This window comes from Apodemus sylvaticus, chromosome 3, assembly GCF_947179515.1.
Source record: "Apodemus sylvaticus chromosome 3, mApoSyl1.1, whole genome shotgun sequence".
NCBI lineage: Eukaryota > Metazoa > Chordata > Mammalia > Rodentia > Muridae > Apodemus > Apodemus sylvaticus.
Genome location: NC_067474.1, coordinates 3746871 through 3818959, shown reverse-complemented (window position 1 = coordinate 3818959; position 72089 = coordinate 3746871). Strand labels below are relative to the sequence as shown.

The window sequence follows — 72089 nt, the reverse complement described above, 5'->3', positions numbered from 1 at the left end:
GAGAGCAGTAGTTTTCAATATATCTTTCTCTTTGATATTGAGCTTCTTCTACTAAGTCTTTTCACAATTTTATTCTGCAATTTCACATACACTAGTTTCCCAGTTCCATCTGGTTCCTTTGTAGGGTTGAACATGGATAACATACACATTTAAGTACAATAGTAGGAGCAAAGGGCAGGCATTCAGAGCATGCCCATATTTTAAATGATACTTGGCAATAGCCACAGGCTTTAATATGAGGTTGTGATTTGAACATGAAATGTCCTTCATATGCTTAAACACTTGGCTCCTATTGACTATTTGTCAAGGTTGTAGAACCATTAAGAGATGGAGCCTTAATGAAGGAGGTAAATCACTAGGGATGACAATGCTTTACACTCTAGCCCACTTCCTGTTCCTGTTGATTCTGCTGCCTGAGTACAGATACAATGTGACAAACTGGTTGTCCCTGACCCCTACCCAGTCCTTTCCAGAAGAGACATTTCCTTCATTAAATTTTTTTCAGACAAGTGTTTTGTCACAATTGTGGCACAAGCAACCAAGATAAAAATAATGCTTATTATCCACTGAGAATCATTTACTTTACATTATGTTATATAGAAAATGATATATTAACTTATCATAGAAGGGAATGGGTTTGTATAGGACAGAAGACAGAAAAGAAAAGTTAAAAGTATTACTCAGTTAAGAAAACTAAAACCCATGAGCACTTAAAAATTTCTTATATTATTTTAACCATTCCTGGAAGAATTTTCCTCCAACAACAGCATTTTCTTACTAAAATAACAAAAGCAATGGTGCTGGTATCTTGCTTAATTATGCCTAATACATTGAGCAAGTGTATTCTTCCAAGAAAAAGGAAGAATAAAAAAGGATAGAAAGATTACTGCCACCATCAGAGTATGTTAAGTTATGCTAAGGGAAAAATGTTAGTTCATAAAAATGCTTTAATTTGTGTGTTCATTGGCTATCATCCCTTAGAATAACCAACTAAAATGTACGTGATTTCTAGGTACTAATTCTGAGCTCATACTCTGAATTTCATATGGTGATATTAGAGAAAAAATCAGTTTTATTGAAAGCAATTATAATTTTGGATCTCCAACAAATAGATGAAACATGAGGCGTCAGGTAAATAAGGAAGTCTAGGGTACAAGGCACATATGGGCGAAATTCTTGATAAATATTTTGCTTTGCTAATGGGCTAGTCCTTATCAAATTGCTCCACAAGTCTAGAAGACAATTATACCAATGAGTTCTCAAATGTGAAAAGCTGAACAATGCTGTAGGTTATTCTGACAGAAAATATTTAATTTTATATTGCCTGGTATTTGCAATAGATTCCTTAGTTGAAAAGGTTGCAATCAAGTTTCTTTAAGGATAATGCTTAATTGTCATTTCCATTGCTACTGAAGGCAATGGTGAGTTGTCTGGGACTCATACTTAGGTGATGTCATAAGGCAGTTATTGCTAAAATCAATGTTATAATGTTGACATCTAAATTATGATTCTATGTTGTAGGAAAACTGAAAAACTGCAAGAAATAGCTTTTCATACTCATGAATAAAAAACTGTGTCTTTTTTGACAGCAAATAGCATAGACATTCAGTATAACTGAGTCTAAGAGACTGTATTATTCCAACATAGGTGATTGGTCCAGTGTGAGGGGGAAGCTAATTTTATAATGCAATTGAATTACTGACTATAAAAATTAAAAGCATATCCAAGTAGCACAGGAAAGTAGCTCACCACCCATTGGTGCAGAGGAGACAGGCAGCACAGGTCAGAGGATCACTTCCAGAACCCTCTGGTGGAAGCCTTCTGGTTTCTGTCTCTGGCTTGGGACCATCCTCTGCCACAGGGTATCATAATTAAGGGGCATGCAGAGGTAAATAACCAACCAGGAGTAGGAAGAGGCCTGACAACACATATCAAAGCACCCCCACAGCTTAGAAAATCATATCCAGAAACCTCTAGCTGAAGCCCTCTGGTTTTTGTCTCTGGATTGGGACCATCCTCTGTCACAGCCTGTCATACCCAAGTGGCTTATGGACTTATTTAACCACTCAGGAGTGCAGAGAGGACAGTCAGCACAGGTGGGACCACACCTACGGTTCAGAGGTGGCAGCTAGAAACCCCAAGGACACAAGAGGCTAAGAGCAGCCTGGAACAGGAATCTTCTGATTTCTGACCCCACCCAGAACTGATGGTTCTAAAAACAACCATAAAAGAGCAGATCTCAAAGGAGTACCTACATACCAGTGTACACAGAGAGAACAGGTCTCCCAGGAGCACAGATACAGAGGCTTGCATGACAGACAAACTACTTTCAGAGACAGAAACACCAGCTAACACCAGAGATAACCAGATGGCTAAAGGCAAGCACAAGAACATTACCAACAGAAACCAAGGCAACATGGCACCATCTGAACCAAGCTCTCCAACAACAGCAAATCCTGGATACCTCAACATACCAAAAAAAGCAAGATCTGGATTTAAAACAACATCTCATGGTTATGATAGAGAATTTCAAGAAGTAAATAAATAATTCCCTTAAAGAAATACTGGAGAACATGAGTCAACAGGTAGAAGCCCTTAATGAGGAAACACAAATATCTCTTAAAGAAATACTGGAGAACATGAGTCAACAGGTAGAAGCCCTGAAAGAGGAAACACAAAAATTCCTTAAAGAATTACAGGAAAACAAAGAAACAAGTGAAGGAACTGAACAAAATCATTCAAGATCTAAAACTGTAAGAAGAAACAACAACAAAAAAATCACAAAGGGAGACAACACTGGAGATAGAAAACCTTGGAAAGAAATCAGGAGTAATCGATGCAAACATTAACAACATAATACAAGAGATAGAAGAAAGAATCTCAGGTGTTGAAGATACCACATAGAGCATTGACTCAACATTCAAAGAAAATGCAAAATACAAAAAGCTTGTAACCCAAGACATCCAGGATACAATGAGAAGATCACACCTAAGGATTATAGGTATAGATTAGAGCGAAGGTTTACAATTTAAAGAGTCAGTAAATATCTAACAAAATTATAGAGGAAAACTTCCCTAACCCAAAGAGAGAGAGAGAGAGAGAGAGAGAGAGAGAGAGAGAGAGAGAGAGAGAGAGAGAGAGAGAGAGAGATATGCCCATGAACAAACAAGAAGCATACAGAACTCCAAACAGACTGTACCAGAACAGAAATTCCTCCCTTCACATAATAATCAAAATACTAAATGTTCTAAACAAAGAAAGGATATTTAAAGCCATAAGGGGGAAATCAAAGCAGTAAGGGAAAAAGGTCTAATAACATATAAATGCAGACTTTTCAGACTTACACCAGAATTCTCACCAAAACCCATGAAAGCTAAAAGATCCTGGGCAGATGTCATAGAGACCCTAAGAGAACACAAATGCCAGCCCAGACTACTATACCCAGCAAAAATCTCAATCACCATAGATGGAGAAACCAAGACATTCCATGATAAAACCAAATTTCCACAATACATTTCCACAAATCCAGTCCTACAAGGATAATAGATGGAAAACGCCAATATAAGGAGGGCAACTACCACCCTAGAAAAAGCAAGAAAGTAATTTTCTTCAAAAGAAGATAACTACCAAATGTTGTATTCAATAGCTGCCTGCAGCTATTATGAACTGGGCTGCTGGAACAGAAGCTGAGGGATGGATGAGGAAGGGGTGAAAAGAAAGGAGGGCCAAGACAATATTTCACAGATCAAGGCCAGAAACTTTAATGTCGGTCAGACCTTTTAACAGTTTGGGCAAACCCTTCCCCCCAGACTCCAGGCTGAGTTCCAGTGGAAGTTGTCTAGCTTCTCTTGGAGGTCCTTGTCTTGACTGCTCTGGCAGCTGGGTGGGTCAGCTGCTTAATTTAGGAATTCCTTGACCAGGAGGAACAATGAGCTTAACCTTCACTGAGCTTCTCCACCCTAGGATAAAAATTCCTGCTTTAACCTACTTCCCTATTATGTCCTAATGGCAGATTCCTGCCTGAAGCCAGGAATTGTCCTTGACCAATGTCAAACTCAAACCACGTACATGACTGCCCCAATATGGCTCTGTACAACCAAATGTAAAAATGACATAGAAAATAACAGGAAGCAACAATCACTTTTCCTTAATATCTCTTAACATCAATGAACTCAATTCCCCAGTAAAAAGACATAGACTAAAAGACTGGATATGTAAACAGGACCCAGCATTTTGCTACATACGGGAAACAGTGTTCAAGGAAAACACTATCTCAGAGTAAAAGCTGGAAAACAATTTTCCAAGCAAATGGTTAGAGGAAACAAGCTGGTGTAGCCATTCTAATAACCTATAAAATTGACTTTTAACCAAAAGTCATGAAAAAAGACATAGAAGGACACTTCATACTCATCCAAGGAAAAATCCACAAAGAAGAATTCTCAAGACAGAACATCTATGCTCCAAATGCAAGGGCAACCTCTTTTGTAAAAGAAACTTTACTAAAACTTAAAGCACACTTTGCACCTCACACAATAATTGTGGGTGAGTTCAACACCCCACACTCATCAATGGTCAGATTAGGGAAGTACTGTAAGACCCCCAAAAACCGAGGGTTCCCCAGCACCCCACACTCCAGAAGGTGACACCCAAATCACTCATGAGAAATGGTCTCGATGCAATAGCATGAGGATTTCTTTATTCCAGAATTCTGGGTTCCATAGCCGTGCACCACGCAGGGTTAGAGGACTATAGACCTGAGTGCTGAATTGCGACAGCTTTTATAAGTTTATGACAGAGCCCGCAAATCACAAACCAATCATTTCTTAGCATGGAAAGCCCACGAAATGTGAGCCAATCGATTTGTAACACTCCATAGTTTTTAGGCCAATCAGTTTAAATTATCGGAGCCCGCGCTCAGTGGACCAATTCGTTTCCTATAATGTCTACAGCTGCATGAACTGCTTAGGGGTAATGGTGTAAGTTTACAGAAGCAAGATAAGCTTAGCCCATTTCCAGTTACTCTAGGGGGCCAGGATCACTTATTCAAGGCCTTTCTGCTAGGTCTAAACAAAGGGCAGGCTCTGGAATGTGACTTTTTACCTAGTTTCTAACAAAGCGAGATAGCATTTTAAATTCCTGATTTCTTGGGGTCATTAGAGTTAGGCTGTATTTTCTATCCTTTCAGTACAAACTAAACAGAGACACAGTGAAACTAACAGAAATTTTGGACCAAATAGATTTAACAGATATCAATAGAACATTTCATCCTAAATCAAATGAATATACCTTCTTCTCAGTACCTCATGGTACTTTCTCAAAAATTGACCATATAAGTGGTCACAAAACAGACCTCAACAGATATAAGATGATTGAACTGATTACATGCCTCCTATCTGATCACCATGGAGTAAGGGTGGTTTTCAATAGCAACAAAAACAACAAAAAGCACACATACACATGGAAGCTGAAAAATTCTGTTCTCAATGATAATTTGGTCAAGGAAGGAATAAGGAAAGACATTAAAGACTTTTTAGAAATTAATGAAAATGAAGGCACAACATACCCAATTTTATGGGACACAATGAAAGCAGTGCTAAGAGGAAACTCAAAGCTCTGAGTGCCTCCAAAAAGAAGGTGGAGAGAGCATATACTAGTAGCTTATCAGCACACCTGAATGCTTTAGAACTGGAAGAAGCTAATAAACCCAAGAAGAGTAGAAGGCAGGAAATCATCAAACACAGGGCTGAAATCAACCTTGTAGAAACAAAAAGAACTATGTAATGATTCAACAAAATCTGTAGCTGGTTCTTTGAGAAAATCAAGAAGAGAGATAAATGTCTAACCAGACTAAGCAAAGGGCACAGAGACAGTATCCAAATTAACAAACTCAGAAATGAAAAGGGAGATATAACAACAGAAACTGAAGAAATTAAAAACAAAATCATTGGATCCTACTACAAAAGACTATACTCAACCCAACTAGAAAATCTGGATGAAATGGACAATTATCTGGATAGATACCAAATACCAAACTTATATCAGGGTCAGATAGACCATCTAAACTGTCGCATACAGAAATAGAGGCAGTCATGGAAATTCTCCCAACCCAAAAAAGCATGGGACCACATGGTTTTAGTGCAGAATTCTATCAGACCTTCAAAGAAGACCTAAAACCAATACTCTTCAAACTATTCCACAAAATAAAAACAGAAGGAACACTACCCAACTCATTCTATGAAGCCATAATTATGCTGATACCAAAACCACACAATGATCCAAGAAAGAAAGAAAACTTCAGACCAATTTCCCTTATGAAAATACTCAATAAAATTTTTGCCAACCAAATCCAAGAACCCATAAAAACGATCATTCACCATGATCAAGTAGGCTCCATCCCAGGAATATAGGCATGGTTCAATATATGGAAATCCATCAATGCAATCCACTATATAAACAAACTCAAAGAAAAAAAAAAAACAACACATGGTCATTTCATTAGATGCCGAAAAAGCATTTGACAAAATTCAGCATTTTTTCATGTTAAAGGTTTTGGAAAGATCAAGAATTCAAGGCTCACACTTAAACATAGTAAAAGCAATATACAACAAACTAATAGCCAACATCAAACTAACTGGAGAGAAACTTGAAACAATCACACTAAAATCAGGGACTAGACAAGGCTGCACTCTCTCCATGTTTATTCAATATAGTACTTGAAGTTCTAGCTAGAGCAATTAGACAACAAAGGGAGGTCAAAGGGATACAAATTGAAAAGGAAGAAGTCAAACTATCACTTTGTGCAAAGGATATGTTAGTATACTTAAGCGACCCAAAAAACTCCACAAGAGAACTCCTACAGCTGATAAACAACTTCAGCAAAGTGTCTGGATACAAAATTAAATCAAACAAATCAGTAGCCTTACTATACTCAAAGACATTAGATAAATGACACACTGCATAGTAGTCACAAACAATATAAAATATCTTGGTTTGACTAACTAATCAAGCAAAAAACCTGTATGGCAAGAACTTCAAGTCTCTGAAGAAAGAAATTGAAGGAGACCTCAGAAGATGGAAAGACCTCCCATGCTCATTGATTTGCAGGATTAATATATTAAAAATGTCCAACTTGCCAAAAGTAATATACAAATTCAATGCAATCCCCATCAAAATCCCAACTCAATTCTTCATAGAGTTAGAAAAAGCAATTTTCAAATTCATCTGGAATAACAAAAAAACCCAGGATAGCTTACACTACTCTCAACAGTAAAAGAACTTCTGGTGGAATCAGTTTCCTGGACTTCAAGCAGTACTTCAGAGCAATAGTGTTTAAAACACATATATTGGTAAAGGGACAGATTGGGAGATCAATGGAATAGAATGAAGACACAGAAATGAACCCACACACCTATGTTCACTTGATCTTTGACAAAGGAACTACAACCATCCAGTGAAAAAAAGATAGTCTTTTCAACAAATAGTGCTGTTTCCATTGGTGGTTAGCATGCAAAAGAATGCAAATCAATCCATTCTTATCTCCTTGTACAAAGCTCAAGTCCAAGTGGATCAAGGACCTACACATAAAACCAGACACAGTGAAACTAATAGAAAAGAAACTGGGGAAGGGCCTTGAGCACATGGGCATAGGGTAAAAGTTCCTGAACAGAACACCAATAGCTTATGCCCTAAGATCAAGAATTGACAAATAGCACCTCATAAAATTACAAATCTTCTGTAAGGCAAAAGACACTGTCAGTAGGACAAACCAGCAACCGGCAAATTTTGAAAAGATGTCTAACTTGATATCTAACAGAGGGCTAATATCCAATATATAAAAATTCCTCAAGAAGTTAGACTCCAGAGAACCAAATAACCCTATTAAAAATGGAGTACAGAGCTAAACAAAGAATTTTTACCTGAGGAATATCGAGTGACTGAGAAGCATCTAAAGAAATGTTCAGCATCCTTAGTCATCAGGAAAATGCATATCAAAACAACCCTGAGATTCCACCTCACACCAGTCAGAATGGCCAAGATCAAGATCTCAAGGGACAGCAAATGCTGGAGAGGATGTGGAGAAAAAATACTTCTCCACTGCTGGTATGATTGTAAGCTGGCATAACTACTCTGGAAATCAGTTTGGCAGTTACTAAGAAAATTGGGCATAAAACTACAAGAGGACCCTGCTATACCACTCCTGGGCATATACCCAGAGGATCCCCCAGTACGTAATAAGGATACATGCTCCACTATGTTCATAGCAGCCCTATTTATAATAGCCAGAAGCTGGAAAGAACCTAGATGTTCCTCAACAAAGGAATGGATACAGAAAATGTGGTTTATTTACACTATGGAATACTACTCAGCTATTAAAAATAATGAATACATGAAATTCTTAGGTAAATTGGTGGAACTGGAATATATCATCCTGAGTGAGGTAACCCAATCACAAAAGAATCCACATAGTATATACTCTCTGATAAGAGGATATTAGCCCTGAAGCTTACCCATGACACAACTCACATATCAAATGAAGTTCAAGAAGAAGGAAAGAGGGTGTGGATACTCTGACCCTTCTTAGAAGGGGGAACAAAATACCCACAGAAAGAGACAAAGTGCGGAGCAGAGTCTGAGAGAAATACCATCCAGAGACTGCCCCACCTAGGGATCCATCCCATATACAGCTACAATACTCAGACACTATTGTGGATTCCCACAAGTGCTTGATGACCAGAGATGGATACAGCTGTCACCTGGGAGGCTCTGCTAGTGCATGAAAAATACAGAGAGTGCCACTGTCTGTGAGCTATTGAATTGAGCACTGAGTCCCCAGTGGAGGATCTAGAGAAAGGACTCAAGAGCTGAAGGGGTTTGCAGCACCATTGGAAGAACAACAATATGAGCCACCCCATACTCCCAGAGCTCCCAGGGACAAACCATCAACCAGAGTACACATGGATTTACCCAGGGCTTCAGATGCATAGGCAGCAGAGGATGGCCTTGTTGGACATCAAAGGGAGGAGAGGCCCCTGGTCTGAGGAACACTTGATGCTGCAGTGTAGGGGAATACCAGGACAGGGAAGCAGGAGAAGGCTGATTGGGGAACAGGGGGAGGGAAGTTGAGTTACAAGACTTTTGGGGGAGGGGAACCAGGAAAGGGGAAAACATTTGAATTGTAAATAAAGAATATATCTATTAAAATTTTTTCAAAGATCATAAATAACTGAACAATGCATCTCTAAACTATAAAACCAAGACAACCCCAATTCAAAGGTATATGATAAAAGTAGTAAGTACTAATGTAGAATTTTATAAAAATAAATACAAAAATACACAGAATCAATCAAAGTTGCTCATTTGAAAATCTAGAAGGAACAAATTGCTAAACTGTAAAACCTACCAAAATTATCAATATGATATGAACAATTTAACAGAACTGTACCCATCAGTGCCCTTCAAACACCAGTGAAAGTTTTCCAATAGAGAAAACCCCAGAACATTAAGGACTCATCACAAAATTTAACTAAACCTTTAAAGGAGTGCCAGAATAGTAAAAAAAAAAAAATAAAATAAATGAACTTGCACATGTATTCCAATGAAGAAATGATTTGTGAAATTGAAAACAATGTTCAAGGGAGACACAAGATGCAACATAAAGGAGAAGTATGATTTAAGTGATTGATTGCCATTTATCCTTTTGGAATTTAGCAAAGTGATCATCCTATGCCTTGGAATAATAAATACTTCCCTTCTTTTCCTTCCCTTCCCTTCCCTTCCCTTCCCTTCCCTTCCCTTCCCTTCTCCTCTCTCTCTCTCTCTCTCTCTCTCTCTCTCTCTCTCTCTCTCTCTCTCTCTCTCTCTCTTTGCCCTTCTCTCCCTCTACTACCCTCTTATCTTTCCTCCCCATGCCCTGAGTAAACTCTATGCTATACTACACCTTTGTTTGGCTCATCTCTCAGCAGGAAGGGATGCCATAGCATGGGCCTGCTGAAGCACCCCCTTGCCCCATATCTCACCACACCTCCATAAAACATCTCTCTCTCTCTCTCTCTCTCTCTCTCTCTCTCTCATCTTTTTATAAACAAACATATCAGTTAACTCATGGGGCAGGGATCTCCTGCATACTGCTGTACTGCATGTATCTGATCAAGAAAGTCTGAGAGTTTTGTCAAAACCAACATCAACACTGATGTTAAGCTAAGTTTCTGGCTAGGTGGTTTGTGGGTGTTAGTAAATTTTTCCTAACAAGTAAGCATTTTATTGTAGCTTAGTTGTTAATATTTTAAAAATCTTAAAGATAAAAAATTTAATTGTTAAAAGGTTAAATCTACTGGCCACATATAACAACTAGTAAATAACAGTTTAGATATTAGATAAGGATACTATATTCTCTGTATCTATGTAAACATATTATATAAGTAGTTATATTATTGCTATCTATATATTGATATATAGAAAATCTTAATATATACACATATGCATGAATATATGTACATATTTATCCTTATATATCTTGCTATGATGAATGTTTTGACTGTACCCAAGAAGGAGGACTATTGTATCTCTGATATTAATTGTCCACACAATCTTTTTATATTATTGGCTTTTAGTTTCTTCATATTTTCAAAATTGGAACAACTTGTCACCAAATAATGTTTAAAACTATGTAGGGTTTTTGGCTTAGAGTAGTTGTCAAGTTACCAAACAAGGCAAATGCAGTGAAAAACATACTGCAGAAGAGAGAACCATTTCCAAAAGTTGAGCAAAGGTGCCCAGGAAGTTGTGCCTGGCTCCACAGGCATGGCATTATTTTTGATAGCAAGGAAAGGTCATGTGTGAATCATTTTTTTGATATTTTATCTATTTACATTTCAATTGTTATCGCCTTTCCTGGTTTCCCCTCTGGAACTGCCCTATCCCATCCTCCCTCCTCCTGCTTCTGTGAGAGTGCTCACTCACCCACCCACCCACCCACTCCTACCTTCCTACCCTCACATTCCCCTACACTGGGGAATCAAGCCTTCACAGGACCAAAGGCCTTTCCTCCAATTAATGTCTGACAAGGCCTTCCTCTGCTACCTATGTGGCTGGAGCCATAGGACCCTCTATGTGTACCCTTTGGTTGGTGGTTCAGTTCCTAGGAGTTCAGGGGAGGGGTTCTGAATAGTTGATATTGTTGTTCTTCCTATGGGATGCAAACCCCTTCAGATCCTTCAGTCCTTTCTCTAACTCCTTCATTGGTGACCCCATACTCAGTCTATTGGTTGGCTGAGAGCATCCACCTCTGTATTTGTCAGGTACTGCCAGAGCCTCTCAGGAGACAGCTATATCAGGTCCTGTCAGCAAGCAGTTGTTGGCATCCATAATAGTGTGGATACCCAGGTGGAACTGTCTCTGGATAGCATTTTCTTCAGTCTCTGCTCCATACTTTGTCTCAGTATTTCCTCCCATGAGTATTTTGTTCCCACTTCTCAGAAGGACTGAAGCACTTGGACTTCATGTGGTTTTGATCTATATGATCTGTATATACTATTTAAACAGTGTCTGGTGACAAAGCTCATTATCCATCCTTCTTCCTTCTTTTCTACCAAACATTGCAGTGCACTGACAACTTTGAAAGTGGTAAGCAAAATTCAGAGGGTCTACTTAAAGACAAATGGCCTTGTTGCTAATTAAACACAAGGAAGATCTGTAAATGTGTTATCAGCCATAATGCTTTTCTAGATCAGCAGTGAGAATGGAACACAGAGAACACTAAGGCATTATTCTCTGGAATCAAGTCATGGCAGTTTTCTGTGGCCTTTCCTTTGACTCAGATGAAACCCAATTATAGGGGCTTGGGATTCAGCTGGTAGGCTGTATTTTCTCTTTGCTCCCCCTTTATCTCAGTTTTCTGTATACATCCCATGACCATAAGGCCACACAGTGTGAGCCAAAAGTATTTTCAATAGAAATGCCAGGAAAATGGTGTTTCTCATGGCATCTAAAAGAACAGAGCAAAACCCAACTTTATGGGAATCTCAAACCTAGACCTCTGAAGAACACTAGTGAATGGTTTGTGAGTACAAAAAGAAGAAGAAAAAGGAGGATGAGGAGGGGGAAGAGGAGGAAGACGAGGACGAGGAGGAGAAGGAGAAGAAGAAGAAGAAGAAGAAGAAGAAGAAGAAGAAGAAGAAGAAGAAGAAGAAGAAGAAGAAGAAGAAGAAGAAGAAGAAGAAGAAATTCTTGCTGTCAAAGAGTGAGGCTTTGAGGTGATATACATTTGTGTTTATAAAGAGAACATATGCACTGTCTTGAGGAATGGGAAGTGCACAGGAATGAGAGGGTAGGTAGATGTGGATGGAATAAGAAAGGGAGAGATTTTGAATAAAATGAGTAGGAAGGATTTATCACTATCCTTTTGCTTTTAATTTATTTTTATAATCATCTTTACTTTATTAATGCTTTAGAAATATTTGTATTTAAAATAAGGAAAATGAAAATTGCTTTTTAAAAGCACATTTATCTGGAAATATGAAGTGCTGATTTTACGATTTTTTTAATCATTTCTAACTCCACATTCTTCAAACACTTTCAATTTAGGTTAATTTTCTTGCAAATTGAAAGAAATCACATTATCTGCATCAACTTTAAGTTAGGGTATTAGTAGGTACAAGTGAACAGACACATTGTGAGCAGTGGTAATTATGAAGAGACCTGCCACAGTAATCATAAACTTTGAAGAAATAGGTTGCAGTTTTGTTGTAGTCTGGACCCTTCCTCACAGATGAATTTTTGAAAAAAAGTTCAAAACTTGAACAAAGATTCTTAAAATCATCAGTGTATTCCCTGGTGTTCTTTGTTTAGAGAAGATTATACACAAACTTCTCTATAAACAGAGAGTGCATCCAATATTGAGTTAATTTACATCACTTATGGCAACTTTGCAACCTGGATGGGCTTTCCTCATATGACAAGGCACACACAGGCTGTTTACTTTCTGTGGTGTGCAAAGTTTATGTTATTTATGACTACATATACAGACTATCTTTACTTCTATCTCTGTTCTTCTCACAAGGGTCTTGTCTAAAACCCAGTTCAAAAGTAATATCTTAGTTGGATCAAAGATTCTGGTAATTCACACCTACATTGCCCTTAACTCTGACTACAAGCCAAGGTTCAGTAACAAGTAGAAATCTAATGTAATTTTCTAGTTCTGAGCAGCACTGTAAAGTCACAGGTAAACAATGCTAAGGTCCAGAAGAGCTTTCCTATCTTGTTACCACATATGTGAGTATTCCAACATGCTGGTCTGAACTTCAAATCTGTTCTCAAATTTTCCTATATTTATGGCTAATCCCCATATGATAAGCAGCTGGGTTAAAGCAATGAGTCATCAGTCTTTCTTGATAAATCCTTTGTGCATTTACCATCACTTTCATAAGTTGAAGAAAGCAATAGAAAATATCAAAGAATTCATAATTTTTTCCCATGAGATCTCTCATTTCACTTATTTTGTAAGATTCTATGTAACTTCCTGAGATTCTGAATTTTATATTCCATGCTTTCTATGGAATATTTTGTCTTCTCATGGAAATGCTTTTTTCTGATGTCAGCACTTGCTATTTGAGAAGTTCTAAAACAACTATAACATTATATTTTCACATCTAATTCAAATACGTAAAGTAACTTATTTGATGTATTTTTCCTTAGTAGGAAAACACACATTTCTTATTCAGATTTGATTATATTTAAGAAGAAAACATTAATTTTAATTACATGAACAAATAATAAGTCTGTCTGGGTGGGTGCCCTAAGCAAATCTTGGGCCCAAACTCCTCAGCCAGTCCCATAACACCCAGAGGAACTTCCACTCCCAGGAGCTTTTACAAGCCCAGGATCACAGGATCCCAGGAGTTTGGTCACACCAGGATCTCAGGGTCCCAGAGGCAGCTTGACTCCCAGAAGATCGAATATATCCAAGATCTTAGGATCACAGGATCACAGAATCACAGGATCAGAGAGAAAGCTTGACTTGGAGGAGTTGTGACACAACAGGGATAACAGGAAGGACAGGCTCCAGTCAGATAAAGAAAGGGCAGGTAGCACTAGAGATAACCAGCTGGTGGGAGGCAAGTGTAAGAACATAAGAAATATATTGCCTAGATTACTGTTAGTAATGTTACTACTTTTGCCTTTTGCCATCTTGTTATCTTTGGCATTAGTTGGTCAGAAATCTAGCCAATATTGTAGCATCTGAACCAATTCTCCAACAACAGCAAGTACTGGATACCCCAACACACCAGAAAAACAAGATTTGGATTAAAATCACTGGTCATGATGCTGCTAACGGAACACAAAAAGGACATAAATAAATCTCTTAAAGAAATACAGGGGAACATGAATAAGTTAGAAGCCTTTACAATGGAAACACAAAAATCACTTTAAAAAATTCAAGAGAATATGTGTCAACAGATAGAAGCCAATGAAAAGGAAATGCAAAAATCACTTAAAGAGAAATTGAGTTAACAGGCAGAAGTCATGAAAGAAGAAACACAAAAATCTCTTAAAGAATTACAGGAAAACACAAACAAGTAAAGGAACTGAGCAAAACCATCCAGGATCTAAAAACACTAATAAACACAACTAATTAGTAGAAACAACTAATAAATCACAAAGGGAAACAACTTTGGAGACATAAAACCTTGGGAGGAAATCAGGGGCCATAGATGCAAATATCAACAACAGAATACAAGAAATGGAAGAAAGAATCTCAGATGCTGAAGATACCATAGAAACCATTGACATTATAGTCAAAGAAAATGCAAAATGCAAAAATCTTGTAACCCAAAACATCCAAAAATCCAGGACACAATGAGAAGATCAAAGCTAAGGATTATAGGTATGGATGAGAGTGAAGATTTACAACTTAAAGGGCCAGCAAATATCTTCAACAAAATTATGGAAGAAAACTTTCCTACCCTAAAGAGAGAGATGCCATGAATATACAGGAAGCCTACAGAACTCCAAACAGACTGGACCAGAACAGAAATACCTACCATCACATAATAATCAAAACCCCAGATATACTAAACAAAGAAAGAGTATTAAAGGCAGTAAGAGAAAAAGGGCAAATAACATATAAAGGAAGACCTATCAGAATTACACCAGCCTTCTCACCAGAGACCATGAAAGCTAGAGGATCCTGGGCAGATCTCATGCAGACTCTAAGAGAACACAAATGTCAGTCAAGTCTACTATACCTAGCAAAACTCTCAATCACCATATATGGAGAAACCAAGATATTCCATGACAAAACCAAATTTACCCAATATCTTTCCACAAACCCATCCCTACAAAGAATAATAGGAGGAAAACTCCAATACAAGGAGGGAAACTACACCCTGGAAAAAGCAAGATAGTAACCTTCTTTCATCAAACCCTAAAGAAGATAACCACTCAACCATAAAAATAACAAAAAATGACAGAAGTAATAATCACTATTCTTTAATATCTCTTAACATCAATAGACTCAATTCCCCAATAAAAAGACATAGATTAACAGACTGGATCAGGAAATAGGACCCTACATTCTGCTGCATACAGGAAATACAGCTCAGTGTCAAAGACAAACACTACCTTAGAGTAAAAGTCTGGAAGACAATTTTACAAGCAAATGGTCTCAGGAAATGAGCCGGAGTAGCCATTCTAATATCAGATAAATTTGACTTTCAACCTCAAGTCATCAAAAGAGACATGGAAGGACACCTCTTGCTGGTCAAAGGAAAAATCCACCAAGAAGAACTCTCAATTCTGACCATCTATGCTCCAAATGCACGGGCATTCTCATTTGTAAAAGAAACTTTACTAAAGCTCAAAGCACACATTGCACCTAACACAATAATTGTGGGTGACTTCAACATTCCACTCTTTTCAATGGACCGATCAGGAAAACAGAAACTAAACAGGGACACGGTGAAACTATTTGAAGCTTTGGACCAATTGGATTTAACAGATATATACAGAACATTTTATCCTAAAGCAAAAGAATTTATCTTTTTCTCAGCACCTCATGACACCTTCGCCAACATCGACCATATAAATGGTCACAAGACAGACCTCAACAAATATAAGAAGATCGAACTAATACCATGCCTCCTATCAGATCACTATGGAGTAAGAGTAGTCTTCAATAGCAACAAAAACAACACAAAGCCCACATACATATGGAGGCTGAACAATATTCCACTCAATGATACCTTGGTCAAAGAAGAAATACAGAAAGAAATTAGACTTTTTAGAATTTAACTAAAATGAAGGCACAACATACCCAAATCTATGGGACACAATGAATGCAGTGCTAAGAGGAAAACTTATAGCCCCGAGTGCCTCCAAAAAGAAATGGGAGAGAACATACACTTGAAGCTTAATGGCTGAACTGAAAGCCCTGGAACAAAAAGAAGCTAACTCACCCAGGAGGAGTAGAAGACAGGAGATCATCAAACTCAGGGCTAAAATTAATCAAGTAGAAACAAAGAGAACCATACCAAGAATCAACAAAACCGGGAGCTGGTTCTTTGAGAAAATCAACAAGATAGATAAATCCTTAGTCAGACTAACCAAAGGGCACAGAGACAGCATTCAAATTAACAAAATTAGAAATGAAAAGGGAGATAGAACAAGAGAAAGTGAGGAAATTCAAAAAAATCATCATATCCTACTACAAAAGCCTATACTCAACACAACTGGAGAATCTGGAGGAAATGGAGAGTTTCCTAGACAGATACCAACTACCAAAATTTGATTAAATTTGATTAGGATCAGATAGACCATCTAAACAGACCTATAACCCCTAAAAAAATAGAAGTGGTCATTGACAGTCTCCCAACCAAAACAAACAAACAAACAAACAAAAAACCCAAAACACAGGACCAGATGGCTTTAGTGCAGAATTCTATCAGACATTCAAAGGAGACCTAATGCCAATACTCTTCAGATTATTCCACAAAATTGAAACAGAAGGAAGATTCCCCAACTCATTCTATGAAGGCACAATTTTGCTGATACCAAAATCGCACAAACATCCAACAAAAAAGAGAACTTTAGACCAATTTCCTTTATGAATATCGATGCAAAATACTCAATAAAATTCTTGCCAACCTATTCCAAGAACACATCAAAACAGTCATTCACTATGATCAAGGAGGCTTCATTCCAGGGATGCAGGGGTGGTTCAATATACAGAAATCTATCAATGTAATCCACTACATAAACAAACTCAAAGAAAAAACCACATGGTCATTTCATTAGTTGCTGGAAAAGCATTTGACAAAATTCAGCATCCTTTCATGTTAAAGGTCTTGGAAAGAACAGGAATTCAAGGCCCATACCTAAACATAACAAAAACAATATACAGCAAACCAGTAGTCAACATCAAACTAAATGGAGAAACTTGAAGCAATCCCACTAAAATCAGGAACTAGACAAGGCTGCCGTCTCTTTCCATATTTATCCAATATAGTACTTGAAGTTCTAGCTAGAGCAATTAGACAATACAAGGAGGTCAAAAGGATACAAATTTGAAAGGAAAGAGTCAAACTATCACTATTTGCAGATATGATAGTATACTTAAGGGACCTAAAAAACTCTACCAGAGAACTCCTACAACTGATAAACAACTTCAGCAAGGTGGCTAGTTATAATATTAACTCAAGCAAATCAGTAGCCTTCCTATACTCAAATGATAAACAGGCTGAGAAAGAAATTAGGGAAATGACACCCTTCACAATAGCCACAAACAATATAAAGTATCTTGGTGTGACTCTAACCAAACAAGTGAAAGATCTGTATGACAGGAACGTCAAGTCTTTGAAGAAAGAAATCGAAGATGACCTCAGAAGATGGAAAAATCTTCCTCGCTCTTGGGTTGGCAGGATTAATATAGCAAAAATGGCCATCTTGCCAAAAGTAATCTACAGATTCAATGCAATCCCCATCAAAATCCCAACTCAATTCTTCATAGACTTAGAAAGAGCAATTTTCAAATTCATCTGGAATAACAAAAAACCCAGGATAACTAAAACTATTCTCAACAGCAAAAGAACTTCTGGGGGAATCAGTATCCCCTACCTCAAACAGTACTTCAGAGCAATAGTGTTAAAAACTGCATGGTATTTGTACAGTGACAGACAAGTAGTTCAATAGAATAGAATTGAAGATCCGGAAATGGACCCACAGAATTATGGTCACTTGGTGTTTGAAAAAGGAGCTACAACCACCCAGTGGAAAAAAGATATCTTCTTCAACAAATGGTGCTGGTTCAGCTGTAGGTCAGCATTCAAACTGATCCATTCTTATCTCTTTGTACTAAGCTCAAGTCCAAATGGATCAATAACCTCCACATAAAACCAGACACACTGAAACTAACAGAAAAGAAACTAGGGAAGACCCTTGAGGACATGGGCACATGGGAAAATTTCCTCAACAAAACACCAATAGCTTATGCTCTATGATCAAGAATGGACAAATGGTACCTCATAAAACTACGAAGTTTCTATAAGGCAAAGGACATTGTCAAAAGGACAAAATGGCAACCAAAAAATTGGGAAAAGATATTTACCAACACTACATCCGACAGAGGGCTTATATTCAAGATATACAAAGAACTCAGAAGTTAGACTCCAGAGAGCCAAATATCCCCCTTAAAAATGGGGTGCAGAGCTAAACAAAAATTTTTCACCTGAGAAATATTGAATGGCTGAGAATCACCTAAAGAAATGTTCAACATCCTTAGTCATTAGGGAAATGCAAATCAAAACAACCCTGAGATTTCATCTCACAGATGAATAGTCAGAATGGCTAAGATTAAGAACTCAGGAGACAGCAGGTGTTGGCAAGATTGTAGAGAAAGAGGAACACTCCTCCACTGCTGGTGGGTTTGCAAGCTGGTACTACCACTCTGAAAGTCATTCTGGCAGTTCATTAGAAAACTGGGAATGATACTTCCAGAGGACCCCACTATATTATTCCTGGGAATATACCCAGAAGATTCTCTAGCATGTAATAAGGATACATGCTCTACTATGTTCATAGCAGTCCTATTTATAATAGCCAGAAGCTGGAAATAACCCAGATGTCCCTCAATGGAAGAATGGATACAGAAAATGTGGTACATTTACACAATGAAGTACTATTCAGCCATGAGAAACAATGAATTCATGAAATTCTTAGACAAATGGATGAAACTGGAGAACATCATCCTAAGTGAGGTAACCCAGTCTCAAAAGAACACTCATGGCATGCATTCACTGATAAATGGATATTAGCCTAGAAGATTGGAATACCCAAGATACAATGCACATATCAAATGATGCCCAAGAAGAAGGAAGGAGTGGCCCCTGGTTCTAGAAAAGTTCAGTGCAGCAGTGTTGGGGAATACCAGGACAGGGAATTGGGAAGGGGTGGATTGGGGAACAGGAAGAGGGAAGAGGGCTTATGGGACTTTCAGGGAGGGGGAACCCAGAAAAGGGAAACTCAGTTGATGCATATAAAGAATATATTGAATAAAAAAAAAAAAAGAATGGGTAGAGGAAAAAAAACCCAAAAGAAGATAACCATTCAAACATAAAAACATAAAAAATAACAGGAAATACCAGGCGATGGTGGTGCATGCCTGTAATTCTAGCACTCTGGGATGCAGAGGCAGGCGGATTTCTGAGTTCGAGGCCAGCCTGGTCTACAGAGTGAGTTCCAGGACAGCCAGGGCTATACAGAGAAACCCTGTCTCGAAAAATCAAATCCAAAAAAACCAAAAAAAAAAAAAATAAATAAAATAAAAAAATAAAAAATAAAAAAATAAAAAAATAACAGGAAGCAAAAATCACTATTACTTAACATCTCTTAATATCAATGGACTCTATTCCCAAATAAAAAGACATAGACTAACAAGATGAATATGTAAACAGGGCCCAGCATTTTGCTGCCTACAGGAAATGCACCTCAGTGTCAAAGTCAAACAATACCTCAGAGTAAAATGTTGGAAAATAATTTTTCAAGCAAATGATCTCAGGAAACAAGCTAGAGTAAACATTCTAATATTGGATAAAGTTGACTTTCAAACAAAAGTCATCAAAAAGACACAGAAGGACACTTCATACACATCAAAGGACAAATTCACAAAGAAGAACTCTCAATTCTGAACATTTATGCTCCAAATGCAAGGGCACCCTCATTTGTAAAAGAAACTGTACTAAAGCTCAAAGCACACATTGTACCTTACAGAATAATAGTGGGAGACTTCAACACCTCACTCTCATGAGTGGACAGATCATGGAAACAGAAACTAAACACTGAAACTAACAGGGATTTTAGACAAAATGGATTTAACACACACACACACACACACACACACACACACACACACACACACACATATATATGTAACATTTCATCCTAAATAAAAGAATATATCTTATTCTTAGCACCTCATGGTACCTTCTCCAAAATTTACCATATAATTGATCACAAAACAGACCTCAACAGATATAAGAAGATTGAAATAATCCCATGCCTCCTGTCAGATAACTATGGAGTAAGGGTGATCTTCAATAAGAGCAAAAACAACAGAAAGCCCACATACACACAGAAGCTGAAGAATTCTCTAGTTAATGATACCTTGGTCAAGGAATAAATAAGGAAAGGAATCAAAACATTTTTAGAATTTAATAAAAATGAAGGCACAACATACCAAACTTATGGGACACAATGAAAGCAGTGCTAAGAGGAAAATTCATATCCCTGAGTGCCTCAAAAAAAAAAAAAAAAAACTGGAGAGAGCATACACTATCAGCTTGACAGCATACATGAAAGCACTGGACAGACAGAAGTTAATACACCCAAGAGGAGTAGAAGGCAGGAAATCATCAAACTTAGGGCTGAAATCAACTAAGTAGAAACAAAAAACAATAAAAAGAATCAACAATTCCAGGAGCTGGTTCTTTGAGAAAATCAACAAGATAGATAAACCCATAGCAAGACTAGTCAGAGGGCACAGAGACAGTATCCAAATGAACAAACTCAGAAATCAAAAGGAAGATATAACAACAGAAACCAAGGAAATATAGAAAAAAAAATCAGATCCTACTACAAAGGCCTATACTCAACACAGCTGGAAAATCTGGATGAAATGAACAATTTCCTATACAGATACCAAGTACCAAAATTAAATCAGGATCAAATAGACCATCTAAACAGTCCCATAACCCATAAAGAAATAGAAGCAGTCATTGAAAATCTCTATCAGACCTTCAAAAAACACCTAACACCAATAGTCTTCAAACTATTCCTCAAAATAGAAACAGAAGTAAGCCACATTTATGCTGATATCAAAACCACACAAAGATCCAACAAAGAAATAGAATTTCAGACAAATTTCCCTTATGAATAGCAATGCAAAAATACTTAATAAAATTCTTGCCAACCGAATCCAAGAACACATCAAAATGATCATTCACCATGATCATGTAGTCTTCATCCCAGGGATGCAGGGATGGTTCAATATATGGAAATCCATCAATGTAATCCACTACATAAAAAGAAAAAAAACCACATGATCATTTCATTAGATGCTAGAAAAGCATTTGACACAATTAAGCATCCTTTCATTCTAAAAGTCTTGGAAATATCAGGAATTTAAAGCCCATATCTAAACATAGCAAAAGCAATAAACAGCAAACTAATAGCCAGCATCAAACTAAATGGAGAGAAACTTGAAGCAATCCCACTAAAATCAGGGACTAGATTAGGCTACCCTCTCCATATCTATTTAATATAGTGCTTAAAGTTCTATCTAGAGCAATTAGACAACAAAAGGAAGTCAAATGGATATTAATTGGAAAGGAAGAAGTCAAATTATCACTCTTTGCAGATAATATGATAGTATACTTAAGCAACCCCAAAACTCCACTAGAGAACTCCTATAGCTGTTAAACAATTTCAGCAAGGTGACTGGATATAAAATTAACTCAAACAAAGCATTAGCCTTCCTATACTCAAAGGATAAACAGGCTGAGAGAAGTTAGGGAAACAAAACCCTTCATAATAGTCACAAACAATATAAAATATCTTGGCGTGACTCTAAGCAAACAAATGAAAGATCTGTATGACAAGAACTTCAAAGTCTCTGAAGAAAGAAATCGAAGAAGACCTCAGAAAATGGAAAGATCTCTCATGCTTTTGGATGGGTAGGATTAATATATTAAAAAATGGCCATCTTGCTAAAAGCAGTCTACAGATTCAATGCAATCCCTGTCACAATTCCAACTCAATTCTTCATAGACTTATAAAGAGCAATTTCCAAATTCATCTGGAATAACAAAAAATCCAGGATAGCAAAAACTATTCTCCACAATAAAAGAACTTCTGGTGGAATTACCATGCCTGACCTCAAGCTATATACTACAGAGCAATCGTGATAAAAACTGCATGGTGTTTGTACAGTGACAGGCAGGTATGTGAATGGAATAGAACTGAAGACCCAGAAATGAATCCACACACCTATGGTCACTTGATCTTTGACAAAGGCACTAAAACCATCCAGTGGGAAAAGGACAGCATTTTGAACAAATGGTGATGCTTCAACTGGTGGTTAACATGTAGAAGAATGCAAATCAATCCATACTTATCTCCTTGTACAAAGGTCAAGTCCAAATCAATCATGGACATCCAAATAAAAGCAGATACATTGTTCCTAATAGGAAAAGGAGTGGGGAAAACTCTTGAGCACACGGGCACAGAGACAGTTCCCTGAACAGAATAGCTTATTGTCTAAGACCAAGAATTGACAAATGTAACCTCATAAAATTGCAAGGCTTTTGTAAGGCAAAGGACACTGTCAGTAGGACAAAGGATAAATAGTTTGAGAAAAGATCTTTACCAATCATACATCTAATATATGGATAATATCAAATATATACAAAGAACTCAAGAAGTTAGACTCCAGAGAACCAAATAACCCTATCTAAAAATGGGGTATAGAGCTAAAGAAAGAATTCTCAACTGGGAAATACGAAATGGCTGAGAAGCACCTAAAGAAATATTCAACATCCTTAGTCATTAGGGAAATGCAAATCAAACCAAGCTTGAGATTCTACCTCACACCAGTTAGAATGGTTAGGATAAAAAAAAACCTCAAGTGACACTAGACGCTGGCAAGGATGTGGAAAAGGAAGAAAACTTCTCCATTTCTGGTGGGATTGCAAGTTGGTACAACTACTCTGGAAATCATTTTGACAATTCCTTAGAAAATTGGACATAGTACCAGCTATGTCACTCCTGGGCATATATGCAGAAGATGACCCAACATATAATTGTGACACATTCTCTACTGAGTTCATTGCAGTTTTATTTATCATACCTAGAGGCTGGAAAGAACCCAGATTTCCCTCAACAGAAAAATGGATACAGGAATTATGATACATTTCCACATGAAGTACTACTCTGCTATTAAAACAATGAATTCATGAAATTCTTAGGCAAATGGTTGGAACTAGAAAATATCATCCTGAGTGAGGTAACCCAATCATAAAAGAAGACACATGGTATGCACTCTCTGATAAGTGAATTATTTGCCCAGAAGCTTGAAATACACAAGATATATTTCACAGACCACATGAACCTTAAGTAGAAGGAAGACCAAAGTACGGATACTTCCATCCTCCTAAAAGAGGAATCAAAATACCCATGGGAAGAGATAGAGAGACAAAATGTGAAGCAAAGTCTGAAGGAAGGGCCTTTTAGATACTACTGATTTCCTATCACCCTCTTCTACCTTTTCTTACACTGCTCTGGTTTTCCTGAAGCTTTTAAAAGTGTGGTTTGACTCTAAGTCTTAGATTTCAAATTCTCCTCTTATATTGTATGTATGACTGCCTTTTTCTCATTAACATGCCATCCACAGATATGAAAGGAACCAAATACAACTGCTTCAGGAACATTTGCCATTATTTTTGTAGTCATTGACATTTGTGGAGCATGCAGTCAGTGGCGTCCATCACAAAGGGGCACTAAACTTGTTAATGATGTTTGTCTACCTTAGTTTTCACAAAACATGACAAGAAATAAACACAAAGATAATAAGCACACTACTCACATATGATTATTTAAGATGAATGGAAAGTAGCCTCTCCATTCCCTCTGAAAGCAGTGTTTCTGGTGTTGGCATCGGAAAGACTCAACAACAGCAGCCAGCTATTGTTGTTCTGCTCTAACAGCGTTCTTACTCCCATTGCCATCCACACTTACTGTGCCAGTTAACTTCTCTGTGTAACCTCACACACTATTATAAAATGTTTTGAATATAAACATTCCTGATAACAATATTTCTCTTTAAGGTAAAATGAGATTTAAAAAAAAAAAAGCATTCTTGACCTGTCCAAGAGTTCATAACTAGCTCAGTAGAATATAAATCTCTCACCAGCAACCTCCATTTACTGCTTTTACATCTTTCATTCTTTGTGCACTCTGGAAACTGGATTTAGTTCCACTAATTAACTAATGCTGTTTTCAGAATATTGTAAAAGGAATTCTTTTTAGAGGCATGAGTGTGCCTTTTCAAACATCTTTCAATATGATCCTTGTTAAATTCAGTACAGCTTTCCAGTTTCATCTTATCTACAAACATTAACCATGTAACCTTGCTATTGACTGAAATATCACTTATCTGTCTTTCCTTGATTTTACTATCCATTAATTCTTCATCTGGATCATTGAAGCATCTCTTTAAGGTTTTCTTCTGCCATTCAATTGTTTATGTCACCACGAATTATCTACTGGCACATGCATGCTATGTGCTTTACCTAATTAAAACTTCTTTTCCTCCTTATGTGGTAGAAAATAAAAGTCAGGTTTCTTTGTACAACACCATATTTCTGTAATTTTGGCCTGATTCTACCTTTCAAACCTCAACTCTCTTTCTCCCTCTGTATACATTAGCTTTTAATAATATCATTTTCTTTATTTACAATGCATCATCAGCTTCCACAAGTATTTTTCTATCATTTTGCTATGAATCCATATCCATTCTGTTTAAAACATGTATTTATTTTATTATTCATATAAAGTCTTCCTTGTTATCATATTTTTAATTAATTAATTTATTTTTACACTCCATATTTTATCTCCACCTGTCTCCCCTCCAACTGTTGCATATCCCATACCTCCTACCCACCACCCTGTCTCCATGTGGATATCCTCACCCACCACCCGACTTGACCTCTATCCTAATTGGTAATATTTAGAGACGTTTTCCTCATATCAAAGGGAAAAGAAAATTATGCATACCTTGATATATCAACAGGTAATATTCTTTTGTGTTGTTTTTCAATTTCTTTGCCTCAAACATAGAAGCAGGTAAATTCCTTTTTTTTTTTTTTTTTGAGAACATCATAGGTAGAGCATTATATACAAGCACAAAAAATTCACTTGTTATCAACCAGTATCAGCAGCAGTGTCATCAGACTGGATGTGGTTCCAGATAGTAAAGCCATCAATACAATACGTAGCTCAAATATTATTCAGGATCACTTCTTGTGTCAGGCCCAGCTTTAACTAATCTGTGGACTACATTGTCATTGAATACTGGGAGAAAAATGCTATATGATCTTGGACCTGGGAAATCCTTGTCATTTCAAAGCTCAGAGTCTCTGGGCATTTGTCTGAGAACCTCGCAGAGTGAAGTTGTGGTTCTCATGGGGATCATGGAGCTCATTGCTGTTATTCTTACAGTCTCCAAGACAAAATACATGGTGTGAGCAGCCATGGAGGGAGGCAGTGCCTAAAAGCACCTGGAAAAGTCCTACAGTTTTGCCAGCACCAGGTCAAAGTGTAAACCATTGAAATTGCTGACTTCTACGAAACCATGAAATTCTTTTTTGGTTGTTTTACCCTCATTTAAATAAAAGGACCTAAGTGAAGGTATTTAGAGGAAGATTTCAACTTTTTACAGAGAAATCTATTTTCTTCTGCCTCATGATGACCATGATATTATTCTAACTGACCTATTTTGAAATGTTTAGGAATAATATAATAAGCAGTCTGTGAGGATTGGCAATTTCCTTAAGCTAGTTCATGCGTCACTCTGCTCTTGTTTGTCCAGCTGCCAGGATAAATTATGATCTGTTGAAGTGGATCTTGTTTGGTTCTCTTTGATGTTGTCTGGAACATTTGGAAAGTCACATGTATCTTCCTGAACAAGTGCATCATTTCAGAGACTAATGCAGCTCAGATGATGCATGAATATTCTGGAAGCATCCAAGAACTTACTATGGGTGGGAAATAAGAGCAAGGGAAAACCAAAAGGACATTTTGGACTGTCCAGCTCCAAATGTTATTCAGTGTGCTGGGACAGTATGATGTCACCTCCTCATTGATGTGTCTAGCATCTGGGACTTCACAGATGGTACAATTGAATCACAAAATTACCCATTATTTCTAATTGCTTAAACTGTCTTATGCTTTCCTTCCCCTGACTTCACAAATCTGAACCTTTTATTCAGGCTTTACATACATAAAATGGAAGCCGGACTCGTCCCTAATATTCAGTCTGAGAATAGTGTTTATGGAAACCACAGAAGACTATGTTCCTAATTATAGACAGTCATTTCCTTTTGGCCAAAATTTAACTCTCGTTCATCATATGCCATTAATACTTTTCAAAAATGCATTTCTATTATGATATTTATAATTACCTCCCCAACTGTGAATAGTTTTTAACTTATAAACATTTAAGAATACATATAATTTTTAACTTATAAGAACCTGGGTATTCTTCATTTTTATCCCCCTCTCTCTTTCTCCATATAAAACTGGTAAATGTTTTCAGAAGATCACTTGTTTTAATTCTCACAATAAGCATGTGAAATATATTACTTTTCCTTGTTTAAACATAAAGGATTAGCTTAATGAAAGCAGATAATTCGCTAATGTAGCAGGATCTGGGATGCATATGAGTCAGACTCACACCATAGTGTGGCTGTGTATTTCCAGGTGACTTCCTCTTAATTCTTCCCAAGACTGTGTAGAACATTATGCTAAATACGAACCTTTTACTTGAGCAAACTGAAGATATCCTATAGCCAGGAAGAAAAAAGGAAGAGCTACACCTGCTTTTATAGACTATTTATTGTTATCTTCTGGAAAGAAAAATTTTTGTTGTGTGTTTTCAGTTTTTGAGTACCCCCTTATTATTTTTCAGATCCTTGTCAAGATGGCCTGAAGATATGCCCTACATCCAAGCACACAACTTTGCAGGGGTTAAAGGATTATATTGTCGACATCACAGTGCAACGGAGGCATGTACAAATTAAATTTTAAAAAGCAGTGCCTAATGAGCAGATGAAACTTATAAGAAAAGAGGGTAATGCTGGATGGCTTTTCCATTACAATGTTGAGTAATTGTTCTCTTTGTTTTAAACAGTAGACATTTCTCATCTTGGTTTGAGTATGCCAGTTTGATTTCAAATATTCCTGTGACACAGTGTTTTGTATTAAGACTAAGGATGAAACTCAGTGGTTACTGTTTGCCTGGAGTGGATAGGGAGTTGAGTTTGATCTTCAGAACTAGAAATAATGGGTTTTAATGTTTTTTTGTTTTTGTTTTTGTTTTTTTATGATTCACAACTCTAACATTTTATGGAAGTTTTTCTGTCCCAAGTGTTGTAGGCAGATATCAGGACTTGGTGAATATTGATAACTGTAGGAGCAGTTCATTAAGACAGAGTACACTTCCAAGAGAGGAGTGGAACAGAGTTGCAATCAAGGTTGGTTGGAAACTCTATAGCCTACTTGTCAGTAGTCTGGAATCCCTAGAAGTCATTTAAAAAGCAAGCACCATTTTAATACTTGCTCTCTTTTGGGGCTTAGTGAGTTGGGTATTCCTTCTTCCCCTCTGTCAACTACTTTCTTCTATTTGCTAATATTGATCTCGTCCCCCTCCCTAATCACCTTCCAAGATAATATATAATTACTCCTTTTCAAGAAACATTCTTGTTAACTTTTAGTGAATGAATGTCTCCTTAGCCAAAGTTAAGGGTATGCTATGTACAAATTTCTGAGTACTATGCAGATGGAAAAGATTGAAGTCCTTTTACACATGATTTTACACATGATGTATGGTTGTGCCATAGAAGATTAATCCACATATTATACAGAATGCAGAACTGATCATGCCAGCTCAGTCAGTCAACAATGTCTCAAGGGAGGGAGGGAGGGAGGGCAGTGATGGCACATGCCTGTAATCCCAGCACTTCGGCTCCTTCAGTCCTTTCTCTAATTCCTCTATTGGGGACCCTGTACTCAGTCCAATAGTTGGCTGCACGCATTCACCTTTGTATTTGTCAGGCTCTGGCAGAGCCTCTCAGGAGACAGCTATATTAGGCTCCTTTCAGCAAGCACTTTTTGGCATCTATAATAGTGTCTGGGCTTGGTTACTCTGTATGGGATTGATTTCCCAGGTGAGGCAGTCTCTGGATGATCTTTCCTTCAGTTTCTGCTCTACACTTTGTCTTTATATTTGTACCTGTGAGTATTTTGTTCCCCCCTTTAAGAAGGAGTGAATCACCCACACTTTGGTTTTCCTTCTTCTTGAGCTTTATCTAGTCTGTGAATTGTATCTTAGGTATTCCGCGCTTTGGGACTAATATCCACTTATCAGTGAGTACATATCATATGTGTTCTTTTGTGATTGGGTTACCTCACTCAGGATGATATACTCTAGTTCCATCCAATTGCCTAAGCATTTCATGAATTCATTGTTCTAAACCACCAATCAAGGAGCACACATGGAAGGATCCATGGCTCCAGCTGCATATGTAGCAAAGAACGGCCTTGTTGGACATCAATTGGAGGAAAGGCCCTTGGTCCTGTGAAGGCTCAAAACTCCAGTATAGGGGAATTTGAGGGCAGGAAGGCAGGAGTGGGTGGGTGGGAGGGTTGGTGGGGGAGCACCCTCATAGAAGTAGGGGAAAGCTAATGGGATAGGAGGTTTCTCAGGGAGAGGAAACCAGGAAAGGGGATAACGTTTGAAATGTACATAAAGAAACTATTCAATAAAAAATTGCAAAAAACTGCTATACACACATATATGCACATGTGTGTGTGTATGCACTTGATCACCTTGTTCTTTAAAGTATCTGATGTTTTAGAATCCTAAAAACAGGATCAGCACAGAGGAGAGAGATCATGACACTGACTTTACGTCACTAGCAGAGCTGCTGAGGTTGCAGAGAAAACGGAGCATCAGTTCATGTTGAGCTGAGTGATGTAAATGGCCTGATAGCAGTGAAAACGAGGGAATAACATTATTGATAAAGAAGGATTTCCATCCATGGAGTGGGAATCTCTTAAAATTTCAGAGGAATAAGAAGCTAGAAGGGCATATCAGAGATTCTGGTCATGTCTTTTGGTAACACAAGCATTAGAAAAACTGAAGTCACATGGTTTGTTATATACTTACATGAGCATTCATATCATCATAAGTGCCCATGATGACTTTAGGTAAGTTCAGTTTGAGGGATAAGTAGCTTTTTTGTGGAGAAGTTGGTAAGTTTGGCATGTACTGTGTTCAGCAATGAAAAGGATATCAACAAAGACACAGATACTGAAAAAATGTATTTTGTGAAGTGTAGAATATATAATTCCTGTGGCCTTATTTTGAAGTTAGTTATTCAAATAATATATTCTACAGCGTGGGTTACAAGTTTGTGAACTGAGTGAGAGATTCATACTAAAGGCAATGTTGAGACACTCAGGGGCACAGACTTAAGGCATAGACAAAGAACAAGATTTTAAATAGTATTTGAAAACTGTTCCAATAAGAGGAAATGTGTGTGGAGACACACCAGGTCCCTAATTATAGGTGCTATTTGAAAAAGTTAGGAAATGCTTGTCTGGTAGACCCTTGTTGATGAAAATATGTCACTGGGGATGGGTTTAGGGTATTTATAGTCACACCCCATTTACTGTTCACGCTTTCTTCTTGAATTTGAAGATGTGAACTCTTTACCTCCTGTTCCTGTTGCCATGCCAGTTGCCTGTTGCCATCCTTCCCTGAAGGGGTGAACTCTTGTTCCTAAAGAACCATTAGTACTGAATACCACTTTCTTCAATCAGTTTACCAATAATGCTTATTATAGTAACAGAAAAGTAACTAATGCAATGCATAAACTTTATTTTCTAGAAAACTAAAAAAGGAGAGAATGAAAATCATAAAAGAAGAAGATGTATTTGTGGAAATAATTCAGTGTCACAAATCTCCAAGCATGTCTTCAAGGTATGCAAAAAGTCAACATTGTAAGTTTGAAGATAGAGTTTTAAATAAAATAATAGGCAATACTTCTCAGCAAAAGAGAGAAAATAGTAATTCTCCCTCATTCTCATACAAACACACATAAAAGTCATATATACACATATGTATAGACATTCACATCCTGATATACACATACAATCATATTTATACTGAAACACATATGCTCATGCACACACACACATGTTGACATACACACCCACACAGATTTATGTGTGCATCCATGCATGCACATACATACACATATTAACAAACACAGAAACACACACATAAAGACATACACACATACACACACATAGCCACTTAATTAAATGAAAACTATCTTGAGATAAAATAAAGGTAGCTACCTCATTTATTCAGCTCAGTTTTAGTATTGTACCAAATAGTGTGCCCTCTCACTGAGAGATGGACAAGACTTCCCTGACCTTATTACTTAGCACACTAAACAAGCCTGAAATCAGGGATATAACTATACAAGCCATTGGGTTTTAAAAAATACAGTTGTTCTCATAGTCCCTATGTAAACTGGATCATAGTATTTAGAAAAGTAAGAAAATGAAGTCCCAGAATCTACTCAAGTGCTGCCAAGACAACAACAACAATATCCAACAAATCTGTAACAATAATGTGTTACTCATTCGTCTTGATGATTCTGCAAGTATTCAAGACCTGAGTTCCTCTGCTTAAAAGGAATTGTGGGAGAAGGCAAGCTCAAACTAAGGTAGGATGAAAAGTGGGAGACCCTTGGGGGAAGATTTTCTCAACATTTAAGATATTCATAAATGAAACTGGCCTGAAGTTCTCTTTCTTTCTTGGGTCTTTGTGTGGTTTAGGTATCAGAGAAACTGTCTTGACACAATGGATTAGGTAGTATTCTTCCTGTTTCTATTTTATAGAATAGTTTGAGGTTTGTTGATATTAACTCTTCTTTGAAAGTCTGGTAGAATTCTGCACTAAAGCCACCTGGTACTGGGCTTTTTTTTTTTTAATTTTAAATTTTTTTTGGATGGGAGAGTTTTAATGACTTCTTATTTCCTTATGGGATATGGGTCTGTTTAGACAGCTTATCTGCTATAGATTTAACTTTGGCACATGGTATCTGTTGAGAAAGTCATCCATTTCATCTAGGTTTTCTAGTGTTGTTGAGTTTTTGTAGTAAGATCTGATAATTTTTTGAATTTCCTCAGGTTTTTTTTTGTTGTTGTTATATCTCCTTTGTCATTTCTGATTTGTTAATTTGGATACTGTCTTTTATTCTTCAGTTAGTTTAACTAAGGATTTATCTATTTTGTTGATTTCATCCAAGGACCAGCTTTGGGATTTTGTTGATTCTTTGGATTGTTCTCTATGTTTCTTTTCTCTTTCTTTTTAGTCTTTAATTTTTTTTTTTCAGTCCACACTTTATCCACAAGAGCTCTCCATTCCCTGGGGCCCCAAGTCTCTGGAGAGTCAGGTGCATCTTCTTTGACTAAGTCCAGTTCCAGCAGTCCTCTGCTTTCTCTCTCTCTCTCTCTCTCTCTCTCTCTCTCTCTCTCTCTCTCTCTCTCTCTCTCTCTCTCTCTCTCTCTCTCTCCATATATATATGTCTCAGAGTGTCTCAGAGATCCTAGAGGTCCAGGTTAGTTGGGGCTTCTGACCTTCCTATGGGGTCACCCTCCTCCTCAGCTTCTTCCAGCTTTTCCCTAATTCAACCACAGTGGTCACCATTGGGTGTAAATATCTGCATCTGACATTTTCAGATGCTCATTGTGCCTTTCAGAGGGCAGTCATCATAGGCCCCTGTTTGTAAGCACACCATATCCTTAGTAATAGTGTCAGGCCTTGAAGCCACCACCTGAGCTAGATCTCAATTCAGTTCTGTCATTGGAACTCTTTTTCGTTAGGCTCTTCTTCTTCATTTTTTTTCCTGAAGTTCTTTCAGACAGGAGCAATTATGAGTCAGAGATTTTTATTGTGGGATGGTAACACCATCCCTCCACTTGATTCCCTGTTTTTTGTTTGTTTGTTTGTTTGTTTGTTTGTTTGTTTTCTTTTTACTGGAGGAGGACTCTACAAGTTAACTCTTCCCCACTGTAGGACATTTCATCTAAGGTCTGTTCCCGTGAATCCTGAAAGGCTCTCACCTCCCAGGTCTCTGGTATATTCTAGAGGGTCACCCAATCTCCCAACTCACAAGGTTGCCGGTTTCAATTCTTTCTGTTGGCCTTCAGGGATTCAGTCCTGTTTCCCCCAAATATCTGATCATATTCCCCTCTTCTCCTTCCTGTCGCCTTTCTACCCAAGTCTCTCACTGCCTCCCTGATCCTCTGATTGCTTTCTTCTCACTCCCAAGTGGGACTGAGGCACCCTCACTTGGCCCCTTTGGAACTCTATATTTTTTTGGCTAATATCCACTTATTAGTGAGTACATACCAAGCATATATCCTTTTTTGTCTGAGTTACTTCATTCAGGATGATATTTTTTAGTTCCATCCATTTGGCTGCAAAACTCAGGATGTCCTTGTTCTTAATAGCTAAGTGGTATTCCATTGTGTTAATGAACCATGTCTTCTATATCTAGTTTTCTGTCTGGGACATCTGGGTTGTTTCCAGCTTCTAGCTATCACAAATAAGGCTGCTATGAACATAGTGGAACATGAACACCTGTGGCACAGTGAGGCATCTTTTGGGTATATGCCCAAGAGTGCTTTAGCTGGGTTTTCAGATCTATTCCAATTTTCTGAGGAACCTCCAGTGATTTCTAGAGTGGTTAGAGCAGTTTATAATCCCACCAGTAATGGAGGAGCTTTTTCTTTCTTCACAGCCTTGCCAACAAGTGCTGTCATCTGAGTTTTTGATCTATCCATTCTGATTGTTATAAGGTGGAATATCAGTGTTGTTTTGATTTGCATTTCCCTGATGACTAAAGACTTTGACCATTTCTTTAAGTACTACTCAGACATTTGAGATTCCTCTGTTGTGAATTCTGCTTAGTTCTATACCCCATTTTTTAATTGAGTTGTTTGGTTTCTTAGTGGTTAGCTTTTTGAGTTCTTTATATATTTTGGAAAATAGCCTTCTATTGCATATAGGTTAGTGGATACTTTTTCCCAATCTGTAGGTTCCTGCTTTATCATATTGACTATGTTCTTGGCTTTACAGAAGCTTTCCAGCATCATGAGCTCCATTTATCAATTTTTGATCTTAGAGTATGAGCCATTGAAATTCTGTTTAGAAAATATTCCCCTGTGCTAATGAGCTCAAGGTTCTTTCCTACTTTCTCTTCTATTATATTCACTGTACCTGGTTTTATGTTGAAGTCCTTGATCCTTGGACTTGATCTTTGTGCAAGGTTACAAATATAGATCTGTTTTCATTTTTCTGCATACAGATTGCCAGTTCAACTGGCATCATTTATTAAAGATTCCTTTTTTTTTCTATCGTATTTTTTGATATTTTTGTAAATGACCAAGTGTCCATAAGTATGTGGTTTTATTTCTGGGTCTTCAATTCTATTGCATTGATCAACATGTCCAACTCTGTACCAATACCATGTAGTTTTTAATCACTTTTGCTCTGTAGTTTAGCTTGAGGTCAGAGATAGGGATTCCCCCTAGTAGTTCTTTTATTGTTAAGAACTGTTTTGCTTTTCTTTGCTTTTTAATTTTCCAGATGCATTTGAGAATTGTTCTTTCCATGTTATTGAAGAATTGTATTAGGATTTTGATGGGGATTGCATTGAATATGTAGATTGCTTTTGATAGGATGGTCATTTTTACTAAGATAATTCTGCCAATCCATGAGAATGGGAGATCTTGTTCTCCTTGTTTCTATTTGGTTGATTTCTGTCCTGAGTTTGATTATTTCCTGCTGTCTTCTCTTCTTTGGTTTGTTTTTGTTCTAGGGTTTTCTGGATTGCTGTTAAGTGGCACTGTAGGATCTCTCTAGTTTCTTTATGAGGCCATTAATTTGTGTGAATTTTCCTCTTAGCAGTTTTATTGTGGCCCGTAAGTTTGGGTATACTGTGTCTTTATTTTAACTGAGTTCTATAAAGTCTTAATTTCTTACTTTGTTTCTTCCCTGACCAAGTTATCATTGAGTAGAGAGTTGTTCAGTTTCCATGAGTATGTGGTCTTTCCTTTGTATTTGTTGCTATTGAAGACTAGCCTTAATCTGTGGTGATCTGATAGTATGCAAGGGATTATTTCAATCTTCTTGGCTCTGTTGACGTTTGTTTTGTGATCAGTTATATGATCAGTCTTGTAGCAGGTACCGTGAGGTGCTAAGAAGTAGATATATTCTTTTACTTTAGGGTGATATGTTATTCTCACTTCATTTGGTTTGTAATCTCTATTAGTTTCAGTGTGTCTTTGTTTAGTTTCTGTTTCAATGACCTGTCTATTGGTGACAGTGGGGTGTTGACGTTTCTCACTATTATTGTGTGAGTTTCAATGTGTGTTTTAAGCTTTATTAAAGTTTTTTTTTTTTAATGAATGTGGGCGTGCTTGCATTTGCGGCATAGATGTTCAGAACTGAGATTTCATCTTGGTGGATGTTTCCTTTGCAGAATATGAAATGAAAGTACAGAATACATAGGATTCAACCCACAAAATTTAAGGACTTTAACAAGCAGAAATGCCAAGTGTGGATGTTTCAATCCTATTTAAAAGGGCCAAGAAAATAAGGATGGGAGACAGAGTGAGGGAGAAATTGGATGAGAGAGGGGAGCTGGAGAGGGAAAAGAGAACAGTATTCATTATGGGGAGTGGGTAGACAGAAGAGTAGCCCAGAGGGCCATCAGAATAAATGGAAATATTCAACCACAGAAAGCTGAAGGTGGGGAGACCCTCTACAAAGTACCAGAGATCTGGGAGGTGAGAGACTTTCAGGACTTAATGGGAGTGACATTAGATGAAATGCCCAACAATGAGAAGAGGGAACTCATAGAGTCCACCTCTAGTAGATAGACAGGGTCTCAAGAGGAGCAATGGTGTTACCAACCCAGTCAAAATTTCTGATACAGTAATGTTCTTGTCTAAAGGGCCTGCAGGGACAAAAATGGAGAAGAAATGGGGGAAAGTCAGTCCAGTGACTGGCCCAACTAGGGATTTATCTCATAGGGAGATGCCAAACCCTGACGCTATCACTGACGCTATCGTGGGCTGCCAGACAGGACCCTAGGATAACTATTCTCTGAGAGACCCAACCAGCAGTTGACTGAGACAGATGCAGCTACTTACACCCAACCATTGGACTGAAGTTTGAGATCCCAATGGTTAAATTAGGGTAAAGATGGAAGATGAGGAGGAGAGCAACCCCATAGAAAGAACAACAGTCTCAACTAATCGGGACTCATGGGAGTATCCAGACACTAAGTCACCAACCAAGTAGCACACAGGAGTTTGTCTGAGGCCCCTGATACATATATAGCAGAGACGGCCTGGTCTTGCCTCAATGGGAGAAAACACACCTTATCCTTTTAAAGAATTGAGGCCCAAGGAAAAAGAGGGAGTTGAGGATCATCCTCTTGGAGACAGAGAAGAGGAGGAATGGGATGAAAAACTGTGGGGAGATACTAGAAGGGGAAAATGGTCAAATTGTAAATATATTATTATTATTATTATTATTATTATTATTATTAATGATAATATGAAAGAAATATGTGACTAAACAGAATCATCTTATGATGTCAGTTTTTTGTGAAAAGAAATGAGATGCTGCTTTAGGCATCATAAATGCTTCTTAACATTGGCCCTTTGTATGTATTCAACTTATATTTCTTTTCTCTTTTATTAATATATTGATGTTGAGTATTTGGATAAGCAAAGCAAGGGAGAGCCACAACATAGTTGAAAGGGGAGGATAAATAGTAAGCAGAATCTTGATGCTTCTTTAATATCCAAGGGTGATCTATAGTTTTAAAACAACAGACTGATATTTCTTTAAAATAGATCAGTCACACTGAAATCTCTATGTTATACTGTTAAACTTGATATGATCTTTAAATGAAAATAAGCTGGAGTTTAATGAGGTGTGCATTCTCAACAAGGATAATGCCATCTTGTTCCTTCTTACATAAATATTCATGAGTTTTCCTTAATCTTCTTCCTTTTCATTCCTGACTCTTTTCCTTTATCAAGAACTGTTTCTGTATAGAACTCTTTTCTATATCTCTGACTCTTTTGTATCTGTACAGTTTCAAAGAATTTACTAGCCCTTCTAGTTTAAAGATCTATATTTATTTATAATCTTCCAAGAATATGTTTGAAAGTTTGGTATTCTTTGCCATAATCATATCATACTAATATAGAATGACATCTTTGTTTACTGCCAATTATACATACTTTTCTCTAACCGCTCATATAGAGTTGGCAACAACCACTTCAAGAGAGAGTCCAGTCTGGTTTCGCCCTCAATTCATAGTTACTTCAAATTTTTCCTTCCATCTGTGCTGTCTTAAATTTTATGTTTGCTTCTTTGCTTAGCCATAGAAGATGTACTAACTTATTCATATTAACTAATTCTCTGGTGTTGATTTATTGTTGGATAGAAATTAAACCTACAGTGTATTCTCTATTCTCTTCACATTTGTACTGACGAAAAAATCTTGACCATTACTCAATTTCCAGAACAATGCCTCCAACTCTCCAACTTGACATTTCCAATTAGAAATCATTTCAAACTCAACACATAAAAATTGATCTCCTTTCTTTGATGACATTGAATTTTCATGTTCAATCTTCATGTTAAAATCTATTTCTTGGCCATAGCTACCCATGTCCCACCAAAGTTCTAGCTTTTATTTTGTTCCTCCTTATTTTATGGAGACCTCCTTTTTAAAACTCTACTTAGTTTTATTTTTATTAGGCTTGATTTTATTTCATGAGAAGAAAATATCTTGTTATTTTTGATATTTGTTGATTTCCATATGTTTAAAAATACTGATGATTTCTTATAGTACTTAATGATATCATATTTAATTGTGAATTCTCTTCTTCAATTTTTCAAGTATTCACCTTTTATTTCCTATTGCTACAAATAGCATAAGAATAATTAAGAAGATGATCATAGGCCTGTGAGATGGCTCAGTGGGTAAAGATCTTTACTGCCAAATTTGATACCTTGTGTTTGATTCCTAAGATGCAAGGATGTAATCATTTCTCTCAGGATGTCCCTTGGCTATCAACCTGACACTGGTACAATATATATACATTTTAATTATATATATATATATATATATATATATATATATATATATATATATATATATACCCTAAATGAAAATGTAAACAAAAATTTAAAGGAAGATAATCCAATAAAATGCTGTTGTCATCTTAAGCATTCATAGAAGAACTGAAAACCAAGTTTTCATATACTAATTGTTTAGTGTCTGATGATATTTCCCTGTGTGGACCTCACTTTGAATCAACTTGCCAGGATATTCTGAAACCAGGAAGTCAAACTTTGCCCCCTCACTAACCGAGCAATGAGTTCTAGGCTGAACTGTTCTATGCTTATAAAGCTAGATACATATAATCATTTCACTAAATCTCAAGATTTTTAAAACAATACAGTAGGGATATAAAAGGTCATAATAGTATATATTATGATAAAATTTTATCTTGGAACAAATTATTTTTATAGGAAGTCTCAATATGCCACAGAAGCTATTATTTTTGTCATTACTTGTTAGTGTTAAGAATAATGGGTAATATGTAAAAATAAATAAAAGAGCTAGTTGTAACAAACAATAGATTAAAAAATCTTGGGCACTCAAACTACAAATAATAAAAATACAAGGAACACTAAGAATATGTAAGTATGGTGTTTAAGATGCAATGTTAAAGAAAAGATGGTTTCATTAGCCATGGCTCTAGGGTTCTGTTGACTAAAGTAGAAAAGTGTTTAGGTTTACAGTGTTTGCAATGTTGTGAGAGAAAAACTTCCACTAATTTCGCAGGAGAAAGGAATTTCCTTCTTTGTTTTTTTAGGAAATAAACTCTTCATGCTGAGAGAGTTGGTAGAAAACAGTAAATAATGTCCTTGACCACACCTTTAATAATATCTCCAGAATAATTAAAATGACACCTTTCCCTTATCATTTATGACCTTACACCCACTGCATAGAACCAACACACAAGTCAAGGACTGAAGAGGCTAAGAAAAACAAATTCCAAAAGTAGGACTTTCTGTCATATAGAGAACACTCTTAGACTGTTTACACATGTTCCAAGCAATCTTATGCAAATCTCTACCACATTTTTGATAGTGTTCACAGAATAATTTGGAGTTATCCCTAAACCTGACAATACCTAAGCTTTCTCCTACATCCTGTTGGGTAATCAAGGAAGATTTGGGGGACAACAAATATTTGACCCTTACTGAAATAATGAATAGAATATCACCACATCTTTACAGGTTAATCCAATTTCTTTGGATTAAACATTCAGTTATCTGAAGTTTAACTTCCACCCTCCTAGCTAAGATAGCATCATTAGATAAGAATACCAATGTTTTTTCTTGGAGTTATTATGGCAGAAAGGCTTTGTGAGAGAGTGATTTGCAGAAAAATAAACATCATTTTAGCTTATTATTCTAAAAACATTAACCCATTATATATAAAATTTCATTTAGGTAGTTACATGCCAGTTACAAGAAAAAGCTTACTATCAAATATATGGATTGAAATATTTTACTGGCGTTTTAATATTTTTCATCATTCAACCACAACTACCAGGTTGCACACCTCTAATCTTGGTATTTGTGAGTGATAGGTGATAAATTTTGTGTTACATATGTACGTCAGAAATCACCATACCATATACGCATTTCTAAGTTTTTGTTGGGCAGCTAGTCAGATTTTCCCACAAAGTTTGTCTAGATCTTATTCACAGAGAAAGGAGTTGAGAGAATTTATGACTCTGGCCAGAGTACAGATGGCTTTTGGAGAGCCCAAGTTTATTCTGGATGTGTGCCCAGGTCCTAGATTAGAAAAGGGCTATCTTGACATAATGTTTGTTTACTTACGAAACTTAAACAAACATATTTTGGATACCTACTTTAGACAAAGTCTGAAATAATCCCACAAGTTAGTATGTTACTGTCTACCTGACCACTGCATAGATAGTTTCCCTATTAAGGTCTTTGTGATAGGTTCTTGGCACAAAGACAACAAATCTACCCTGTCATTTGTGTTTTTATTCCTTTCTGGCATTGACTTTATCTTACATTAACTAGAGGAGAACTTCAAGGTTCACTATTTCTGTAGAGCTACCATGTTTCTAAGTAGTCCTGTCAGCAGTTTTATTTTCCCCTATGTTGTATAACCAAGAAGCATCACCTAATTCTGACTCTTTAATTTTAAAATGTTTACGTTTCATCATGTATTTTAGTAATTAGAACTGGTGAACTCTAAATCCAGATTTCCTACAATGAGTGTAATTATGCATATTCCCCAGAAACAGATGATAATAGATTAAGTCATATACAATTTTAGGTCCATAAACACTTACTATATGCACAGCTCTGCTAGTAAAATCCAACACAGGTCACCACCTAGCTGATTTATTGTTGTTTGTTGTTAGCATCACCAATGTATTAGCCGTTTGTTCCAGTCATTCTTGCATATGAGTTTCTCAAAACTAATTTTATGGCCTTTTAATTATTGGATATATTTTTAGCTGCACAAATTTACTTAGCTGTACCTTGCTCCTGAAGTCATCTCATGAAAAAATTATGCAAAGTAATAATTATTTGTTTTTGGGATAATTTCTTGTCTAGTAGTCAGTAGCATACAGATCTGATGAAGGAGATGGAAATTTGGCTTTCTATCAAGCTCCACTCACTCCCCAATAAACGCACAAATGTATACTGTTTCTTCCCAAAATAATATTCTCATATATTTAGATTATATTAATAATAGTGTTTTGTATATAATATATAATAGTAATATATATTAATATTAGAATTTACCAGTATATTATTAAGAATATTTTGTATAATATAATTATGTTAGTGTACCACAACTAATATTAATTACTAGTATAATATTAGAAATTAGTTGCATATATTACTATTATTAAACACTATATATCACTTAATAATGGTAATATATTAAATTTTAGAAAAATAGACACATAGTATTTAGTGATGATGGCTTCATTTCCTTACAATAGTTTCTAATAACACTACTAGCATCTTATAAATGTCATAAAAACCTATCTATTTGACTTTTCCTTCTCGAAAACATTAACCTGAAGTTCTAGAACTTCTTCCAAGTTTGTGTGATTGCTGTCTGTGGTATCAGACAGACCCCCAGGTATCCCTTTAACAGATCTTCTTCCTCCCTTTCTCATATAGTTTTATTCTGCTCTCACATTCAATATTTCATCAAACAACTGTCATTTATTATTTCATACTATGAATTGTTTAGGATCAATCAATCAAGTTATGTCTTGGGACTGAAAAGGATGATTTAGAACCATGTTTTCAGGATGCTATATGCAAGCACACTTAAAATCATTAGTTTCTTATGCTTCACTGTACCTCTAACTGTAGAAAATTTTACTGTATTGGAGGGAATAATGATAGACAAAATTTAGAATGATTACATAAATATCATCATGAGATATTTAATTTCAATCACCTTTTATATAAAAAGATAATGACAAGTTAAAATATAGATACTTGATTCCTAACAGTAATGTAGTAGGAATATATAATTTTATATACATTTTATTGACTCAACTATTTTTAAGCCAACATTTTGTTTCTTGTGGTTATACGTTTATTATATCAATGACAAGTTCATAAAATATATTCTAAATGTATAATTTATGTATTATTTGTTATATCTTGTATTGTATATGATAAATAATATTGAACAAGAAGACTAAAAATTGGAAAATATATTCTAAGTTTACTTTACATATGTCTGAATCCAATAAAGTTAAAACTACAAATAGAAAGTCTAATGCGATAAGCATCAAAATATTTTGCCATTATCAGAAAGCCTTTGCTTTTTACCAAATTATTCCTAACATATATCCTTAATTTATTAGTTAAGATTAAAAGCTAGCTTAGTGAAAATATTAGTAAATTACAAGTACATGCTGATGAGTATAGATAGTATGAGGTTTTTAATAGATAAGAAATTAATGTATTAACTATCATTAATAATAATAATACAATGGTGTTTTTGTTAATTGAACTTCTTTAACATATGTAGTTATAAATAACAGTTAAGAAGGTTATTGCATACCTAATTCACAGGCACACCTGTGTTTATTAACTCAGTAACTTTAACAGAAAAGCAAAATGGTTACATGTAATTGTGGCATGAAATATGGTGAGGTAGAGAAATAAAAATGATGACCATAGAAAATTAGGCTGAAAGGTTTTGTTTTTCATTCTTTGGGGTCTTTGTAATACTTAAGGCAGGTATAATATTTAAATTTAACTCTGTGGACAATAGAGACCCAACAGCAATTTACATGTAGAGAAGTGAAATACTTAGTTTTGTTTTGTTTTGATTTGTTTTGTTTTGTAAAGATACTTAGACAATATTTTATAGAGAGACAGAATTCATAAGATATGTGAAGGGTTTTATAAGTCAACTGACTTGTTAATTTAGAAACCAAGATATCTTCTGACAGACCACAAGCTGGAGAAGAATGATAAATTATGTGGTTGAAGCCCTGCAAAACATGGAAGTGGATGGTTCTCAGTCCACAGATAAAGGTGCAAGGACACAGAGAAAAGGGTAAATTCAGGGTGAGTACCAAAACACAAAGGCTGGAGAAAAAGTAGTTCTGAGAACATGTATAACAGAAAAATACTGTGTATATTTTAGCAGATTGAGTGGTGACCAACCACTTACCCTGAGAGTGAAATTTCCCCAATCAGCCTCCAGCTCACATACAAATATCACATGAACCTACAGTCACAGTCATACATATAGCATAAGGCTTGTTCCTTCTAATTATGTATGGACTACATGGGCATAGAGACATTAAAACATTAAAAATAATTAATTCATTAATTGAGAATCAATTGATGCATTTTTGCTAGCTATTTCTTAGTTAAGTCAGTTTGAGGTCCAAAGAAAACATAACAGAAGATATGGAATGAAGACAACCAGAGTCAGAAATATTAGCTATAAAGTGGCTGTAGTAATCAAGAAAAACATAATTATTTATATGGCATGCTTTGTGTGTATATATGAGTGAATGGGGCATATGCAGCAATTCAAAAACTTCTGATTTCTAAGTAACATGCTATAGGCAGAAACTTCCTGATTCATCAGATATTTCATATATAATAGAAGTTGACTTGCATTATCATCTTCAAAAGCTTATGTGTATACTTACACTGTCTTTGATAAACTCTTTGTGAGCAGATAAATGGACCTCTCCATCAGTTGCACAGTGGCTATGCATGTGGCTGACTCTTTACAATTCTGTAAACAAAGGAGTCTAGCTCATACTTTCCACATATTAATGTTCATGTTAATCATCTGGGAATCCTGGAAGGTGTAAGGCTCACATTTAGAAGGTTTTAGATGATGCCTTAAATTTACATTTCTAATTTGTAAGGTCAATGTCACTAGATCATAAAACAGATTTTGAATAGGGGGACAGAAAGAAAGTGGCTAAAGTTATGTACTGAGTACACAGATACACTCATATACACTTTTTATCACACAGATGTACCACTCAAGGCCACCAATTACATTTTTAGAATCCCAACTATTTTCTGCCAGGTTCCAACATGCTTCTGATTGTTAACATATTTCTTTTCAGTATGTAGGCTCACTTCACTTCTGTCTCAATTGGCAAACAGTTTTCCAAAGGTTTTAAAACACATCACCGGTCCTTTTCAAGAGGAGCTCAGTAAAGAATCACTTTATTGTTAGCTGTTCATTAATAGTTCTTTTACTGACAACTTGGATGCATGCCTCTTAATTTTGCAAGTATTTTTAAATTAAAATCACTTCCAAAGTATTTCAAATACTTCTGGCAAAATGTCTGCTTGGAAGCAGAATTCTCAACTCTCCTCCCACAGGTCTTTTCGCTTATAATTCTGTAGGTTTGTGGGCTCCTTAATAGTCAAAAATTCCACAGCAAAATTCATGTGTGTTGAGAGACATTTGAAAGCATTGGCATTCCTTAGGGTCTCAGGATGAAGCAACTATCAGCTTTGCCTTTGTGTAATTGGGCTCTAATCAGTAACCTTCCAATATTTAGGTTTATTTAAAAAAAATCCTTTCTTTTCTCATCCTCCATCCTTCAGTTTCTTCTTAGAGGAAACCCATTTATGGTTTGGACACATTTCCCAGGGTTCATATTTTCATCTCTCTGGACATTTCCCAAGCCAAATTCCAAGACGTGGACAATACCTCTTTGTATACATGGCAAATAAGGTAATTGCTAGTGCAATGGGTGGTTGGTTATTATGAAGCTTTAAGAATAAGACTCCAGCTATCCTGGACAAAAAAAAGGCTCATGCTTGCTCTGCAGGCACTGAAATCCCTTTCCCTCTCCATATCAGGGCTTAGCTTAGCTAAGTTAAGATAGGCAGAAAACCTAGAGAAACCTCAGTTGCTATTAAGTTCTTGAAAAGGCTGGGAAACAGAGATCCAGAAACTTGCTATCACATACTTGAGATTGACTCAGATAACTTCAGGACTTTCAGAAGGGCTCTGAACCTCACTGGATAGCTCCAGCTGAAATCTTCAAGCTGTGAGTAGCTAATCCCATGCATGCTGTCCACTTGGTCTTCTGTTTCCTGCTGCTGCCACTCACCTTCTGTACTTGATATGCTATTGGCTTTTCAGTTCTGGTTCTCCTAATGTGACTTCACTTTAGTTAAGACTTCAACCCTCATCAAAGCCTGAACACTGATACTTACCCTTGTTGCATCATCACAGTTCCCTCAGAGGTACTTCTGACTCAGATCATTAACTTCCCTCCTCAGAAATCTACTTATGGCTGACTTGCCAAAGGGAGCATATGCTCTCCCTATCATTTTAAAATTCACCCACAAAGAGTTAAAGGCATGCACTGAGCCATGCAGATTGAGAGTGATATGACTGGGAACAAATCCTAGGAGACCTGGCTTGCAGTCCAGTATGCCACATACTCACTGATTTGGTGACTGTGAATTCACATGATGCTCATCCTGCAGAAACATGCAGAGGACAGTCCCATTAGCAGGCTGAACAAATATGTTTATGTTTTCCAGAATACCTATTCTAACTGGTTGTAAATGATCCAGAGTTTGTTAATGAGAAAGCAACCCATAGCATTTCAGGGGATCTTTTCATTACAGATTACAATAGTATCATTTGTATTCTTTCTTTGTGTTTGCCAGATGTGGATTTTGTTCCAATGGCATATTCTCAGCAAGTCAATTTTGGCTGCTGCTGCTGCTGCTGCTTCTGTATGATCCTTCATGCTTTCCATTGTACTGTTTAATATTCTGAAGGGGAAGCTCAGTTGTTCCTTGCTTGAAATTTCAGGTATATGCTACTAAATCGGAAGCATGTTATTTTAGCTTCTGTCGTTTGCTGTGAGTTTCATTTCATGTTTTATACAAGGTAGGTAGAAAGCAGGTAATTTACTGACTGTACTGTTTTGGAGAAAGAAAAAAGGAGTGAAGATGGAATGAGAAGAGATAAATACATAAATTATAGGAATAAAACCACATGGAGACAGACGGAAGAGCCACCAGAGCACGTATTACCCGACATCATACACTATAGTTTGGTTGCTACTGACTTGCCTGGCATCCTCCTGAATCATATTTGTGGCCACCCAGATTAACTGTGTGAGTTGATCTCTTGATTTAATATCAGCCTGCTTTTTTCAGCTCCTATGTCATTTGCTGCCATCTCAAAAGAAAATGTACTGCTTGTTATTCAGGCATCTGTGTTTTCAAGAACCCACAGTCTTTTTTGGTATCGGGGCCAGGAGCAAGAGCACATTAAGAATAAAAAAATTAACCACTCACAGACAAGGTAGAAGCTCAGTGAAAAGGGGGCTGTCTCACGATTCGTGCTTTGTAAGCTGTGGGTGTGACTCAATTTCCTCACCGCCACATAAAAAGGTTGCCACCCAAACACTGTTATTTTTTTTCTTTCACAAACTCCTCCCCTTGGATTTTGGCTGAGAGACCCTAGGAGAGCCTGCCCTTTCTGGACTTTGCAAACTGACGTATAAAAGCTGTTAGCTACTTCTGTAGCCAGCAGCATTCAAACCTTCTGGCGTTTGCACTCTGAGAGCTTGTAATAAGGCATACTCTTCTTACAAGAGTTGATGCTCCAACATAACAAAGAAACTTAAATTGCTGGAGGAGCAGTGTATTCATTTTGGCATTGTGCAGAGGTAAGCTACTTGGGTCAACAAGATTTTATTGCATGAATTATCTTAAAGCAATTTTTGCATCTTTTTTTCCCTTTAGCAGTGAGACTGAATTGCTGTACAACCCTAGGTGTTCTGTCACTCGGTATGCAGAATGTCTAGGACAAATTATCAGCACATTTGCTGTGGCTACCTGTATTTGTCTTGTTCATCTCAGGGTCATCTTGGGTTACTAAAGGTTCCTGGCTGGAAACAGGCATTGTAGCAATGTGTCTTGCAGTTCAGGCATTTCAGCAAACGGTTCCCATTCATTTTTAGACTGAAATGTTCATGTTTTTTTTCTTTAACTCTAGAAAGTTCCTTTTAAAAGGTGTGACTCACAGCACACCCAAATGAGTAGAAATTACATTAGGTTCTCTTTCGCTCAACAATTTTGAGGATTTTAGGACAATATCCACCCAAACAATTCTTGCAAGATATGACATTGTAAATTTATATTCTATGGCTCTTTTCTGATTGCTTATTTGCTTGTTGTTTGGTTGGTTTTGTAAAGGCTCTAACTCTACACTGTTTTTGCTTTAAAGAAAGCAAAGCTGGAGGACTTCTCCATCTCTCAAATTGATAATGATCTCTGCAGTCTGTCTTGCGATCCTGTTGTCCCTTCTCTCTGAAGCACGCATTGTCGTTTTACTAAATTCCACTGACTCATCTCTGCCGGCCAATAACTTCACTGATACTGAAGCCGCCTTCAGCACACCACTAGAGTCTGAGGGTATCCCCAAAGCCAGGCGGAAGCGGTACATTTCTCAGAATGACATGATCGCCATTCTTGACTACCATAATCAAGTTCGGGGCAAAGTGTTTCCACCAGCAGCAAACATGGAATATATGGTAAGAGGAATTTTTCCTTTCTCGAATTCTGAGTGAGAAAGCTTTCCTTTGCATATTAAAAGGATCAAAATGGACCATGGTGTTTGTTTGCCAAGGATACATCTTTGAGCAACCTGGGAAAAGATTTTAATGTATCTTCTAATGTTAAATTGTGTTCTTTTATGGATTAAGGTATCTGAGACATACTGGTAGGTGGATCTATATAGATTCTCTTCTGTGACTTGCATAACCCTTATAAGACACATTTTCTATAAGGAGGGAAACAATTAGGTATACTGACTGCCCACATTTGGAAAGTCATCTTTCAGAGCTAAATTCATGAGGTATTTTTTTCTGCTTTCTAAACCTAAAAGTCATATTTATCAACTAAAATAATGTTGAGAATATTTTTTGAAATTAAAGGTTTCTTATGCATGATTTATTCCTGGCTAGGTGTCTCTCCTTTCTTGAACAAAGCTCTCACCAACATTAATTTATTTCTATCCTAGGAGGACAAGCTGACTCTTTCTTCCATGTGATTTAAGGCTATGTCATTCAGATAAGAGTGAAGCCATTGCACTTACTCACACACTGTTCCAAGTTGCCATGAACACATTCTTTGCTTGCTCTTAAAAATAGACTATGTTTAAATCTTTTCACTAAGAGAGCAAAAATATTAAGTTTGTATTAAAAGAAATGAGTCTTGCTGAACTTTACTTTTGGTTCTGAAGTTATGCAAAGTTATGCTTTAAAGTTCTACATTTTATGAGATTACGTGTTGAGTCTGTTTGATGCAATGAAGATCACACACACACACACACACACACACACATATATATTCTAGCTTCTAGAATCATCTACTTTTTTCCTTTTGCTCTTGACTCATTACAGGTGTTAATGTCACACAGAAAATAAATGGATTACGTTAATGTAAAGATGTCATAGTATCAGTCATGGGTGTTATAATGCCATAATTAAAATAGTGGCTACTGGAACCTAAAAATGTGTTCAAATTCTAGACTCTCCTTTTAAGGGGCATGAGCTCTTTACTCAGTGAACTCTACTGTCATGTTTTCTATGATAAGGAAAAAGTTAGTGTCTGTTGGGAGAGACTGTTGTAAGAAATATATGAGTTAAGAGACAAAGAAATAAGTCTAGAACTCACAGATATATATTTGTTTACTAAATGTTATCTTTAATGAATTTCTTTGAACTTTCTTTGAAAAGGACTCAGTGAGAACTCATTCAAGATCTAAAAACAGAAACAGTTGCTTACATGCAGGAGGCATATGGTTATACATGGAGGAACAGATATACTTCAAAATCTACTATAGATTATGAGAGAAGAAAGTGCTGAGTTCTGTGTGAGCTCAGAAAGGTATAATACCTAGACTACTAGGTGAGGGAGGACTTTCTGGTTACGACCACACTGACATAAAATCTCAGACAAAGGCCAAACCACTGAGCTAGCTTTGGTAGCAAGCTCCTCTTGTTTCAAATCATGACTGTTTCACTCACTATGAACTCAATACTCAGTGGTTCTAAGACTTCTTTTGCCTTCTCTTTCCTTATTTGGATATAACAATGAATATAATAAGCAATCAATAAAGAATGGAATAATATAATTCATTATGATAATAATATTGAAGTTAAAGAGACCACCATGATTGGAAGCATAAATGTGTACAACCCAGTAGAAATCAATAGAAAACATAAATATGTTTTCTCATTACATCAGCCCTTATCAAGGATTAAGTCACTCCATATGCATTTATTTAATTGCTGCTATGTGCCAGAGCCTTGCTAATTGTTTCCAGTGATGACCTCATTTGATAGGTCACATTCTCCATCTGGAGTTGAGATTGTGATCAAAATTTTCCAAATGAAATTATGTATACCAAGAAGTGTTAACAATTAAACTAAAACACTGTGCCCCAAAGTTGTATTGTCCAGATAACAATGGGAGGTATCTCTTTATTTCTTATATCTAGCATATGTCTTCTGAAGGAAATTTTGAGGATATCAGCATATGTTGATCACCTCCATAAAAATTCCAGAAGATATAATAGGTTATCCTCATTCTGTTTATGATTCTATCATTGTTTTCTGTTCAGGTATCAAATCCCTCCATATAATTTTTTTATAACAATACATAAGAGTCTTAATTATGTGGTATATATTTGCAAATCATCTTTAGTTCAAAAAATAATGAATATCCATAGTCAAAACAATATACTTTATAATGCAAAACAGGGACATTTGAAAATCTGAAAAATACACATATTCACTGTTTGCTTAGAATCTACTGCATCCATGAACTATTCTGAGCACCTAGGATAGATTCATGAACAAAACAAAAGACCTCAACTCCTGGGTGGTAATCAAACAGCAACCCAAATAAATATGTGAACTAGAGCAGGCCAGAAATTGGCGAGGTATTGAAGATAATGCTTATTAAGGTGAGTAGTAAGCACTCTCTGGGGTTCTTGGAGAGTTTGGCCTGGGGAACAGGTGGAAAAAAATTCCCACTGAAAAATGAGGGATATCCAGAGAAAAGAACAGGCAAAGGACCAGAGGAAGAAAAAACTGACAAGTTAAGAGAGAAACAGCCTTGCTTTTTTAATTCTATAGTTCAACACATCATTAGAACATTTTTGAGTGGTCCCCTTGTGATGGCATTCAGTGGCAGGCATAAATTAACAGGTAGCTTATAAGTTAGAGCAGGTACACCGAGTGACTCAACTTTTGAAGTGTGAAAATTATGGATCTCAGTGGGACACTGTTAGTTTTACTGCAACTAACTCAACCCTGATTTGAATTGGCATCAGCTGGAAAGCTGGGTCAGTTCCTAACCTGTACAGTGTACCCCAGAAATCTCTGGACATGCTTATTGTACTACATAATAAATTCTTAGGCTCTGAGTCACCAGCTCTATCTTCAAATTATCCTCTCCAGTGTGCTGCTACTCTGGAGAGCTTCATAAAACATTAACATAGGCTCAGGACTTTCTCTAATTGTACTAGACTGACTGTAGTTCCATTATTCTGAGCCTTTTGTGTACCCCCCCCCCCAACACCTATGCATGGTCTCCTTCTTAACTAATTCATTTATCCTATTCTTAAAGATTTTTGTATTAGCATAGGAGTTCCTTTAATGACATTTTTCATATGTTCTTTCATTTGAACTTCTATGTCCTCTCATTTCCTCCATGTCTATCGTATTGTTCTCATCACAACCAAACTTGACAAATAGTTAACTGTGCACTCTTTGCTAACTTTCTAACTCTAGGGCTACAGGCCACTAACATAATTATTATTCATCTTTGTCTCTGTGTTGTTTGAAAGTCTTTGTATATAGACAGTGAGCACCCATTACTTGTTGCATTTAGATGAAACCCCAATGACTTGTGTTTTTTTGTTTGTTTGTTTGTTTTTTTAATTTTTTTTATTCGATATAATTTATTTACATTTCAAATGATTTCCCCTTTTCTAGCCCCCCACTCCCCGAAAGTCCCGTAAGCCCCCTTCTCTTCCCCTGTCCTCCCTCCCACCCCTTCCCACTTCCCAGTTCTGGTTTTGCCGAATACTGTTTCACTGAGTCTTTCCAGAACCAGGGGCCACTCCTCCTTTCTTCTTGTATCTCATTTGATGTGTGGATTATGTTTTGGGTATTCCGGTTTTCTAGGTTAATAACCACTTATTAGTGAGTGCATACCATGATTCACCTTTTGAGTCTGGGTTACCTCACTTAGTATGATGTTCTCTAGCTCTATCCATTTGCCTAAGAATTTCATGAATTCATTGTTTCTAATGGCTGAATAGTACTCCATTGAGTAGATATACCACATTTTTTGCATCCACTCTTCTGTTGAGGGATACCTGGGTTCTTTCCAGCATCTGGCAATTATAAATAGGGCTGCTATGAACATAGTAGAGCATGTATCCTTATTACATGGTGGGGAATCCTCTGGATATATGCCCAGGAGTGGTATAGCAGGATTTTCTGGAAGTGAGGTGCCCAGTTTTCGGAGGAACCGCCAGACTGATTTCCAGAGTGGTTGTACCAATTTGCAACCCCACCAGCAGTGGAGGAGTGTTCCTCTTTCTCCACACCCTCTCCAACACCTGCTGTCTCCAGAATTTTTAATCTTAGCCATTCTGACTGGTGTAAGATGAAATCTTAGGGTTGTTTTGATTTGCATTTCCCTAATGACTAATGAAGTTGAGCATTTTTTAAGATGCTTCTCCGCCATCCGAAGTTCTTCAGGTGAGAATTCTTTGTTTAACTCTGTACCCCATTTTTTAATAGGGTTGTTCGGTTTTCTGGAGTCTAACTTCTTGAGTTCTTTATATATATTGGATATTAGCCCTCTATCTGATGTAGGATTGGTGAAGATCTTTTCCCAATTTGTTGGTTGCCGATCTGTCCTCTTGATGGTGTCCTTTGCCTTACAGAAACTCTGTAACCTTATGAGGTCCCATTTGTCAATTCTTGCTCTTAGAGCATACGCTATTGGTGTTCTGTTCAGAAACTTTCTCCCTGTACCGATGTCCTCAAGGGTCTTCCCCAGTTTCTTTTCTATTAGCTTCAGAGTGTCTGGCTTTATGTGGAGGTCCTTGATCCATTTGGATTTGAGCTTAGTACAAGGAGACAAGGATGGATCAATTCGCATTCTTCTGCATGCTGACCTCCAGTTGAACCAGCACCATTTGTTGAAAAGGCTATCTTTTTTCCATTGGATGTTTTCAGCCTCTTTGTCGAGGATCAAGTGGCCATAGGTGTGTGGGTTCATTTCTGGATCTTCAATCCTGTTCCATTGATCCTCCTGCCTGTCACTGTACCAATACCATGCAGTTTTTAACACTATTGCTCTGTAGTATTGCTTGAGGTCAGGGATACTGATTCCCCCAGATTTTGGTCAAGGAAGAAATAAAGAAAGAAATTAAAGACTTTTTAGAACACAATGAAAATGAAAACACAACATACCCAAATCTATGGGACACAATGAAAGCAGTGCTAAGAGGAAAACTCATAGCCCTGAGTGCCTCCAAAAAGAAAACGGAGAGAGCATACATTACCAGCTTAATGACACACCTGAAAGCCCTAGAACCAAAAGAAGCTATTTCACCCAGGAGGAGTAGAAGGCAGGAAATCATCAAACTCAGGGCCGAAATCAATCAAGTAGAAACAAAGAGAACCATACAAAAAATCAACAAAACCAGGAGCTGGTTCTTTGAGAAAATCAACAAGATAGATAAAACCCTTAGCCAGACTGACCAAAGGGCACAGAGAAAGTATCCAAATTAACAAACTTAGAAATGAAAAGGGAGATATAACAACGGAAACTGAGGAAATCCAAAAAAATCATCAGATCCTACTACAAGAGCCTGTACTCAACACAATTGGAGAATCTGGAGGAAATGGACAATTTCCTTGACAGATACCAAATACCAAAATTAAATCAGGACCAACTAGACCATCTAAACAGTCCCATAAAGACTTGTGTTTTTATATAGCACAAATTTTGATACCATCATGATATTTCATCTCACTCAATTGAAATAAGAAATATTTAAGACATTCTTTAGAACCTTATATTCTTCAAGTACTTATTCTAGATAGTGTTCAATCAAAGAAAACAAAAGAAATTTGAGCACTGCATTTTTATGCTCATAAAATGATTATATAGTATTTTATATAGTATGTGTGACTTTAATAAAACACACATTGTGTGCAATACACAGTCTTGTCACATTAATAATAGTGCAAAGAGTGTAAAATGTGCAGGTGAGGCAAAAGCACTGCTGGCTCCCATTTTCCAATTAGATTCTTGATTAATTTCCAGGGTGCTTTGGACACCAGCTGTTTTTCATTCTTCCTAAGGGCAGTTTAAACCATGACTCTAAACCACAAACCACATTAGTGTCTTAGGATAAAAATTATCCCCCAAAGAATGAACTTGCAAAACTTCAACTGAGTTCAGTTTGCAGGATGTTCTCTGTTTCAGAGCAATTTAATAAATTAATTTTATAGAATTAAAGACTCTTCATGGGAGGAAGGATTCCAAGACAGGAATTGTTATCTTTAAAGTATAGAAAGTGCAGTAAAAACAGAACAAATAGTTGTAAAACAGTAGTATAACTCAGTGTAATGCTTTGCTGTATGGAATTGATGTAATAAATGCAAAACAGGCAACAGTTGGAGACTGAAGTGCTAATCATATTGGAACATGATGAAGATTTCTGTGGAGGAGGAACATATGACACTGATTCTCTGAAATAGGTGCTTAATGGCTGTGATAGAATGCAAAGCAATGGATGCCCCAGACAATGAGCAGTGAACAACTATAGCACTGTTCTCCAGCCAGGCTGCCCAGGAGGTGCAGAAAAAAGCTAATACAAAAGGAATCTGGGAGATTGTGATATTTGAGATCAAGGGCAGAGGGAAAGCTTAGAACTATGACTTCTACACATATGAGGAGGTCACCCCTACTCAGTGACTGCTGGGGAACAGAACTAGATTTTTAAAGCAAATTTGAAGCAAATTTGCTGTGTCTAATTTAAGTCTTTAATATGTGCTTTTCTGACTTCTAGAAGGCCTGTGAGAACTACTGCCATAACGTAGTGAACTGAGCAAGCTGACTGACAGAAAGGCGCTTGGAAATGCTGCTCTTCTGCATGAGAACTTGAGTGGTTTGGCTTTTAGTGGAGACCAGGAACATTTTGTAGGAGCTTTCTGTGCAGATACACTGTTCTGTAGTTTACTTGCACACAAAAGAATGTACTCATCCCTGGAATTGTATGTCCTTCCTCTGTTTCACTTTTCCAAATCTGAAGATAAGAGCATTTTCTCATAAGAGATTATAAGGTTAAAGATTATAAGAAGTATACACACACAGACACACACACATATAAACAAACATATATACATGCACACATAGACATACTGGCCCTTTGAAACAGGATTTCTCTGTGGAGCCCCAGCTGCCCTGGAACTGACTGTAGATCAGGCTGGCCCCAAACTCAAAGATCTACCTGCCTCTGCCTCCTGAGTGCTGAGACTAAAGGAGTGTACCACCACTGCCAGCAATTCATGTTAAAAATGTAAAAGTTAGATGATTTGGAATAATATCATTGGGGAAAAAGAATACCTATGAGTCACATATGGGTTACCTAATGAGTACTACAATCTTGGTGGCAAATTATATTTGGTCCTATACTTGGAAGTAAAAATAAATTTGTGTTTATGTTGAAGGTTTATAGAACCTAGTGTCACATCTTGTCTCACAGTTAATAGTTAAGAAACAAGTGGGGTTTTGCCTAGAATATGTGACTATGATGAGGTGATGGGCAAGTCTTTTAATACTCAGTCTCTCACTACACAGTACAAGTTTACCAGCTGGTCTTTTTGCTACAGTGGAGGGCAATGAGGAACAGAGACAGAAAACACTGTATATATATCAAGGAAGTAGACAAGGCACTGTGCTACATGCTGAAGCAGAGTAACTACAGAACTGACTCTGAGACCACAAGAAGAGGCCTATTTCAGGGATAGCATGAAGTACAGAATGGTACCAGTTTCCAAAAGTGATCATACTAGATATTAGCCTATATATCCTATACAGACAAGAGATAAAGATGAGGACAATATGATCAGTATAGAAGGGTTCCATAAGATACAGGGTGGCATGTTGAAGACATAGAAACACTATAATTACAAATAATGTACAAATACAAAGAATATTACAAGGTTGAAGTTTATTGGAGGAAACTTGATTGAACTTTGTATTAAGATCATGGGAAGTACTAAAAGTTTTAGCTGGGAAATTATGCAATCAAATTTGAATTTTAGAAATGTCCTTCTGGTGACAGGATGAGGTGGGTCTATAAAGAAGCAAAAGTAGAGACAGGATGGCCAGTCAGTGGCTGTCATGACAGTCTGTGCAAGAGATAACTGAAACCTGAAGTATTTTGAGACAACAGAGTAAGCTGGTTGCCTCAGGAAAAAAAAATATGTGAAACATTTTGGAAATCATGTCCAGAAGAGTGATTCACATGAAGTTTCAGAGAAGGATTTAATGGATGGAGTATTCAGAACTTTGTCTCTGTCTTTGAGGGGGACTGCTAGGTCACTTCAAGTATAAGAACACAAAAGGCAAAACAAAATTTAGGAAGCCAAGAAACGGCAGGGGATTGTTGTCTAGTGAACAAGGCTATAGAGATTGAATAGGAAATAGAATGAAGGAAGGTGCATTCTTTCACTGCAGAAAAGTTGGGTTATGAATATGATTTGACAGTCAAAAGAGAACCTTCTCCCAAAGGCATGAGGAACAGTGCCATGGAACTGAAGATCCTGTCTATAGAAAACTACTCAAGACTGTTTGCAAGAATATGCCCCCTAATCCAAGTCTGCTTCAAGGACCTAAGTAGGGCAAAGCCAAAGCTATGCTGCTCACTTGAGATAAGGCATTTTCTCGACAAAAATCAGAGGACTTTTGAAAACATAGATCGTTGCTATCTTTAGTCTGACTACCTTGTGTCTTAATGTGATATATATGACAACTATCAAAAACAACCCATGGACATTTGGTGTTTATGAACTAGAGGTATTTGAAAGTTTCTGAGAAGTTTTGAAGGATGATACTGGAGGAGGGTCAAGGAAGATAAAAACTAAGTTCTTAAAAGTTGAATAAAAATGGCACAAATGCATCCTGAACTGAGGTTTGGTAGAAAGAATGTGAGTTGTGAGTACCACCATGTTATATTATTTATAGCATGTCAAATCAGATAACAAACATTTTAACATAAATATGATAGAATGCCCAATTATGTTGATTTTAGAAATAGCTTTTCATGAAGTCTCTTAAATTCCACAGTGATCAGTGCGATCAAAGATTAAGGAAACAATATTTTCCACTAAAATGTCATACTTCATAATTTAGTTAAGCATGAACATTTCACCCACTTTTTCTATGCACATCCTTTGGAAGTCTTTTTTCAGAATGCAGCAGATAGTCATACAGATAGCTAAGTTCTAAGGAGTAGGTAATATAAGACATGGGATTTACATTCATATTTCAGAATAGTTTTACAATCAAGAAATCCATTTTAGCATATTGTGTTATTGAGTCAATGAAGAAAAGTGATCATTCATGAAAATTCCTTGATAGCCTAAATGCCACTGTCAGATGACAACGAGTGTCTACCCACTACCCCTGAAGAGAAAGATCATTGCTAGAATCCACTAACAGTTATTTTCAAACTTTAATTTGAAAAACAGATGCAAAACAATGTATGAAGGAAGGAAAATACTTTTTTAAAAACTTCTAAAATTCTTCAATGGTATCTCCTTTTGTCTAATGTTATTTTCCCCTGGAAGTGCCTGTTTTTATACAATTCTATTCCTGAATTTTCAATGACTTCAGGCTTTATCTGTTTTCTTATCAGATTGCTTGTTTAGTAGAGAATAATAGTTGATAAATTCATGAAAAGTTCTCAAACTAATTCCCATTCTGTGTTTCTCCCCAAACCCCTAAACATTCCATACAACAGTAACAGGTATTATTTAGTGCACTCTAGCCCTTTTAGAACTGTGGAAACATTAATTATCAGCATCAAACTTATTCATCACAGACTTGAGAGATGGGGACAGATTTCCTCATTAGAAATATAAATTCAAAGCATGGAAAGCATAAATTCTCTGAGTATTTGAACATGTTGACTCAAATGATCTAGTTGGCAGCAAATATTTGTTTCAAATAGCAGTGCAGTACAGCATACTACACTACAGTACAGTGTGGTAGAGTACATGTTTCCCTTGGTCTGTTCATCTCTCCTGGTTTTTGGATCATTTGCAGAGTAAATTTCCCTACATGCTCTTCATCTGAGACTATCAGAGAATATTAAAAAAAATTAAAAATTGTAAATAAAATTATACTTTTATTCTCTATGCTTGGAAAATAATAGATAAAGTATCTTATGATAGTGTTAAACATCTTTGAGTATCTGCTAAGATAACTATGGCATTGCTCCTGGACAATCAATCCCAGATATGAAGTTTTTTTTTAAACAATGAGCCCTTTAAATGATATATGGATGCATAAATTTGTTCCCCATTCAACACTTGCCAACACAGACTCTGAGAGAAGGTTACACTAAGATATTTGGTTTCTTTAAAAACCTGGAAAACCAAGTATGTTATTCAGGAAATTCAAAATCAAATTTCACTCCTTACCAAAGCACAAGTATCCAGAAGAACAGAGTCATTAGGTCATCTTGAGAACTTGAAACTGTGTAGAAAAATAGCACTTCCTGTTTGTCCTCTGTTAGATTAGGTTCCAAAAGGGTGCCTTCTACTGTGAGATGCTTGCCAATGACCTGACTTGTCCAATGAGGGATAATGGTGCTATATTACTGTCCATTATCCTTAGTATAATTGGCAGATTTTATAGACACATTCTGCTGATTCACATTTTCTTAACTGGAGTTGAAGGAAGATCAATTATGTGTTTTAAATCAATGTTTTATGAAAACAGATTGCTCCCATATTTTTATTTATTATCTTTAGGATTTTGAAATGAATACAAAGAAAAATACATCTTTGTTAACATAATAGAAATAATAACAGTGGATTTTGTGAACCATACATGCTGGCAATGGCCATCTTCTAAGTACAAATCCCATGGTGATGGTGCACACTTGTAAATTACAGAAGTTGGTGGCATAAAATTCCATCCTGAGATCCAGAAGGAAATCCTGCTTCAAGAAATAAAGCAATCTCCACAAGTCAGTGTCCACCAATTCCCATCGTCATCATGTACTCTGTTCTTAGAGCTCTATCTCCCTACATATTTTTACATACAATGTGTGGTGTTGCTTTTGTTAGGACTGGGGATGCTGTTGCAATCCATTTCTTTTACCTGCCTCCTATTTTTGCAATATAACATTATTTGAATATTATTCAATTAATCTAGTCAATAACCTGAATCATTCTTCTGAGGGCCGGTCTTTTCCTCTGTTCCCATGTATTTTCCTCCCCAGCCTAATCAGGGTTCATTTCTCTGATCTCCTGGATAGTTTAGCAGTGCTTCCTTCCTGTTTATTTCAGTATCCTTCATTGGTCATTTCATACCCATGCCTATCTAATAACAGTAAGTCTACCAATTTTAAGACATAAATGTCTTTCCTAATGTCCTTGAAGTGTGTTGATACTTTAGCTGCCCTCCAGGGCAGCATTATTTTGTCACCCCTTAATTTGTTTATGGCTTCTACAAATCAATACTCTTTCCCCAATTAAGAGAAAGGATTAAAAACAAAAATAAAATATCTCCTGTGAAATGCCAAAAAATTCTGAATATGTGTGAAACGCCCATGTAAATATCCAAGAATATGAAGATCTACAAAATATCCCATGCTTGTCTTCCATATTTTTGCTATGATGGTACCCATGTCAATATACAGCTCATAAATCTATCTCTAAAATGTTTTATTTCTAGCACTTTGTCTTTTACGATGATTGCAATGTATATAATAGTTTTTTCACAGTTGACTGTGGTGTTCTAAGCTATTATTTTTCCCTTAATTTCAACTTTAGTTAATTGCTTTTTATTTTTACAGGGAGATTTTTTTTATGAAAGTAGCTTATTTTGAAATAGCATGTTTATTTAATGTCTATCTCTTGCAAATTAAATATTTAAGCTCTATTTCTGAATGTAATACATTTTTGTTTAAGTATTTCACTTGACTTGATAATTAGGTTTTCTAAATATTTAAGAAACTCATAGAAGTCAAGAAATACAGATTTAATATCCTCTTAAATTTTGAAATACTAGAAAAATAAAAGAAGCAAATGTTAAAGAAATAAAATCACATTTTACATCCCTTTTTTTTTTAAAAAAATGTACCGGACTTTTATTATTTTCAACTTAAAATCACAATTGGAAGTAATGACTTATCTGCATATTTTATACTGAAATACAAGACCATTTGTTATTGTGAGAAGCCATATTCTTCTAATTACTGCAAATATTAGCAAAAGGCTGTAAGCATCTGAAAATTTTCAGTCTTCAAATTTTGTCCTTTTTCACACTTCCATACTTTATTCTTTAGAATTATAAAGAAAATGTTTCAACAAGTCTGTAATTATAATCTCAAGTTTAGAGTTACCTTCCCAAATTCCATTGTTTCTTATTAGCCAGAAACCCTGGCTGGAACATAAGTAGATAGTCAAATGTACCATTGTGTCACATGATCATGTTTGTTAGCACACTGAAGATCTCAAAGCATATGACAAACTATTTTTGTATTGTATTAATATTATCTATTTTTTCTGCAGTTATATAAGATGAAAACTTTCTCCCATAAAGCAACATTTTTTGACTCCAATTGTGTCTCTGAGTCAAACTCAAAACATTTCTGAACTTGATGAGGATCCTGAATTCTTCTCATTTTCCTCTTATCTCTCAGGGTCACAACTCTGCCAGATAAGATGACATCAGTTTGAATCTGTTTTGTGTCTTAGGCTAAATGTATTAGTTTTGTGTGATTTACAGTCAATACTCTTCTTAGCTCAAGCTAATTTATTAATAAACAGAAAATCCATGGTAACTATTTAAATTCAAAGCTAATTAGTCCATTTCTGGTTAACTCAATAGCTCTTAACTAGACAAGAACAAAACATTAGTAACTATAGGGCAAACTTACAAGTGTATACATACTTTACTCTATTGTCAGTGATTTTAAGTTTATAAATGATCTAAATAATAGCATAATTTCTATTTCCAGTTTTCTATAACTGTTTTGTATATTAATTCACAGTACTCTTTTTATTTCAATCATTGAGAAATATTGAGGGGTTTGCAAGTAGCTTAACTGTGACAGTGTCTTATGAGATGGTAAGGATATTTGAAATAAGTTATTCTAATAAAATATTATGCTATTGGGCATATTAATATTCATGTAATGGAAACAAGGGCACATCTGTGCTTGCATTTGTTTCTTCTATTGATACATCAATGGGGCACAATATTGAATTTATTCTATATTATATATGTACAATTTCATATATAATTATATTCTACAGCAGGTTAAATTTAATTCTGGTATTATGTACTAAAATATATACCAGAAATACTAGGTATATTGCCTATCCAGAATCTAAACCACAGGCCTATGCAATTTGCAACCCCTTTCCTAGAACTTCTGTGTTAAAATGCAGTTATATTTTTTTAAGATTCAACAAACCTCATCATATCCATAAATTTATTAGAACACACTAAATTAATCACTTATATATCCATTAGGTATAATTGTAGCCAATGGAGAGATAGCAAGTAGGTAGGTCATTATGGGAATGTGTTATAGTCTCTAATTTTATAACTCCTGTTCCAAAGTTAAACTTTGTCTTTTAGAAGATGGGTGTGGGCCAGGCTTGGAAACAAGGAGACAGCACAACTCCTTTGCTCCACCCTCCAGAAGGTATCAGAGATACAGTCAATCATATCTCCTACATGGAGGGAAATCAACTCTCTCTGTAAGGGAATTGGCTTTCCTATCTCTTCTTTCAGGGACATGGAGAAGGAAGAATCTGTCACATCAGTTCCTTAAGATCACTCCTTGAGAGAAAAAGAAAGCACTTAAACTCACTTGACCTGTAACTTCCATCTCCATATTACTGCTGATTATAATTTCACATGCAAATAATAAGTATTTGACCCACAGTAATCCTGAGTACATTTTTTTCATATTAGAATCCCTTACAAGGGTCACCAAAGGATATTCTTAAAAAATATTTTTCAAGTATATGTGAACTGCTTGGTTTATGTTACTGTTATTTCCAATGTTTTGTATGCACATTATAAACATTAAGATTGTATTTTATATTATTAAGTTGTTAAATTCCTGAAGTTTTTCTTTAATATATTTAAGATATGCCATATTCTCTCTCTTTTCTCACTGTTTCTCAACCAGAGGATGGAAATAATATAAAGAGATAATTAAATACATGCATGAAGATTTTAACCTTAGTTAAATCTCCCAAAACTCCTATAAAAATGTCAGGTGTATTGACACAGAGGATCCCTGGAGTTTGCTAGCCATCCACTTTTGCTAATGGGCCAGCTACAGGTTTAAGAAGATTCCTTGTATAAATGAATAAATGAATGAAAGAATGAATAAATGAATAAATGAATGAATAAATAAATAAATAAATAAATAAATAAATAAATAAATAGGTGAAGCATGACTAAGAAAGACAGCTGATGTGAATCTCTGGCTTCAATATGTGCATGCCTAACTGCTATATACAAATAAACACATGATGAAGAGAACACATATTAAATATTTTGAATTATTTTGTATAGAGTACATGTTTTCAGTTGCACTGATTTTGGGGATACTCAAGTATATCAAAATCATGATACAGTGAATCAGAAGGAAAGCTACAGATGATATGGCTTTGAATCTTCTTGTTTTATAGATTAGTAGGCAAATGATAAAAGACAGCCCTCAGTCACTAATGATCTCAGTAGCAAAATTAAGGATCAACATAAGATCACTGCATTTCAGATGAGTGCTTTGTACCATGCTGTGTTAGCACACTTAATTGATTATAATAATAAAACTGAAGATAGAGTATATAATAATAAATAATATGTATATTTATTTTTCTCATGTAACTCTGATTATTTAACAACCTTTCAAGAATTGAGCTGGTTGAAGATCAACTCTTTTGTGATGTAATTATACAGGTTTCCATTTTAATGAATTACAATCAATATTTCAGAAATTCGTACTTTAGTAATTTTTGATGAAGTAAGAAATGTTTGATAAGACAAATTATCAACCAAACAAACTATGTTTTAATTGTTATCTAAGTAACAGGATATCAATTTTTTAGATTAAAATTTCTATTTTAAAGTCCTATGTCAACAATAACTTTTGTGTACAGGAATTATTCATATTCTGTATTTGTGTCTTCATACTTTAATAGAAAGTTGACTTTCATTGCAGAAGTAACTTATTATTGACAGGTCCATAATATTTGGCAGGTCTATGCAGGTCTTGAGATGACTTACATTAACATTTATAAAATCATTTTAGTCTACATTTTTCAACTAACAATAATGTAATATATGAGCATATATATGTAATATATGCAATTCACTGTTAACTTGTTTTCTCAAGGAAAATTATATTTTTTAATTTGATTCAAACTTAATGTATTGTATTTGTATGTAGTACTCTGAAATGATTTTATTATAATTATGTTTAGTGCACATAACTAAAATAGTACATTTCATGTTTTTTTATTGATGAGAAAGATTCTAATGCTTTCAAATGTGACCATTTCATAAACTTGAGTATTCTATAGCACAATCTGACCTTTGAAAGTTACAATGTATTGGCATTGTTGATTTGAGCATATTAATTTGGATAAAATGGTTGCTAATTATTTGGAAAAACATGGTTGGTAAAGTTCCTTGTTTATGTATAAAGGATTTTGCTAAATCAGTTTATTTTAATACATTCCAATTTCATGGGTCATTTAGTATTATTCTCCATGTTATAATTAGATGTGATTTTTTTCTTTTAACTTATCCTTCTCCCAAATGTATATCCCTATTGCATTAACTTTAAGTGAATTGTTCTGAATTGGCTTTGTTTTAGATAAAATAATTTAAAGACCAAGAATTGAAGACTGGAACTATCACTTTTCTTTCCTTTTTTTTTTGTTTGTTCTCAGCAAAACTGAAGGACTATTTTACTTCTACAGGTCTGGGATGAAAATCTTGCAAAATCTGCGGAGGCATGGGCAGCAACTTGCATTTGGGACCATGGACCTTCTTATTTGCTGAGATTTTTGGGTCAGAATTTGTCTGTAAGAACTGGAAGGTAGGAAGCAGTTACCCATATGCCTCCGTGATTATACACCCCACAGAAAATGGTATTAATTTTAAGTGATATCAGAATTTTCTACTTATTTCTGTAAGACAGAAAATATTTGGCTTATGAATAAACAATATTTTTTCAAAACATTATACAACTAGTTCATAAGGCCTAATATGACCAGCTTTCCTCTCTTACTTTTGAAACATGCTACCTTTACCTGTATTTACCATTGACCCAACAGATTCTTAGGGTTGATTGTGTATGCTGGGTCTTGCTTTCCAACCCCATACACCCAAAATCTATGATCTTGCAGAAGCCATCTATGTGTGTTTGTGTACAGAATTTCCATTGAATACAGAATATTCCATACACACACACATACACACACACAGTGAAATTAGTAAATCGGCAGATTGGTAAGATAGTATCATCTGCATTCACATATCTATGTATGCACACAAGTGTATGTACATGTAACTATGAGATAGCTATTCTCATTGACAGGATATTTTTTCTACTGAAAAACATCATGACCAATATTATTTAACTTTGTTTTTATGTCACTTTAATTAGAGTTAAATTTTTTAATTACTTTGATTTGCAAAATTAGATCAATTATAAATTTCCGTAGAGTAAATGTTATGTATAAATTTAAGTAGGATTGTTTTTCCCAAATTATTTGTGTTTTTCCATTTTTAGAGTAGCCTGACATGGACTTAGACAAGGAAGTCTCTTTGCATATTTTGCACTTCCAGAGAAATCAATATCTTTATAAGATTATGATTGTAATTGTCAGGCATGGACATGAGCTTGAGTTATAATGAATAATCTTCCAACACTTGTTTATAGTATAAAATGAGTCTACCTGAGTACTGAGTTCTTTTTTGCTCTTTCTTTTGACATCTAGATATCGGTCTATTCTCCAGTTGGTCAAACCATGGTATGATGAAGTGAAAGATTACGCCTTTCCTTACCCTCAGGACTGCAACCCTCAGTGTCCTATGCGATGCTTTGGGCCAATGTGCACTCATTATACACAGGTCGTTTCAACTGATTTGTTCATTTTTGTTTCACATATTTAAAATGCTTTTCATATTTGTGTGACTTGGCATTTTTAAGCAATATTAGAAGATATTGGTTTATTTTTACAGATGGTTTGGGCCACTTCTAATCGCATAGGATGTGCAGTTCACACTTGCCAAAACATGAATGTCTGGGGATCTGTGTGGCGACGAGCAGTGTACTTGGTCTGCAACTATGCTCCAAAGTAAGTACCAAGTTGAGTTCCATTTCCTGAGTCATTGTCTGGCGTGAGAAATAAACAGTCAGAGGGGCATTTTTGGTAGTTGTAAAAGTCAAAGTACTCTACTGAAATTCTTCAACATCATCTCCTCTTCATCTCCAGCCTCATCACTATGCCTACAGTCCTGAGGGAAAAAAGAGAAAGGGTAGAAAGTTTCTCTTCACTGGGACAAGGGTACTGGGCTAAAATAGTAAGGAGCACACACTGAGACACCTGTACTAACTAAGTTCTTATTATCACTGCTTGGTCATGGTATGTGTAAGCACTGTGTTTCATAAGCACCTTCATCAAAGGCATCAAAAGTATCCTCAAGCACTGATTCCTGTATCAATGGGATTACATCATCTAGGGAATGTATCAGCACCCTATTATTCTGGATTATCAGTATTTGAATGCTGTCCTACATGTTTTACTAGGGAAGCATCATATTGGGAAAGACTCTTCTCTCCTCCCCGACAAGATTTTTCAATAAAAGTATACTCAGTCTCATCATCTAATAACATATATAAATATGCTACAAATTTATAAAAGATTATAAAACCTAGTCATGTTTGAATATTCCTTAAAATAACAATAAATATCTGTTAACACATGATAAAATAGCTTCTTGATAATAACAACTGAGAATAAAAAAGTGTTCCAATATTTATGCAGTGTTATTGTGCCATTTAGAATAAATACCAAATTTGCAAAAGATTTATCTCACTCCTGGTATCTTCCAAAGTGAAACTGAAACAAAATTTTCTCCAGTGTTTCCACCACGAGGAGGTAGTAGACAATGTGTCATATGTGCTAATGTGGTCATGACTCATTCATACAACTGAGCCAACCCTTCTGAAAATCAGAAAATTCAGAACTATTGTAATGATTATAGTCTGAAAAAATATAATTTTTCAGAATTAATCTAATCCCTGCATTTGTTCGATATTTTTACTTTTATGTCTTGTACTTCTTCTTAAGCACTTTACACTTCCTCCATCTTAACTTGGCTTGGTTGTAACGAGATGACCAAAGTCAGATTTTAAAAATTCATTTGGATGTTTGCTTCTTGGGCAAATAATATAATTTCTTAATAGTATTAATTTATAGGCTTTCCAAGTAAGTCATTGCATTAACATTAATGTATAATACTATTAATGGAAACACAGTTTTAGATCATAGATGACTAAGACTTATGAAATCTAGATTGGGAGGTAAATATTATTTTTCCAACAGCAGCATGAAGTTTTTTGTAGGCTAGTCCTTTCCGTGGGAAAAAAAGAAAGTGAGAAAATAAATAAAGAAAAGAGAACGATTATGTAAATAAATGGATTAGAACAGAAAGGAAGGAATGGATAATATATGAATTTAGTGATTTACTGTTCTATTCTCTTACAATGAGTATGATTTTTTTAAAGTTGGTAACAAGATAATATTGCATATACTAAACTGTTTTCAACTTTCTTATTTATTTATTTATTTATTTATTTATTTATTTATTTATTTATTTATTCATTTATTCTCTTTACATCCCAATCACAGCCCTTCTCTCTCCGTCCTGTGCTTCCTCTATTCCCCTCCTTCATCGATCTATAATAAACTTTAATTCTGTGTTTTTCCTCCCAAATTTTGTACATAATAGTTTTTAAAAAAAATTAAAAATAAGTAGAAAGTATGAAATTATATAACATAGGCTGATTCCACACATTACTCTCATGTAGCTTTGAATAAATACATAGTAGTAGTTAATATTTTTATTACAGGTTTGGAGGAGTCAAGAGAAGATGAGAACACTTGTGTCACATGACAGGCTTGGAGTACTCCTAGATTAGCATGTGATGTCACCACAATGACCCTCTAGGAATCTTATTTTCTAAGCAAACTGTAGAATTCATTAAGTCGAAGTAGGAAGTACTATAATTTTATTTTTTTAACTAGATATATTCTTTATTTATATTTCAAATGATTTCCCCTTTCCTGGGTGCCCCCTCCCCAAAAGTCCCATTAGTTCTCTCCCCTCTCCCTATTCCCCAACCAACCCCCTCCTGCTCGTGGATTGTCAGGATTAATATAGTAAAAAATGGCCATCTTGCCAAAAGCAATATACAGCTTCAATGCAATCTTCAGCAAAATCCCAAATCAATTATTCATTGGGTTAGAAAGAGCAGTTCTCAAGTTCATCTGGAATAACAAAAAACCCAGGATAGCTAAAACTATTTTCAACAGTAAAAGAACTTCTGGGGGAATCAGTATTCCCGACCTCAAGCAGTATTACAGAACAATAGTGTTTAAAAAACTGCATGGTATTGGTACAGTGACAGGCAGGTAGATCAATGGAATAGAACTGAAGACCCAGAAATGAACCCACACACCTATGGTCACTTGATCTTTGACAAAGAAGCTAAATCCATACAGTAGAAAAAGGATAGCCTTTTCCACAAATGGTGCTAGCTCAACTGTGGCTAGCATGCAGAAGAATACAAATTGATCCATTCTTATCTCCTTGTTCTAAGCTGAAGTCCAAGTGGAACAAGGACCTCCACATAAAGTCAGACACACTGAAACTAATAGAAAAAAAACTAGGGAAGACCCTTGAACACATGGGCACAGGGGAAAGTTTCCTGAACAGAACACCAATAGCTTATGCCCTAAGATATTAAAGATACATAAGATAGATAAGATACAAATATAAATATAAATATAATATATAAATATAATATATAAATATAAATATATATAGATGTAAATATAATATAAAAAATAAATATAAATATAATATAAAGATACCTAAGATATATAAGATACAAATGAGACCTCAAAAATTTACAAAGTCTCTGTAAAGCAAAGGACACTGTCAATCAGACAAAATGGCAACCACAAAATTGGGAAAAGACCTTTACCAACCCTACATCTGACAGAGGGTTAATATTCAATATATACAGAGAACTTCAGATGAGACAAATAACCCTATTAAAATTGGAGTACAGAGCTAAACAAAGAATTTTCACCTGAAGAATTTCGAATAGCTGAGAAGCACCCTAAAAATTCTTCAACATCCTTAGTTATCAGGGAAATGCAAATTAAAACAACCCTGAGATTTTACCTCACACTGGTCAGAATGCCTAAGATCTAAAACTCAAGAGACACAAGGTACTGGCAAGGATGTGGAGAAAGAGGAACACTCCTCCAATACTGGTGGGATTGCAAGTTGGTACAACCACTCTGGAAATCAGTCTGGCAGTTCCTCAGAAAAGTGGGCATGATACTACTGGAGGACCCTGCTATAACACTTCTGGGCATATATCCAGAGGATTCTCCAGTATGAAATATGGACACATGCTTCACTATGTTCATAGCAGCTTTATTTATAATGGCCAGAAGCTAGAAAGAACCCAGATGTCCCTCAGTGGAGGAATGGATACAGAAAATGTGGTATATTTATGCAATGGAATACTACTCAGCTATTAAAAGCAATGAATTCATGAAATTCTTAGGCAAATTGGTATAACTGGAAAATGTCATCCTAAGTGAGGTCCATTCACAAAAGAACACACAGGGTTTGCACTCACTGATAAGTTGAGAAGCTAGAAGCCCAGAATGGAGGAAATTCTAAAACTCCATTTCAGTTTGTAATATGAATACATTTTTAATATGTATACTTATTATTTTGAAATGATCTGAATTTTATCTGACTGGTTTGCTATGTAATTTCATATCCTATATATGTGCTTCATAGCCCTCTTTGCATCTTATCTAGGTTATTAGGATCTGTTGTGATCAACCTGACTTTGGCACTCATAGCGGATCTTCTTTCTTCACTTAATTTCCTTTACTCTGTTATCTGTATTTATAATCTAATACTGAAAATAAATTTATTGTCATCCTTCATTATAATTTAAAGAGCAAAACTCAGAAGCATCATAGACTTGTTCAGCTATTCTAAATAGTGAACGTGCTTCATTATAATAATCAGGGTGTCATTGCAGTGATAGTGAGTAGTTGTATGTGCTCATGGTCATGAAAAAGCAAAACTAACTACTGAAAAGATTTGACTTTCTATATGGAAAAAGTTTTGTGAATCACTATAGTTCCTCTGACGCAGTATAAGAACAGTTCCTCTTGATTCTTATTTTATAAACATTAGAATATTAAAAATTTCCTGACTTTAAAAATTAACCTCATGAGCTTTTGAAAACTAGTATTTTCTCTATAGCAATTCATTGCACATTTCATACCCTGCAACAAACTACTTGGCATCTTGTTTGGTTAACTTACATTTTCTTTCTTTTTTTTTTTTGATGTATTTTTATTTTATTCGATATATTTTTTATTTACATTTCAAATGATTTCCCCTTTTCTGGTCCTCCACTCCCTGAAAGTCACATAAGCCCCCTTCCCTCCCCCTGTTATTCCACCCACCCCTTCCCACTTCCCTGTTCTGGTTTTGCCTTACAGTGCTAGACTGAGTCTTTCCAGAACCAGGGGCCACTCCCCCGTTCTTCTTGTACATCATTTGATGTGTGGATCATGTTTTGGGTATTCCAGTTTTCCGGGCTAATATCCACTTATTAGTGAGTGCATACCATGATTCATCTTTTCATTCTGGGTTACCTCACTTAGTATGATGTTCTCCAGCTCCATCCATTTGCCTAAGAATTTCATGATTTCGTTGTTTCTAATGGCTGAATATTACTCCATTGTGTATATATACCACATTTTTTGCATCCATTCTTCTGTTGAGAGATACCTGGGTTCTTTCCAGCTTCTGGCTATTATAAATAGGGCTGCTATGAATGTAGTGGAGCACATATCCTTATTACATGCTGGGAATCCTCTGGGTATATGCCCAGGAGTGGTATAGCAGGATCTTTCGGAAGTGAGGTGCCCAGTTTTCTGAGGAACCGCCAGACTGATTTCCAGAGTGGTTGTACCAATTTGCAACCCCACCAGCAGTGGAGGAGTGTTCCTCTTTCTCCACATCCTCACCAACACCTGCTGTCTCTTGAATTTTTAATCTTAGCCATTCTGACTGGTGTAAGGTGAAATCTCAGGGTTGTTTTGATTTGCATATGCAATTTGTTCCAGTGCAGCATTTCATTGATGTATATAACAGATTCTGATCATATCCTATTCCCTTCCCTCTCCTGTCCCTTCCACTATTCCTGATGGCCACATTCTTCTTCCCAGCCTTCTTGATCTACTTTCATATCTTTCTGATCCTGATGACCTATGACTTAATGAGTTTAACTCCTGTTACTTTCACGTCCATGGGCACTTTTACCCATGGATATAGCACTGACGAAAATGTTTTCCCTCCTTCAGCAACCTTAATTAGCTTCTCAGAGAGGGATGGCACCTCAGGGGCACCTCCTCCATCTAAGGCAGAATGTGAGCAGATCTAAGTTTGTGCAGATCCTGTCTGAGTGAGTTAAAATCCTAGCTATTTTAAAGCAGCACTGAGAAGCAGTCAGCACAAAATAAGAAGCATTATGTGTGTAGAATTGTGGCCTGCCCTTGTGCTCTAGAGCACTGTTAGAGAGAAAACAAATGTTACAGAGTAAGCCTAGTGTCCATAACTTATGATACTACCAAACATTGTAGATAGGACTTCATTACTTACCTGTCAGTAAAGATTCTGTTAACTTAGTCAAAGAAAGAGCAGGGAAGGGAGAGAGAGGGGGAGAGAGAGAGAGAGAGAGAGAGAGAGAGAGAGAGAGAGAGAGAGAGAGAAAGATTTTAAGATTTTAATAGCAGCAAGCTGCTTGAGAAAAAAGAATGCATTTTCAGTAAGTATGTTCTTCAAAAATATTATCCTGTGTCAATAGTGTGTACATGTAAAAGAAATCTGTTCTTGGGGTGAGTGAGTAGCACTAATATATCTTTTCCTTTTCCATCCTAGGGGTAACTGGATTGGAGAAGCACCATACAAAGTTGGAGTGCCATGTTCATCGTGCCCTCCGAGTTATGGTGGTGCCTGTACTGACAATCTGTGCTTTCCAGGAGTAACGACAAACTACCTGTACTGGTTTAAATAAGCTTATACTTTGCCCCTTGGGGGGGATACATTGGTTTCTGGACTAATAAACACACACACACACACACACATATGGTGAAGTTTGAACAAATTATATTTACTTTACTGTAATCCTGTTTTCATTTTAATGACCAGTTTACTATTGTTTTTCTACAGTGTTGTCTTAGATACAAAGAAAACATCATTTTGTACTTTTGGCTTAAATTTAATTTAATTACTGTATATATAGTGATGATACAGTCATTGTATCCAATTCTAACACCTACAATTCAGAGAAATTATGTTATTACCCTAAAAAGTAGAATGTATGTTTAAGCTATAATATATGTGTATTAATATGTATACATATGTAAAGATATGCTCACATGTATGATGTGTGATGTGACACATAGGTAGTTAACAGGGGAACACTAAAAATATATTTGAGGTTATGAGACATTTTCAAGACCATTTCTATAATTCCCATGAATGTATAGTTTGCAACTCAGTGATATATGGAAATAACTTAATTAAGCAATTGTACAATTCATTCTGGAGATACTTTATTTTATTTGCTCCAAAAAAGTGAATGGCTTGATTTTTGTAGATTTCCATAACATACCTTTTGCTTGGTTTCATCTTGGTTTTGAATTAGTAAGCATGTTTAGTGTTTACTTTGACTAATTTACTTTGCTGGTTATGGCCTGATAATGCAAAGATAGTTACATTTAATTTCTTGCTTTTGAGAAGCTATCAGATGTCCCTAAAATAGTAATTATGTTATAAAATTATTTTTAGTAAATCACTTTTATGTTTTGAGGACACATGATAACATACACAGATAGCATGATTGATAAGCTCTACTGTCTCACATTTAAAGTGTCTGTTTCCCAGGAAAATCCAGGCTCAATATTTAAATGAGAAATGTAACGTATCTTAATTATATTTCTGTGGATAGATACCATGACCAGTGTAGCTTATAAAAAGAACACTTTCAACTGGGGACTTCCTTTCAGTTTCAGAAGATTGGTCCATGGTCATCATGGTGGGGAGATGAAAGTATTCATGCCGAAGGCAAGGCATCGGAGCCGTATCTGAGAGCTTATGTACAGGCATGAGGCAGAGTGAATGAGACTGGCCTGTCCTGGGCTTTTAAAACATTAAATTCAAGGACACAGACACAGTTCCTTTAACAAAGTATATCTCCCCAAGAGGGCCACACCTTCCAATCCTTTCTAAGCAGTCTACCTGTCAAGACTTAACATTCAAATGTATGAACCTAGAGGTCCATTATCATTCAAACCACTAAACCAGGAAAGAATTAACAACTGCCCACGAATTTCTGAAGCAGAATAGAATAGGCTGGAGACAAAATCTTCAAGAAACAGATGAAGTCCAAGAGAAGTAAAATGTATGAATAATCACAGGAATAGCATGCTTGCACAGGAAAACTAACCATTTGAAAAGTCTAGCAAACCTAGGGACCCATTAACAAAAGTTTAAGGATTTCAGAAAGAATTGCATGGAGTTGAAGGCACATGTGTCTCATTGTTTTCCCTGACATTAGTTGGAGAATCTCAATCTACCTATTATCTTAAACTTTGGAATATCATATTCAAGATCCTCCATAAATAGCTCATACTATTTTGGTAATATAGCCCTTGATAGGTGTTTTTCAAGGAACTAATCACAAAACTTTATTTTTACATTTTTTGTAGAAGAATAATTTTCAGTTCATCATTAAGTTTGTTCAGGAAAATCAAATCAATAACTTCTTCCATGAGATTCAGAAATACATGTCTTAATTTAAATTTTTTAAAAGGACAATATAATATCTGGGCCAACACACACAATAAATTATATTTAAAATATGTGTGTGTACATGAGTCTATGCATGTGTGAGAATGAACATAGACTTAGAGAGCAAGTAAACCTGCTCCTTTCAGAGGGCAAACAGGAGAAGAAAGCTACATATTTAAACTCGGACACAGCTGCAGTTTGTTATGTAGATGCATTGAAGGATGACAGTTAATTTGATTCAATTCAGTGGGAGATGTTTTCACAATCTAGATACTGGGCGTTCTTGAAGACAAACAAATGGTCCAATTACTTTTAAACACTGAATGTTGCATCCAAATGTTTTGTTATTAAGTGACCCTGACTTTGTGGAAACATATATGAACCTTTTTAAAGGTATTCTAGGAATAGAAAAAAGAAGCATTACATAATATAGAGTTGATCTAATTCCCTTTTCATTCTTTTGTTTCACCTGAGACAGTCTCCTATAATCCAGGTTGACCCTAAACTCATGGATGAGATGACTCCTGATTCTCTTGCCTCTGACTCTTAAATACTGACTTTA

The 72089-nt window shown here is 36.0% G+C and overlaps 1 protein-coding gene across 1 annotated transcript; it reads left to right on the top strand.

Annotated features, from left to right (window-relative positions):
* The first annotated feature begins 29488 nt into the window (after positions 1–29488).
* Pi15 (peptidase inhibitor 15) lies at positions 29489–69787 on the top strand. Its single transcript, XM_052175388.1, has 7 exons — positions 29489–29529; positions 30212–30304; positions 46260–46566; positions 62317–62435; positions 63340–63472; positions 63584–63699; positions 69614–69787. The coding sequence occupies exons 1-7, from the start codon at positions 29489–29491 to the stop codon at positions 69747–69749; spliced, it is 945 nt and encodes a 314-aa protein (XP_052031348.1). The 3' UTR covers positions 69750–69787.
* Positions 69788–72089: the final 2302 nt, after the last annotated feature.

Bases quoted from the DNA above. Each gene is read 5' to 3' on its own strand.
- Pi15 (XM_052175388.1), top strand. From the start codon at position 29,489: ATGAGCATTCATATCATCATAAGTGCCCATGATGACTTTAG. The intron at 62,436-63,339 runs GTAGGAAGCAGT...TTTGACATCTAG, and splicing joins TTGTCTGTAAGAACTGGAAG to ATATCGGTCTATTCTCCAGT. The intron at 63,473-63,583 runs GTCGTTTCAACT...TTATTTTTACAG, and splicing joins TGTGCACTCATTATACACAG to ATGGTTTGGGCCACTTCTAA.